We start from the raw sequence: 72,089 nt of genomic DNA on the forward strand, positions 1-72,089 counted from the left end.
TTTTTTTGCTTTTTGAGACACTTGAATAGGAGTTAAATTGAACAATGACTTATTTATTTAGTACTACTTAATACCAAAATAATAATTAAAAAAGAAACAAACTTAGAATGAAGTAGCACGCAGATAGAAGAACATATTAAATTTGGCAGCTGATGAATCTGCGTCAATTCACTCAGCAGGTTAAATGTTGTACTGCAAGTAGTTGGCAAATGCCGATCAAAGGTATTTGTGTTGTTTCTCCACAAGAAATGGCAGCGGCAGAATCAAATCGTGACATTATTTCTAACTTATTGTTTTTACAAAGACATGGACAGTGGTTAGGGATCTTCCTTAACTCAAAAGCAACACTGTGTGAGCTTAAAGCTACATACTTTGCTGACTAAATTAATTAATTAGCAACACATGGGTTCCCACCGCACCCTTAACAGTTTCTTAGTATTTGAGATTACAAATAAATTATTAAATCGATTCGTATCTCTTCTCCAAAAAGGGGCAGAAAGTTTTTTGCGTCTGCTATTTCTGTGTAATACTTTATTTATGTTTAAATTTCTTAAATAATGATGAATAATTAGGGAGTAGGACCATTATCATTTCAAAGCCGGTGGATAATACAAGCTTTGTAGATTCATCAAATTGAAGAATTTCAGGAGGACCCAATGACTTTCCAGCTTGGAGCATCTTCATTCCTTTAATCCGTTCCATTATTTTTATATGCATTTATTTTTTTCCCCGTACCTTTGATTTATATATAGCATTTAAATTTAAAAGGTATATATATAGTATGGGATACTGTCCAGTGACAATCACTTTGCTTCAAACTATGGAAGTAGATATATGCATACAACATTCTCATTAGGATGAAACATTTTCCTTTCATATGAAAATGTGATATCAAAATCAGATCGGAAAAACTTACCACGTTGATTTTGTTTGAATTTTTTTTCTTTTCTTTTTAATTATTGAGAAATTTTATAATACTAATTGATCGAATTCGAAGTAGTGTAGTTAGAGTTAAGCTCCACTTTGGTCCGAGTTGCACTGATTTCGTCCCTAACATTTTAATTGCTACAATTTGGTCTTTCAAATTAAAAAAAAGTGTACTAATATAGTCCCTCTTCAATGCTGTTAGTGACGTAGCTCAAGTCTTACCACGTTGGACATATTAAAATGACGTTGTATACATTTTGCCGCTAAAAAAACACTAAATGATATTATTTAAGGGTTTAAAACAATATCTAAAAGGGACAGATAAGGTTTTAGTATTGTTCAAACCCTCAAATGACGTCATATAGTACCTTCTTTAGAGTCAAAACGCATACGACGTCGTTTTAATATGTCTAGCGTGGCAAGACTTGAGCTACGTCATTAACAGTGTTGAGTTTTGGTGACGGAAGATACACGAAGGACTATATTGGTGCATTTTTTTTTAATATAGAGGACCAAATTGTAGCAATTAGAAAATCAGGAACCAAATCAATGTAACTCGCCAATTTCAGAGACCATAACGGGGCTTAACTCGGTTTAATCGAAGAAATGGCGAGTGAGCAATACTAAAAAAGATTACATGTCCCATTTAAGTTAATTAAAATATAAATACATTTTGCAAACTGGATAATGATATTGGTTTGCAAGACTTGCTTTATTCGAGGCTCAAAAATGTGTGATTCTAAAAATTGGACTGGACAGTCAGCACCATGGATCGAGAGCTTTTACCGTTCAATTTGTCACATAAAACTGTTGTGCCAAAAATGGGACGCGAACCATTGAACTGGTAAAAAATCGGTTGATCAGATTGGATCGAGAATCAGTCGGTTTTTATGAAATGACGTCGTTTTGTGTGCTTGCCTTATGCACCCCACCTTTCTCTAATCTCATCATTCCTTCAGACTTTCTGAAAGCAGAACAAGTCTCTAGCAGTCCAACTCAACTAAAGAAAAACTCTAGCCTCCACCACCGCCGCATGGAGTGAGCCACTGTCACCGTTCGTTGCAGTCAGAGGCTTCTCTCTTTGTCCTATTGGCATTGTCCAAGTCCAACCCCTGTTCGCTCCCACCAGTCGCAAGCATGCAGCTTCTTCCTTGAGCTCGGCATTTGTCATCTTCGTCTGGTCGCCCATCGCACTCAACTGCTCTCCATGATACTCTACCTAGAAGGTTAGTGCTCACTTTTTCTTTGTTTTTTTATGCTTTGTTCAGATTTCAAAAATCATTGAATGGTTGTTGAATATTTTCTATTCTTAATTTTATTGAATGATTATTTGATTATTGATTAGCTCTGCTTGCTCTGCTGTTGATAAGCCTCATTTTGAGGGTTTATCTTGTATTAATTTCAAGGGTTTTATCAATGAGTCCACACGCTTTTCATATGAAAATACAAGACTTTGTGTTCCTTTCCTAATTTTTGCCTCATGGATGAAAACATGCTTATTTTGCACTAAATTAGATACATTTCTAATCTTCTCTTGGTGCTATTCGATGCCGTGACCTGTGTGTTAAGTGGTTTCAGAATATAGGGCAAGGATGAACCGGAAGAGAGAAGGAGAATGGGCGCAAAGGAAAGGAGCATGAGAAATTGAGCTTTGGGAACTTCAGCAAGGGCGCGTGCGCGTACTTGGCACGCCCGCGTGGATTGCGCAGCTAGAAGTCAAAGCCAGAAGCCAAGCCACGAGCCGGCATGTGTAGTGGCTAGGCCATAATCCCCATGGGCGCGCACGCGTACGTTGCGCCTCCGCTCGCATTGCAAGATGCCCCAGTGGCGCGCACGCGTGCGCGCCGATGCTCGAATATGATTTTTTTTTAAAAAGAGTCACGTGACCTGGGCGTGGAGACAGTTGGAGATCTCATCTTGGGGAAGTGCCTTGGCGGGAAGAGCTTAAGAAGACCAGGGGTTGAAGGGTTAAGGGACTTTTGGCTCATTTTAGATTGTTCTAGATTTTTTGCTATTGGTAGTTACACTCTTGGAGAGAGAGAGAGAGAAGGAGATTCCAAGCTCTCATTAGGGTTCATCTTCTTCACTAATGAATTCTCAATCACTCTTTGGTGAGATCCATTGCAATTCTCAATTTACTTTGTTCATGTTATAGATCTTCTTCTCCAATCTCAATTAGTGCTTGTAATTTCTCAATTCTCATAGATCCTAGATTCAACTTTGTAGTTTTGGATTTTATCAATTTCTTGAGAAGTTCATTTCCATTGTTGTTCTTTGTTAATTGTTGTTAGTTTCTTGTGTTGAAGCACTTTCAATTCTACTTTCTTCTCATTTTTACTATGCCTTTCATCCTTGCTCATCAATTGTTTGATAAAATGCCAACACTAGTTATGGAGTAAAAGTTTCTTACTTGGCATAGGGTTTGGGCCATTAGAAAGAGTTGAATAGTTTATGTCAATTGTTGATTTGGAATTAGAAATTGCTAATTGACTTGGAGTGCACTAAAGCTAGATTTTCCTAAGGTAAAACTAGGACTTGTGACTCAAGTTAGTTACTCTCATTTGACTTTCCTCTATACCTAGGGGTTAACTAAATGAAGCAAGGCCTAATTGTTGTCATCATTGAAGGAACTATAAGGATAGAATTTCTAATGCCAACCCTAGGCCAAGCCTTCTAAAGATTGATTGTTTGTCATCTATTTTGCTAAACCCTCAAAGAATCATAATAAGGCTTCCTAATCAATAAGATGCATTCTCTAGCAATTTCAAGGGAGGACGACTCGGGAGACTAGTACTCTCGGTTATAGATTATAGGATTGTTTGATGCAAAGTTTGAATGTCGATTAGACTATACTCACGATTATATCCACTATTGAATTCTATATCGGCATGATAAATTTCGGTTATCAGCTGTATTGCTATTTTTTGTTTTGTGTTTTGTAATGGGTACTAGAATCAAAATCAAAATAAACATAGGGGCTTCCTTTATGCAACTTGTTTGTGAAAGTGGTTGAAAAACTTGTTTTCGATTTTGAAGCTGTGTCCCCTCCTATGTTGATAATTGGATTTTTGAGGGATCTATCCATTGATTTTGAAATCTAGGTAATTGTATGCAAATATATTTAGTTATCTAGATTACTGGATGAGTATTACAAGAAATGATTGTTCAATGATTTGTTTTTCTTAGTGTTTAGTGAGAGTGGAGATTAGTAGATAAAAAAAGAGCGTAGAATTCCTCAATTTCATCGAACGGTAAGGCACCGGAAGTTGATAGCATACCCAACAGAGTTTTAGAGGATTTTGTCAAGTGTTTGTGTAGCACATTTTTTAGAATTGGCACACTTAGAAATCAAATCAGCAAGGAAAAGGAACAGTTGAGTGATCCTTATGGTACCTGTTCAGATTCCAAAACAAGAAAAGATGCTAGTGCATACAATAATCTATGTGGGATTAAAGGCTCCAATGTGGATCTCAACCAAACAACAAAGGCCACTATAAGAAAATGCTTAGTACCGTCGAAAAAATGAAAAAATTCGACGGTAAGTTAATTATCATCAAATTTATTGTTGAAAACAATCAGATTGTATAAACTTCGTCGGTAAATATTTACTGTCGGAATTTTTCGTCCGACAATAATTACTGTTGGAATCTTCGACAAATTACTAGATTACTGTCGGATTCTTTGACAGATTACCAGCTTGGAAAACTAATTGGTTATCGATAGATTTTTTTGACGGTATTGTTGGCACTAAAAATTATTGTTTCGCGCACTATTACCATCGGATTATTCCTACAGTAATTTAGACGGTAATGTGAATTTCTTTTATTTTTATTTTGAAATAAATGGTCAATTTTAATTTTAAATTTAATTTTTTCACATAATTAGTGGTCAATTCGTGAATGATGAAAACCTTTTATTTAAAATAAATAATACAATGTTCAAATAAATTAAAAGTCAAGTACATCAAATAAATATAACGAAACAATAAAAAGAAAAACTAATATCTATAGATCTAGGTAGTAGTAGTAGTAGTCGTCGTCGTCGTCGGTCCCGTGGCCCTGAGTCGGCGGCACAGAAGGCGGTGATATCCGTCTGCCACCAGCAGAACCCCTGCCACCTGTAGTAGGACTGCTGCTACCAACAAGGACGACGTTAGTGGCATGTATCTGGGCCTAGTACACCTTGACGGAGGAAAATCATCGGTAAAGAATTTTCACTAAAATAATCACATTGCAAGTATAGATCTAAACTGACAATTAAATCTCAATCAACGTTTAAATTGTTTGTCACAAGTACAAACCTCAATAAAAATAAATCGAAGTATTCAAACCTCGAGTCGTCTCTCAAGGAATTACAGGGAAGTGTAGTTTATTATTGGCTATGAGATATATTTTGGGGTTTTTGTAATAAGAAACAAGAAAGTAAAATGGCAAGAAAATAAACTAATAACTAAGAAAGCTCTTAGCAAGGAAAGAGAATTAGAAGTCCTATCCTCATTATCGTTGTCACTTGTGATGGTAAATGTAAATTGCCTTCACTTAGTTAACCTCTAACCAATGAAGGAAAGTCAAGTGCATACAATCAACTTGAGTTCACAAGTCCTAGTCAACTCATAGTGAGAGACTAGATTTAGTGAAGTTCAAGCTAATCGGCAATCTTCAATTACCAATCAACAAGAGACTTTGACAATTCAAGAGTCTCCAAATCATCAACCCAAGCCAAGAACACAAAAATCTAAATTAAAATCCAACAAAACATTTTATCAAACATTTAGAAAGCACAAAATAAAAACATGGAAAACTAACAAGAAATAGTAAAACCCAAGACTAACAATTGCAAGAAAATAATAACACAAATTAAAGGAAGCATTAATAACATGAAAATATAAATTGCATAAATAAAGATCAAGAGTAGCAAGAATGCATAACATAAAGCCAACAAAGTGAAGAAAATAACAAGTAGAATTAAAAGACAAAGGTGCTAGAACAATAAAAGGTAGAAGAGAAACTAAATTCTGCTCCATTCCCTGGCCTCTAATTTGTATTTTCGGGCCTAAAAATGGGTCAAAAGCAGCCCAGAAATCGCCCCCAACGAATTCTGTTCATTGCAGCACGTAACGCTCGTCAAGCGTATGCGTCAGCCACGCGTATGCGTTGCTGGATATTGAACTGGCCACATGTACGCATCATCCTCGCATACGCGTCATATGGACTATGGCTTGGTCACGCGTACGCGTCAGCCATGCGTGCGCGTGGACACCAGCTTCTCAAAACTTCAATTTCTTGTGGTCCTTCCACTTTTACATGCTTCCTTTCCATCCTCTAAGTCATTCTTGTCCTATAAATCCTGAAATCACTTAACACACATATCACGGCATCGAATGATAATAACAGAGGATTAAAAATTAGTAATTTAGAGTCAAAGAAGCATGTTTTCAATTATAGCACAAAATTAGGAAGAAAACTTAAAAACATACAATTTACATGAATAAGTGTGAGAATAATTGACAAAATTCACTCAATTCAATCCAAAATATACCATGAAATAGTGGTTTATCACAACTCCATCTGAGCCTCCATACGCTGCATTTGCTCTAGCAACTCCCTCCACTCCCTGACAAAGATCATCCAGCATCTGCTGGAGCCGCCAACCCATTCTATGATTGAATATCTTCCGGATGGTCAGGTCATGCTTAGCATCTCATATAAAGTGCAGATGAAACAAAAAAAACTTTTAAATTAGTTAAGATAGATGATATAAACTAACTAAAAAGGTTTGAAACAGAAAAAAAACCAATTACCTCCCATTTCTCAAACCAGCATTTTCTAGTCTCAGTGAGGATCTTCTTGTAGCCGGGCTAGGGCTGGTCGTACATCAGCTTGACATTGGTCATCTCCTAAGTACACGCGTTGTTGTTCGGCGCAAACTTAACAACAACCCACAAACAAGAATCAACCTGAATCCACTAAACTGGAATCATAATAATTGAAACTTAAAACAATAACCAGGCAACCAAATCAACCTAAATCCACTAAACAAGAATCAATTTTCAGAAACTTTTAGCAATAAATTTAATCAAAATCATTGAAACTTAAAACAATAACCAGGCAACCAAATCAACCTAAATCCACTAAACAGGAATCAATTTTTAGGAACTTTCAACAACAATCATAATAATTGAAATGGAAAACACTAACTAGGCAACCAAATCAACCTAAATCCACCAGAAGAGAATCAATTTTCAGGAACTTTCAGCAATAAAGTTAATCATAATGATTGAAACTTAAAAACACTAACCAGCATTCAAACCTAAATCCACTAAACTAGAATCAATTTTCATGCACTTTCAGTGATAACCATAAACTGGAAATAAACGAGACTGAATGTGATACTTACCCCGTGTCACTATTAGGCCAAACGGTCAACCGTACGATAGGAGGTGGTGGAGGGGCATCAGCTGCTGCCTCACTTTCTTGGCTAGACTCGGGGCCACGGCATCCGTCATTGGAGGCGGCGTCGCAGGGGATACGGGCTACTCAGCGGTCGAAGGCGTCGTCGTCGCAGTAAATGGAGGCACGTAATCGGGGGTACCGGAAGAAACCCTCCCTCTACCCCAACCATGGTTACGACAACGACCAGCAGCTTGATCCTCAGCACCTCTACCTCTCGTCATTTCGCAAATATCAAATTATCAAACAATCTCAGCAATAATTTCTCAGCAAAATAATCATTAACGCAACAATTAACACAATTAGACAATTTCAAACACTTCAACGATTCAAAACCGAATGTATTGAATCTAACCTAACTTAATCAACCTAAATCTACTAAGATTAGAAACCTAAACTGAACTAACTTTGAAATTGATTCAAAATTAAAATTGAAATTCTAATTAAAACTAAACTAAAATTAAACAATTATTAAACAATCTCAGGAACAATTTCTCAGTAAAACAGTCATCAACGCAGCAATTAATACAATTAGATAATTTCAAACACTTTAACAATTCAAAATCGAATGTATTGAGTCTAATCTAACTTAATCAACCTAAATCCACTAAGATTAGAAAACTAAACTGAACTAACTTTGAAAATGATTCAAAATTAAAATTAAAAATCTAATCAAAGCTGAACTAAATTAAACTAAAATTAAACAATTATCAAACAATCTCAGCAATAGTTTCTTAACAAAACAGTTGTCAACACATCAATTAACATAATTAGACAATTCCAAACACTTCAATAATTCAAAACCGAATGTATTGAATCTAACCTAACTTAATCAACCTAAATCCACTAAGATTAATTAGAAAACTAAACTAAACTAACTTTGAAACTGATTCAAAACTAAAATTGAAATTCTAATCAAACCTAAACTAAATTAAACTAAAATTAAATAATTATCAAACAATCTCAACAATAATTTCTCAACAAAACAATCATCAACGCAACAATTAGATAATTCCAAATACTTCAACAAATTAAAACCTAATGTATTGAATCTAGTCTAACTTAATCAACTTAAATCCACTAAGATTAGAAAACTAAACTGAACTAACTTTGAAACTGATTCAAAATTAAAATTGTAATTCTACTCAAACCTAAACTAAATTAAAGAAATTGGAAACGAGTTGTTCAAGAACCTGTAATGAAGAACAGAGCAAGAAATTTGAAAAGAGGTGGATGTTGCAGTGGTGGTCGCTAAAGTTACAGTGCGGAAGATGGTGGTGATGGCAGATGATGATGACGATGAAGGAGAGAGATAGGGGGAGGGGAAGAAGGAGAAGAAGTAGGGGTCGGCGTAAATGGTTGACGACGATAGAGAGGGGATGACGATTGCGGTGGTCTCGGCGGTGGCGGCAAATGGTGGTGATGGAGAGAGAGAGAGAGAGAGAGAGAGAGAGAGAGAGAGAGAGAGAGAGAGAGAGAGAGATGATGGTGATGGTAGTGAGGGTTCGGATGAGGGAGAGGAAGGTTCATGATTTAAATTTATGCCCCTTTTACCGTCGGATTTACCATAAAAAAATTTCGACGATAAACCATTGCAGGTCACCAAAACGCAACGTTTCACTAATTGGAGTTACTGTCGAATTTTTCCGACGATAAACTTAACTGTAAAGGACGCGCTAATTTAATTTATTTTCCCTTCAAATATTATCATTAGATTTATTATCAGAAAATAGAATTTACTGATAATTACTTAACCTTATGAATTTAATGTTATTACTTGATGTAAATCCACCGCTAAATCCAATATTATTCAAAAAAAATTTTGTAGTGAGCAGTGTTTCTGATCCACAGATTAAAGTAAGTTATATAAAAGGTTATTACTTACTAGCTCTTTTTGGTTGTTATGTTCCTCTAATATAATAAACTTGTTCATGTTTTTACTTGGAAAGCTTGTTTCTGTGAAATTAAAGGATCTTACTCATCAAGAGAAGCTTGTATTTTGGATAAACACATAATTATTTCTGCATACTGAATGTAAGATATATCATTTGTTATCATTAATATCTTAGCCTATGTAACATGATGAGGATAATCAACATAATATTTTTTGGCTTGAATGTTGTGTAGACATATTTAGAGCATGGCATACCTAAAAGCCTAAAATAATTTATTTTTCGAATAGTATTCTATAGCATATTAAAGCATTGGTTTGATGACTTTGATCAAATTAACTAAGATTATGCAATGGTTAATTATATATTATGTTAGGCAAGAATAATAGTTGGGGACCAATTTGTTCAGCGCAATAACAATGGAGCACTTCATAATAGGCAACTAAATTTTTGCAGATTTTGATGATTGATGACAAATTTTTATATTATTATTTTGTGTTTGATTTTTTTTGTTAATTGACTTTTATATTTGTACTTTAATAAAATTATAACACTTTAGTTTATATAATATTTTAAATTTTAATAATATTTTAAAGTTTATATTAAATTATAATTATATTTTAATATATTTATTTATATTTTATTTACTATTTTATTATAAAATAATTTTTTTAGTTGAATCAACCGTTAAACTGATTAGACTAATAAATTAATAAATCAATAATTAAAATAATTTAATGATCAATCTAATTTTTAGAACATTATAAAAATGTATTACCATTGGGTCTGATTTATTTCAAGTGTATCAAGAGTACTGGTATACTAGTTGTTTTAACCATTGATCTGAATTATAAAAAATATATATAATATATATTAATTGAAATCAATGGTTAAAATAATTGGTGCACCAGTATTCTCGGATGCACTTAAAATATTTCCATATATATATATATATATATATATATATATATATATATAAAACAAGTCTTAACTTCGATTTATTTGGAGAAATATAAAAGTCAGAATTTATTATTTTTATTATTAATTAATTATTAAAGTTTAAAAATATAGAATAAAATATATTATTAAACTACTAAATTTAAAAAATTAAACTAAAATAATTAAAATAAATTCTGATAATTTTACAGTATTCTTCGATGCTTAATCTTTGTAAACTTGCTTCGCGTTGGTAGATATCTTGATGTCCTCCCAAGTGTTCGTTCATTATATTCCACCACCGACACTGCCTTTTCTTTTTGCAAATTTTCAAATAAAAAAGAACATATAAAATTCAAGCCTTTTTTGTGTAAAGGATAAACAGTGGTTATTTTAAGCTTGGGAACGGGAATAAGGAAGAACAAGTGGGAACGAAATGAATTCGAAGAATAATAATATCTTACAGGTTGTCAAATGATGAATAGTCATGTTCAATAGTCATTGACCATTTTACTGTAATGTATTATTTAAGGATCTGGTGGTGCATACAAAATAATATACTTATAAAGTAAAAAAAAAATAAGAATCTAATTATTATTATTATTATTATTATTAAATTTATTATTTTTATACATGTGTAAGTTTTATTATTTTGATTTAAAGTTGATTAAAATTTAATTTTTTATTTTATAAATCTCTTTATTTCAAAGAAGTTTGATATTTATTTATGATACATTATTTTTTTTTTCTTTTGAAATGCATATATATACACAGCCACGTATTGAAACCATATCTCAGCTATAGCCAGGAATCGACCCATGTATGGTTGTCTCAGGAGCAATGTCGTTGCCACTTTTGCACATAGCTTGGCCATATATAACAATTATCAGCAGCACAGCTAGCATGTATAATAATGATGATGGAAAAATAAAACGACTAAACGAGAAAAGAAAGCATAACATTCAGGAAATAATATGAATAATTGTCTATACATTTCTTTATTTTATTATTATTTTTAAGAAGTATAATTCAGGCATCCAGCTTAAAAATAAGGAGCACTTGAGAATTATTATGATATGCACAGTTATTGGATACAACAACAGTAATATAACAGAGTAGACAATTATTAATTGGATCAATTATCTATCCGTCACTGCTGGAAAATGAATATCATACTATCATCACTAGTCACCTTCACCTTTCATGTCTGAATCTTTGTTACCCTCTCTGCACTCTTCCTCCTTCTTCAAATCTCATAATATGTACCTATATATGTATTTATGTATATGTGTATATATGTATAGATCGAATAATCCAAAATTTTATAAACACGTGAATGATAATCGAAGCATGTTAGATAGCTAGCTTCAAGAATCAAGAGAAAATGGAGTGAGCAACAAATCATAAGGTGCCCAAAGAGCATCCAAAGGGCAAGGCCTATTAGCGTCCAACCTCACCCATGGCTTACCTTTGCCACTCCAATGCAACAAACTCACAGGACCAGGATGCAGATCTCTGCACAAACCACGAAAATTGTCACCACCCAAACCATGCTGGTTCCACCTATGATCCACGGTAGCAATATTTCCAGCGAAAACAAGAAGAAACGGTGGCAGAGAACCAAGCTCGTAGATCCTCGTCCTCTTCTGCACCTCCATCCACTCCTCGATCTTCCTCGTGTAATCCCCATGGCGCCACCGATCCAGATCGATCACCATGACCCCTGTGTTGAAGTAGCAAGGCTCTCTGTTCGCGAATGTAAGCGACAGAGAAGGATTCGACCAGAATGTTTGTGTGAAGTACGCTGTGAAATTCGCGTTGCAGTATTGCGGCGCTGCAAGAACCGCCGTTTGGCCTAGTGGGGTGGCTGCGAGTTTCGCAATGTCGTCGACGAGTATGAGGTCGGAGTCCAAGTAGACGACGCGGCGGACGCAGAGTGGAAGGAGATTGGCAAGGTAGCTGCGGGCGTAGTTAAGAGGGCAGTCAAGTGCGGAGCGGATTGAGGTGGAGATGAGGCCGGAGACGGTGGCATTGTCAAAATGATAGAGGTGGAACTTGAGGTAAGGGAAGGAGTTGGAGATGGCGGCGCGTAGGAGTGACGCGTTGGAGGAACAGACGAAGTGGAAGAAGATGTTTTGTGGGCAGGAAGAGTGTTGGAGGACTGAAAGGATTGCAGCCATGGATCCTCGGATGTATGTTGTGTCTAGAGTCATTGCCACGTGTACTGCTTCTTCCGAGCATATGTACGTGTCCGTGTCCGTGTCCGTGTTAGTGTCATCGCTGTCGGTGTCCATGACGGAGGGGCAGTCCGGGGAGTTGTAGAATTGAGGTGCTTCCTTAAACTGATGGGGAATAATGGTGGCGTTTTTGGCTTTGTTGGTGGTGGAAGAGCATAAACATGAACATGGAAGCAATAAGAGACCTGCGAAGAAGAGTAGTAATGTTTTTGGTTTTGTTAATCTAGATTGCATAGTTTTGTTAATCTTTTGAGAATGGAAAATGGCGTGTGAGTGTGAGACTCTGAGCTGGGTTTGAATTTTGGGATCTATGAGGTGGCTTATAATTGGAGAATGTGGAGAATGAGGTTTCAAACACGCTTTTGGTCTCCTTCTAGTAATGAAAATATTAATTAAAAAATGTGGAGAAAAAAGAAAGAGTAGCTGGATGGGGTGCAGGGTTTGGGAGGCAAAGTCAAGAATATATGAAGGGTGGTACATGTGGGTAGGGTTCACATTGCTGGTTATGGACTTGTCGTGGATGGTTTGCTAGCATTTTCAGGTTTCGGATTGGGACCCTCATCTAAGCTTCTCTGTTTTCTTCGTCATGCCATCATTAACTCATCATCATTGCTATGTCTTTGTAGACTGCTATTCTATCTTGAATTTAAAATATTGAGGGTATTCCTTTTACTTTACAGGCTAGTAGGGTACATATCCTTGTACTGTGATCCATGGAACGGCAGAGAATGTATCTCATTAATGTGGTAATAAAGTCAGTAAAAATAGCGTCGGTTGATGATAAAAATCTTCTAACAATTTATTAAAAGAAAAAATAAAGTATAAGTAGACAATCAAAATATTAAACAATATCAATAATAAATATATTGGATGTTTATTTTATTAAGTGTGTGAATAGTTATTCTAATATTAAAATTTAGGTGATTTATTTGAAAATATAGTGTACTTAAATTTGATTGGTGATTGTTCATGTTGTTCAAAAAAATCAATGATTATATAGCATTACAAAAAATAACCATTATACTTTTCTATGTAAATATTCTTGATTCTAGTCAATAATTTATTATATGCACAATTTACAAATAGCCAAATTGATTACGGAATAAAAATGTGTTTGGGAATTAAGAGAAGCTTCTCCCTTCCGTTCAGAGTAAACAATACTTGAATGAGACACAAAACTGGAAAAGAGTATCGCTGATGTCCTCTCTTTATATTCGCTGGGTTTCTTTTTCTTCGCCATAGCAAGCGTTGTTTTTAAGGAGACTTCCCTCATAGGAACACGCATTCAATGTTGTTGAGGGTTCATGGTCATACCATTTATTTTCCTTTCAGTTTTTCTTCCTCTCTTGCATAGGTAAATGGTGAACAATCACATCTTCATCTGAAAACTATGTCCCATCAACCGAATCTTCCTCCAAGCACTGTGAATAAGTATAGCACATAAGCATTAACTAAATTAAAATGAAATCACCATAGAATTGGTTAAATCAAAGGATTTTGTTAGGGGTATTGACTGAAGAATTTTTAAGCTTTTTATAGCATAGTATACCGCATGGAGACCAGATTTTGTAGCTGTCGCCTGTAATCTACTACAATAAATACACAATAATAAACATTCACACAAAAATATTTGGTAAAACAATATAAACAAATTTTTTTGACAACTAAATTTAATTAAGTTGGTCTAAATCCAACTAAAACTAACTTTATAAGAGAGAGTATACATACATGTTGGCACCACTGCTCACTAACGCAACAAGATGTTTTAAAGCCGCCACATTAATATAAAAAATTGTTCCTTTCTCAAAACCACAGCAAAGAAACTTCAAATGACGCTCAAAATCTCTAAAAATTCTGTGAAAATCTTTGCAAAAACTCAAGAAAATTTCGGAGCTATGTTCGAAATCTTCAACAAGAAACGCCGAATGAGAAGACGAAAGATTATTGAAGGTACTCAAAAACTAATCTTCCATATTTTTCACTTTTATCTTTCGCATTTTTTATTGCGAAACAATAAATAGTCATATTTCTATGTATTTAATATATTCAGTTTCTGTTCTTGCAATAACATAGATATCATTATTCTCTTTATACTGTTTATTTTGTGATAATTGTGTTAGGTGGTGTAAGAATATTGTTGTAGTGCTTCTGGTATCATTTAACCTATATTAATATTTTTTCTGATCCAAAATTTGATTTGCATGCTTTGAACTGAGTTTGTGTCTAATAATCAGTAAGCACTTTCGGTGCATTTTGATTGAATTGTGGTGGAATTGGTATTTTTGTCTTAAATTTGGTGTAATTAGGCCATAAAATGTTGTAGTAATTCTGTTGTCATTTTTGCATGTTTGAGTGATTTTCATGTATTTTTATGCATGTTTTTGTGATTTGCATGCTTTGAACTGAGTTTGTGTCTAGTAATCAAGAAGTACTTTCGGTGCATTTTGTCTAAATTGAGGTGTAATTGGTGTTGTTGTTCTATATTTAGTGTAATTAGGCCATAGAAGGTTGCTGTAGTGCTCTTGGTGTCATTTTTGGCATGTTAAGTGATTTTCATATGTTTTTATGCATGTTTGAGTGATTTGAATGGCTTAAACTGAGTTTGTGTTTAGTAATTAGTAAATACTTTTGTGCATGTTTGAGTAATTTGCATACTTTGAATTGAGCTTGTGTCTAGTACTCAAGAAGTACTTTCGGTGCATTTTGACTAAATTGATGTATAATTGGTGTTGTTGTCCTGAATTTGGTGTAATTAGGCAATAAAAGGTTCTTGTAGTACTTCTAGTATCATTTTATGCATGTTTGAGTGTAGTAATCAAGAAGTACTTTCGGTATAATTATGAGTTAAATATAGTATTATTATTTATTAACCTAATTTTTTATTTATCACAACAAAAGTGACAATAAAAAAAATTGTTGAGAAGAGCATCTTACAAAAGAAGACACCAATATGTAATGTAAGTATATATATATTAAAACAACTCTATTTTTATTGTATAAATATAGTTATATAACATAATTTTCATTTATTTACAGAAAACTCAGGATTTGTAGCGCTTCGCAAGATCGATATTAGATATATTCAGCAAAATGAGTGATGAAAAGAAAGCTTTTATGGACGAATTGGAATTTGGTGCAATAAGACATATCCCGAACTTGAATGTCATCAAACATAAACTGCTGAAAGAATTGACTAATTCATTTGATTTGTATAATAGCTCCCTGGACATAAATGAATATTTGCAAGAAACTATTAAAGTATAAGTTCTAGTTAAATTCATTTTCAGAGCATAATTCTTTTCGGTGCTTTATTAAATAATTTTATGTCTCATCCTGCAGTCTTCCACAATCTCATCAAGAAGCTCATGAGGAAGCTCTTGCAGAGAAAACTCAGCATAAAATCCCTCTTAATGCATAAGTTTTAATTAATTTTTTTAACAATTTTGATGCATTCTTAAACAATTTTATATGTCATCCTACAGTGACTTAAGATCTCAAAGCTAGATTACTGATGGTTGCAAATACTGCATTGGATGACTACTTTAGTGCACCATGCTTTGACCTTGGCATAAGTCAATCAACCAATGAATCTACAATTACCTAAGAGGATGAACCACCTGGCAACAAAGAAAAATCTCCAAAAATTGAAACTCAAGAGAGCCCTATATTGGTTGATGAGTTGAAAAAGCTGGTAGAGGTTATGAACGCTGGGATTGCAACAACATTGTAATATGCCAAGGAGACAAGTCCATAACCAATATAAGATGTGTAGTCAAGTTTGAGCATTCTTGAAAAGTTTAAAAATCTAGTAAAGCAAAAGAAAATAATAGAGAAGCTTAATGACAAATGCTATCATTAGGCCACAAATATCAAGACTTTCAAATATGAGAATAGCAATGAATGGAACATCATATTTAGGTTGGACAATAAAAATCTATTGGAGGGAGCTAGATATTACTTCGCATCTTTAAGACCAAAAGAATTTATAGAAAATTTGGTAAATTCTTCTGCTATAACACTAATGCTTTTTCTTATGAATTATTGTGCCATATATATAATAAATTTGGGTCCTTTGTTTTCGTAGGTGGTCTCCGTAGTGTGTCTAATTTTCAACAAGAAAAAATCTAAAAGATTTAAAGGATAGATATACTGTGTGCCATCGGATATTGTGGTAAGCTCTACTGCTATTAAACTTTAACCTCAATATCAATGCATTTTGTAGAATAATATGTTGATGAAGCATGGGCACAACTATATTAATCCAGCAACCAAGAAAGTCTACCATATCAGTGAATATAAGAAGTAACTATCTTTTCTTGACAAAAAAACCTAGCATCCATCTATTTGTAAGTTTTCATTTCAAAAGTTTCTTAAATAATTTTTTCGTTCGGTGTCATTTAGACTAAAATATTGTTCTATTTGTCTAAACTTCAACTATTTGTCCTAATTTGTCATAGAGGACATTGATGACTGTAGATTGCGGATGTGAAAAAAAAAGTCTTTCATGTGCTTGACCCCATTCATAAAGAATCTCTCTCTGATTAAAGGACACTAATGAATAAATTTATTGTAAGTTGTTTACATAATATATATTTCTATTTTCTTTATTAATTCCTCTTATTTGTGTGCTTGTGTTGAACTGAGTTTGCGCATCGTAATCATTAATTAATTTTGGTGCAATTCTGTGTGAAATTAGGTGCACTTGTGCTTTATTGTGTGTCGTTATCAATTATTAATTTTGATGCAATTAGGTATAAAATGTAGAGCTTCTTATTTTTGGCTTTCTATGGCTTTCAGAACTTGATCATATCCCAAATGATGGTGCATACTGGAGTTAAACTTTTGATACAAATTTTTTGTTACAAATGCTCCATTTTCTTGTAGTGTAATAAGGTATCAATCTTCCTATTATTCTTTGCTCTTGTAGAGTTATTTAATAATTTTACTCTGCTTTTTAGTTTCTGTCCTATTAAATATATTTTACTATGTTTATTAGTTAGATTTGTAGAATATACGTCTTGAAATAGCTGGAGATGATAGAACCGAAAAAGATAAAAAAAAGGGAAATATTCATGGAAGAATTAAAAACAAGTAAGTATCATTAAACATTGATCATTCTTTACTTCTAAATTAGCAGATATTAACAAATTTCTTTCAATTGTAGGAACAAATTGATGACTTCAGACACGAATATGCTTCATTTGTTCTCTTTGATGAAATAAATCAGTTGAAAGATAAAGCCATTACGGAATCTGAAATTATTAGAGTCTCCAAGCCATCCTCTGCATTTAGTACCTCTGAAATTATTATTAGCATTAAATCTTTTTTGTAGGTTTTCATCAGGAGATATAGAGAGTCAATAGATTAAGCATTGTAAACTATATGTTTAGAATTTTTCAAGTACTGAATTTTTTTGTGAATTGTTTAGTTACAAACACGTGTAAATATTTATTCAAAAGCTTTTGATGAATTTTTTGTCATATCAAACTTATATGAACATGTCTGTATTGTGTTGGAATCATGTTAAATTTAAATAAATTTAGGTTCACAGTTACTAGATTTAATATATTAAAAAAAAACAAAAGTTACACCAAAATTTGTTCACATTGACGCCTTAAACTATTACCATAAAACAATGGAAGAAAGTAATTTTAAAACCAACAGTGACATGATAAATGTACAACACCACACAATCTAGAAAAGTAAACCTCTTTTTTATTACAAAATAAAATATTACATGAATTGCACCGAAAGTCATATGAAATGCACCAAAAATTATTCAATTAAACACCAAGAATCTTATTTCCTTAAATCACTAAACTGATAATTTATAATTTGTCCATGATAAAGGTTTGAATTTGACTGGATCACAGATCCATCAACTAAAAGGTTCAACTGCAAACGGTAAATCATGTATAGCACAACTATTCACATGCACAAGAGACAATTTTTCACCTAATTAAAGCACATCAATTTTACCTCACTTAGAGCTTTCTTTTTCTTTTTCTTTGATGCATTTGAAATTTATTTTTTAGTATTTGATCTCAATCTATTTTTAGCATGTCCTCTTGTTCTCACACGTGACGGTTTTGAAGGCCGTTAATATCATCCAAAGAAGCATCTTCATGCGATAAGCGTGGTGCAGAATCGCAGTCAACTCCTCAGATTCTGATATAAATTCACAAATATTGTGTGACCGAAAAATTCAATCATCAAATGTCTTACTTCTTGACTCTAATAAAGGCTCATCGTGACTGCTTTTGATATGTGTGCGCTTCCTCTTTACATTCTTACTCCATCGTTCCAATATATATCTTGGTGCTACTTTATGTACTCGTTCAAAGCTTAACGCACTCAAAGAATGATGACACAATATCCCTCTTGACTCAAATAATAAGCACTGGCATTTTACTTCGCATGATATCGCGTCATATGTAACCACAAACTTATTGAATGTTGAGTTTGAAACATGTTTTACAATTTCATATGTCGTACAATCTAGAGCGAACTCTATTGATCTTGTGATGCAATTTATCTTTCCTCTAAATTGTGCTTAAACTTCCCTGCATTTCTCATGAGTATACACATGCTGAAATTGAGCTTCTATTGATAATTTTGTTGTACAAGGTATAACAGTATGAAATCTGCAACATTAGATTCTCTCTCTTTTTGCTCTCTACTTCCTAGGCAATTATCATGTTGTTTTATATATTAGATCAATGAGCTATTGCCTGTAATAAACTTATTAAAAAAAAGCATGCATGCTCTTGCTCTTTTGTGTGCTTCTCATCCGAATCCAAAAGTAGTGATCAAGATAAACTGGAATTCATAAATGACGATTTTCAAAAAGCTCTAAAAATAATAAAATATGTAAATTAAAAACTGAATGCACCAAAACGTATACAGGTTCGCACCTTTATTACTGAAGCAAAACACATAAATATCCAAACACTAAAAATAACAACATCAATTAATCATAATATGCTAAATACACCACCTATAGATTATTGTGGGCATACAAGTCTCAATAGCCATTTGCATCGATGCACATTGACCAGTAAGAATGCTTTTGGAGCGTTTTCTCCCATGCAACGAAGCCAACATTCAAATAACCATTTGAATGATTGAATATCCTTATTTTTTTTTATCAAAGAACATCCAATAAGTGTAGAATGATCATGGTGATTCACATCAATAAAAGAACCAAAAACCAAATTATATATGAAGTTAAAAACACATAAACAAAATCAAGATTGCACCGAAAAAAGAATCTGACATGCACCGAAACTTGTTTCAAAAAGCACATAAACCATAAACAACAAATTACATGTTTGTATTGTACATGGTATCAAATGAAACAACATCTACAAAATACTCACAAGCAGTCCTGCTTCTTGCATCAACCCAAAAAGTATTTTTGATTGAGTGATCAATTTCAAGTTCAAACTCATAAAAGAAGTTTTGATTATTCTCTTTTATTTTTAATAAGTATTTTCCAAATTCTTTGGCATTATCTAGTTTAGAAACATTATGGACTTTCCTCATAATGTAATTTCTCACATCTTTTTCAATAAAACTTAATTCACGATGACCCCCTATTGTTGCAACAAATGATTGATATATTTTGATTGGTCTAATTCCAGCTTCATCATTATTCTCAATTGTACAACGTACAAACATGCTTAACTGCCTATGTTATTTAAGCATCTTTGCTTGATTTGGACAACATGAATGTGAATGATACAAAACAATCTTTGAAATAACCCAAACATCAACATCTTCCAATTATGTATATAAATTGTTGCAGGACAATTTAATCCAGCAGAGGGGTTTATCTTTTGAGTTGGAGATATGTTTAATTTTCATTTCTCCTCTCTATTGCATGTAATCAATTGGTTCTTAATTTCATTTTTCATCCTATTTGTGTTCCTATTTTGGTAGAAAAATCTGCAAGTTTATAATAATATTTATAGAATTTTGCAGCTTCTTCAAGTGTGTTAACATTCATTCCAACCTTGGGCACACATTGCTTTTTAACATCACACACAAATTGAAAAAATACTAAAAACTTATAAGCACGCACCGAGAACAATTCTAGATTACACAAAATTGTGTTTCAAAATGCACCAAAAATGACATTAAACGTAGCATAAAAGGATTCATAAATAAATAATTCAAAACTCCTTCCATTCAAATTCAAACCTTCAACCATGAGCACTGATTTTCACAAGAAAAACGAAATTATTCAACTCGTAGGAAAAACGACTACACGAGCATTAACTAGGAATGAAGCAAACTTCGTCAACTTATTCAATTTAAAATAATAATCTGATTCACCCTGGTTCAACTAATTTAAACTTGTATCATTCATTATTTTCGAAAATGAAAAACCTGTTCAAATTTGATTTCCCTGTTTGATTTATAGAAAAATTTGGTCCAAATCTTTAAATCAGATGAAAAAATAGAAAATAGAGAAAACAGAGAGAACGCAGAGAAATTTGAAAAAAAAAAAGAAATTTGCAGAAAAAGAAACCGTTTACTTCAAAAAGAAGTTATATATAGTGGCACGTTTAGGCAAAAGATAGTTAGAGATAGTGGCGCATGGATGTAAATTAGGTTATACCAACTTGGTTGGGTAATAAACTTGGTTGTAGAGTATTATTGAAAAAATATTAACTAAAAACTGCCAAAATTTATTATTTTTTACTTTATTTAATGCATCCTGTGATAAATAAATACTAAATAAAGTAAATTTAAACTGTGTGAACAAATTGTTTTGTCTCACTACCATTTCTTACTATTACCATATGATTTGAAGTGGTAGTAAATGAGTAAAATCTTACATACGTGTACGTGTGGTACTAGTGTGGAGTGATTAATAGGAGTGTTCATGGATCGGATCGTATCCGCAGATCCGCGGTAAATATCCGCATCTAATCCGAAAATTGTAGATACGATCTGATCCGCAAATTGATCGGATTGAATAGGATCTGATCTGCACCCTTTAAGGATCAGATCACGGATATATGCTCTGCATCCGCGTATTCGATCCGCGGATCTACAGATCCACACAATAATAATTAATATATATATATATATATATATTAGTATTATATTTACTAGTATGTATATTTTAGTTAGTAGTTATTATTCATATATTGTATTATTTTATTTTTGTTATTTAGGAAAAGATTGATTAAAAATATTTTAGGAATAAATAGGTTTAAAAGTGTGAAAAAAATATTTTTATTGAATTTTTTACATAAAAATATGATTAAAAAGAGAAGGTTCAATTATGCGGATATACCCGATATCCGATCCGATCCGCAAATGTGCAGATCGGATCGGATCCGACACTAAAAGATGTGGATATTATATCCGATCCAATCCAATGGGGATTGTTCTGATTGGATCAAATTTTCGGCCATATCCGATCTGATCCGCGTATAACCCTAGCAATTAATGCCACTTTTATTTTAACAGAAAAATTTTGAGTTAAATTAGAGTGTAAAATATATATTTTTGTCGCTAATGTTTTTAAATTTTTTTTAAAAATATCCCTAACGTTTAATTCGATTCAATTTTGTCTTTAACGTTTGAAATAACTTTCAATTTTACCTTTATTGTAGTCAACCGTTAGTCAACATATTTATTCCAATTTTACCGTTAATTATTTTTTTATTTTTAATTTCAACCCTAATTCTAACCACAGACCCATGTCTCTTAACTTTGAATCCTACCACCTCTGACCACTACCAATAGCCCAACACCTTTCACCTCCATTGTAACCACTCCCATAACATCCATGCCAATCTCTTGTAAGCTTTCATAACCTTTCTTCACTCATTTCCTACAAATTTATCAAAAAAATAAGACTTTAAAAGAACCAAATTTAAAATTCCTATGAATAATTTGCAAGTTTCTACACGACCCAAATTGCTGAAAGTTCAAATTTCAGACACAAATTGCGCCAATTGAAGCTTAAATTTCCAATCAGTAAAAACAGGTAACATAAAGCGTTGAGGGTGTGTGGTTGGGGGAATTATAAATAATTTCTAATTTTAAGATGGAAATATCATATTTCCATGTTTGGTTCAAAGTTTGAAAAGCTATCTCCAACCAAGTTTGATTCCAGGGAACCAAAATACCATCATTTTAATTTCCATCTTCCCCCTAGGTATTTGATTCCCATGGGAATGGAATCTAAGTAATAAAGTGATACTTGAACCACACACACACTGAGAAAAATAGGAAGATATGGCAAGCCATAGATGTCATCATGGACAAAAACGAGGAAGAAGTGAAGGACGCAAAGTGGGAACACACGTAGAGCTAGAGAGATAGCTCGGCGGGAGTGACAAAAAAAATATGGGAGTCCACGCCTCTATGCCTCTGGTCGTGATAATACATTGAGCGCTACTGTTGCCGGAGAACAATGTTGTGCCGCTACAAGTGTTGTTTGAGACTATCATTGTTATTGTTCCGCCTTGCCATGCGACGCCCTGTGCCACCCACAGAGTTGTTGCCGATGGCGTCTGCTCCTACTAAAGCAGATTGCTGTTTTGCATCCACACCGTCTACCGCCGTTTTTTGTTCCTGCTCAGCTATACCTCTGCTTGCTAGGATCGCTGCCGGAGGTGACAATGCGAGACAGATTCGGGAGGTGACATAAGGTGGAGACCCGGTCATAGGGGCGGAGAAGAAGAGGGAGGAGGAGGAGCGGCGATGACGCTCGAAAACGAGAGCAGAGAGTAAAAGGGAAGAGGAGGGTTGGCGGAGATATGATGGAGAAGATATGCATAGGAGAGTAAAAAAAGAATTTATGAGTTTGATAGTTTGAGGAGAGAATTGAGTGGATGATAGTAAAAAGGGTTTAAGGGTAAAATTGGAATAAAAATGTTGACTAATACTTGCCTGTTTATAACTTAATAGTTAGGATAAAATTGAAATTTATTTCAAACGTTAAAAATAAAAGTAAATCGAATTAAACGTTAGGAGTAGTTTTGAAAATTTTCAAAAAGGTTAGAGATAAAAAACATACTTTACCTTAAATTAGATTAAAACTTGGATTCTAAAGGACCTCCGAGGAGACAATGAGCTTTAGCGCATGATTAAATTAGTATATTGATATATACTTTGACCAAAGCACGATTGTTAAAAATCAAGGTTATGAGAACTGGATCGGTCAATGAACTGATAAGATAATTGGTTCACTTGTTGAATGATCCGACCGGAGTTCAACTGGAGTTCAATCAGTTTAATTAAATATTAAATAAAATTATTAAAAAATTCACATATAATTTTAAATATTTAAATTCAATAATTTCTAACCTAATAATATTCAAAATTTCACAAATTTACCTAATAAATTATCTATAATTTATCAATAAAAATTTGTAAACAACTTCAAATATCAAAGTTTATAACTAAAGCAGATTAAATTGCACGTAAATGACAAACATAATGTTCAACATACAACCAAAAAAATTTAACCATAAGAAAATCAGCAACAACAACATCATTCATTTTCCATAATAAGTAACATTTCAGAAAATCAGCAACTCAGGATAAGAAAACATCAATAAAATCATTATCAATAACTCAACAACTCAAAATTAAAACCAGCCACTCATAATTAAACTTAACTCAGCAACTCAAAATCAAACAAGCAAAAATAAATTGAAGATAAAGAGCTTACTGGCACGAGGAAGGAAGGGTAGTGATGGTGATGGAGACAGCAAGAGAGAGCTCAAAGCAGGGCCGTGGAGCTTGGCAACGCCACAAGCTCGACCTTCGTGCGATGGCGAGGAGAAGGGGAATGATGAGAACCGCCACAAATGATGAGAACCCAGTATTATTAACAAAAGTATTAACAAATTCTGAAAATTAGCATCTCAGTATTATTACCAAAAGTACAAATTACAAAACAAGCAAAAATAATTTCAAGCAACAATGCTTACCAGCACAGAAGGAGGAAAGGGAAGTGACGCTGCCAGAGGAATGGAAACTGCCGGCGAAGACACACACACACACACACACACAGAGAGAGAGAGAGAGAGAGAGAGAGAGAGGGGAACAAATCGAGGAGAGCCGAACCGTTGAACAGAGCTTCCACACGCAATGCAACACCCACGGTCTGTCCCCGGAGGAGAAGAGTTCGGCGATGATTGAAGAAGGTTGGTGGCTGCTGCCGCTACGTTTGAAGGAGGTTTGGCACTGGGGTTCTCCAATTTGAATTGTCAAAGAGAAAGAGAGGGGTTGAGTGCCTTCGTACAGGTATTACTATTGGGCAATTTTTTTTTTTTGTTGCTAAACGATGCCATTTTGAGTTATAATCACTGAACCAAACATGTTTAAAATTTCGACCAATTTCGACGGTTCACCAGTTAACTACCGGTTCGATCGATTATCAATTTTTTATCATACAATTTTTGGAATCAAGCAAATCGATCAAGTAATCAGTTTTTAGTTAACCCGATTGAACCGATCAATTCAGTTCGATTTTCAGGTTAAAAGCTATTATTTCGAAATTCACTTGTTTGCGTCTTTCTTTACTATATTCTTGGTACCCAACTACCCATTTCACATAAAAGTAGAAATGGACTATGACTGAAACATAGTTAAATCTAAGTTAAGGGCTGAAAGGAAATTTTCTTAAAGAATCATACAAGTAATCTTATAACTTGTACTTGTCTCGTTTATTCTTTGTATATAGCAAGATCTTAAACACTTATCACGATATTGCGAAGGAAAATGTTAATGGTTTAGTAATCGTGAGAAATAATGAATAAAAATCAAAGCGACTAATACCTTTATATTTTGATCATTTGCATGTAAGTCAGCAAGGTCAACTATTTAACATTGTTCTCACTTCTCATTTGCTTTGCAGAATACTCAAATTCACTTCTCCTTTGGCAATTTGCCACATGCTTAAAGAATATGGGCTTGGAGTGAGTTGGATACAATGCATGAAGAAAATTTTAACGCTACCCATAAGGCCATAAAAACAAAAGAACTAATTGCATATAATTGGGCCTTTCCACAGTCAGGGCCCACATGCTACAATTTATGTTAATACATTACACCTGTTTAACTCGTGTATTAATGACAAAAAAAAACGTGTGTTGCACCTTTTATCTTTTGTTTTTTATTTTAAGTTACCATTTTTATTTATGAAAATTTTGGAGAATACTAATAAATCTACTTACCAATAAATAAAACTGTTAAAAAATAGATTTTTGCTAACAAAACTATCTGAACCTTAAAAAATTATTTAAAATTTTTAAGATACCCTAACTTCTCTTTTTACTTCACACCTCACTTCTCCAATCCCAAATCCCACTACTACTCAAATTCTTCCTCAGTGCCACTCTCATCTCCAACTACCATCATCACTGTCGTCATCACCACCACTGCTATCACCGCCTCCTTTTCTAACACCACTGCCGTCACCCCCCCCCCCCCGGGACAACAGCCTCTGCGCCAGCGTTTCAACTTTGAAGTGCTACTCACGGAGGCCGGAGCTGAGGCTGGAACTGAGAGGTTCAAAGATTCAGCAATACGTCATCATCATAGTCTTTTTTAATTTTCAATTTTTAATTTTTGTTGCTTCATTCTCTAATTCTGCATCTCCAACTTATTATTGAATTGTAGATATATAATTGTTGAATTTGAATGTTTCACTTCTGTTGTTGGAATTTAAATGTGTTTGTAATTCTGTTGCTAACAATATGGTTCAGTTGAGACGTTGTTTGAATTTGAATGTGAAATTCTGAATCTGAATACTCCTCTTTAAAATAAATTTTCCAGCATTGATAAATAACTTCTCTCTTTCTCTCTCTATATGGGCTTTCTCTCTCACTCTTCCTCCCTTGTTCTATGGTAGTGGTAAAGAAAAAGATTTGAGAATGGTGATGATTGGTAGTGATAGTAGTAGTTGTAGATGAGAGTGGTGGTGAAAAAATATTTAGGTGAGAGTGGTAGTATGGAGTAAAAAGAAAAGTTAGATTATGTTATAAGGTATTTTAAAAATTTTAAATAATTTTTTAAGATACGGATGATTTTGTTAGCAAAAATCCATCTTTTATGGATAGAAATGGTAGTTTTTGTTTATTTATGAAAAAATTTGTCAGCATCCTAAATTGTCAGAAATAGAAATGATAGTTTATTATTTTATTTTTTAAAACATTTAAAATATGCACAACGCGTATGACATCTCAGTTACAAGCGAGAAAAAAACTCAAAAAGTATGTAGAAGATGCAGAAACCTTCAGACGTGCTATAGAAATATGGCAGATTACAAGGTACGAAAATGAACAATGATGTAAAACAGACCATAAGATGGGCAGAAAGGTAAGTGGAATTCAAGATGTGATGGGGTATAACCGTATAACAATCATGAATTCATAATACAGTGCAACATGTCCACTGCGTCATTCTCCAAAAGTTACTTCGTTGATTTGTTTTATCATAAACATATCTGATCCTAGTTAACTACAAAAAGGCTTGAATTTGCTTTCATCAAAGTAAGCATAAGTTATTTTTTTATTTTATATATATATAAGGAGTCAAATACAGAAGAACAATATGAAATTCTAACAGATTTTATTTTTGATATTAGAGTAGCAACGGTGTTCTTTTAAAACGTGGGTTGATGGGAGTGTTATTTTCAAATGTGGAACCATTTAATTAGATAAACAAAAATCGGACCGTCCGATTTGTGAGGATACAGAAATTGGACCGAGAGATTTGTAAGAGTATAAAAATCGGACCGATGGACGTGTGAGAGTACAGAAATTGGACCGAAAGATTTCTGTTACAAAAAAATAAAAAAATTTGAAGTATATAAATCGGACTCTCCGATTTGTGTATCTTCCACACTTTTGAAAAACACAAAAAATTACAATGTTAAGGTATATCACTACTTTTACTTCCATATACCAATAAAATAGCCAAAATCTAAATATAGATATTATTTAATGTGCGCAAATCCACAATCAAGATAGTGAAAATCAACGAGTGGAACCTTAAATCCGTAAAGCTAGTAAATAAAGAAAGTTGTTCATAACCAGATAATAGCTGATATAATATAAGGATATGAACATTAAAATGACAATGAAAATAAGCATAACTTCACTAGTTCTACTACCTTATATATTCGAGAGCAGGTATAATCACAATCAAATTAACATCTATGTGTACATGTGCGTTGGCTTACATGCTCTAAACACGAAATTTGCACGGGGATATCATGCAAGTCAAGTCTCACAAAGCGATCATAAAGAACATAGCTACAAGAATAACAGAGAGTACTATATGAACAAATTTGTTTAGTAACCCTGAAGAAGAAAAAAGGACGCACCAGAAGATTTATGAGAGCATAAATTTGGTTCTGGTGGCAATCTATCAAATCTATTGCCAGATAAAAGCAAGGACAACAAAGAAGACGACAAACAGAAGGAGCCTCTTCAGGTAATAATCTTGTTGCCCTTGACCAGCATGCAGAGGATATCTATGAGCATGGACACCGTGAAATGAATTAGAGTATCCATAAGGATAACCAGCTGCTCCACCATACATGGACCCATTATGATATCCGTGCAATTGAAAGTTGAACAGGGATGGTATAAAACCACCAAATGCCGCAGACAAGGTGAAATTCCCAAATCTTGCACTTGCCATTGGTGCAAAGCCTCCCAAGCCACCCATTAGACCAAATCCATGTTGATGAAAATGGTTTGCTTCGGGAGGAGGAGCTGCAGTTTCAGGTCTCTGACCGGTAGGACGATGAGGGATATTAAGACCCGGAATAGTTTTTGATCTCGGGTCAGTTGATGTCTTCCCTCTCCCATACAATGGAACCAGCTTCTCCTCCTCAATGGCGGCCTTGCAGACGGGGCATTCTTGCGATTGCGAGTGGAGGTGCAGCCACTTGTAGAGACATGGCCAGCAGAAGAGGTGGCCACACAAAGTGATAATTGGGTCTTGTGCTAAATCAAAGCATATGTTGCATTCAAAGTTGCCAGCATCATTGTTGTTATTGCTGTTGTTCGAGTACGAAGGGCTTGGGGGAGACTTGCTCGTTGATTCCCCAAACCCACTTGCCATCTGCAGAACCCTAAACCTTCAGATTCCTATGCAGATTTATCTACAATCTATTATTAATTACGTATGAATTTCTCCTACTGTAAACATATCATTATTTGGAATAGTGCTCAAAGATTTTATATCCGATTCATAATTCCTAATTCCATTGTTTTAAAGCAGCAAAATACATTTCAACAACAGAGAGTCAGAGACCATGTAAAAGCTCCATTGAAGGACGGAAAAGAAAGAACCCGTAAATTGCAAAATAAATTAAATTGAGAATATAATCGATACATGAATATCCATGAAAAATACAAGGGAATTAGTGTGAACACGTTCAAATTAACAATACCGCAGATCTAGTTTCATCAAAATCACAGAACGAGGGAATTAGGGCTAACAAAAGAGCACAAGGAAACGAAATTGACGAAGAAAGAAAAGGAAATCAGAGGAATAGTTGAAAACAAACCTGCAGACACCAAAAGAAGTAAGAGAGGGGAGATATCAGAAACGCGATCGATCCCGCATGTCAAAAGTCAAAAATACAAAATGGAAAGCAGGAGCTTCAGTTAATTTTTGTTTGTTTGTTTGATATGCGATTTCTTCATAAAACAAACTGGAAAAATAAATGAGTTTAATTTAATGCAAATTTATACGACGTCTTTATTGTATTTATTTATCTTATCCAAAATGTGTTCTGTAAAATACATTTTATATTTATAGCTCAAATAACATAATTTTTTCTTATAAAAATTTTCAATTAAAATATTATGGGGTCAAATTTTTTTATTTTTGATAAAAAAAATTATTTTTTATATTTATCGGTTGAGTTAATATATATTTTTAGGCAAAAATTAAGATAATTATTAATAAAAAATTTTAAATATTTTATTTTAATAAATATATAATATTTATATTGAAACTAAATTTTGAACATTTTTCTATAACAACTTTTGTATTAAATAATTTTAGCATATATCCTTAAAATACATGTTAGATAAATATTATATTTTTATAAATTTTTTAAAAGATCCAGTATATTATTTATTTATCTATTGTAGTAGACTACTATATATTATAGGAAGAATTTCACATGTGCCAGCCGCTTTATTGGCATAGCAATGTGCCAGGTACGGTTCGGTAACCCATAAGAATTTTGTCGTGTTATTAGGTGTGTAATGTCGTTAATGTCCATAAAATGACCGTAAAAAGACGATAAAAGGCAGTTCATGTAGTGCGGGCTGTGCGGCTTTATAGACAATTGTTGTAGTAAATCAGCTGGGAACTGATGACCTATTAGAATACAGGCCTGAAAACATAATGGATAAGTAATGAAAATTGGATAAAATTTTACAATTTGATGTGGTTGAAATTATTGGGCACAAATATAGTAAAAAGACTTTACTAAAATAAAAAGACTTTAAAAAATTTATTAATTAAAAAAAATAAATGATATTGTTGTAATATTATAAAATTGAATAATTTTTATTGGAATAATCATTAGATTAAATTTATTATTATTAATTATATTTATTTGATTTCAAATAAAATAAAATATGTGACAAAAATATATTATATATTTATGTATATTACATACAAAATATTTTTATAAAGATAAATAATCAACTACTATATATATTTATATATAAATATATATATATTATTTTATTTAATTTTTTAATAAAATTATTATCACCTGAATAATCATATTTAGTATAGAAAAAGAATTAAATTTGTTATGACCAGATAATTAAACTTTTTCATAAATACTAAATATTTTTATATAGCTAATGGCTGATGTAATATAATTAAAAATGATTTGACATACTTTTTTTATATATCAAAATTAATATTAATATACAAGTTTATAACTTACATGAATTTAAGCCAAATATAAATTAAACACATGGTAGATGAAAAGACAAAAACATCTAAAAGTAGTAGCTGCTTAGATAGGTAGTTAAAGTGGGAAAGAACCGAATCTACTGGGCTCATTTTAATCACCATATAAATACCACATAATTTTTTTAACCACTAAAAAATAATTTTCTTTTATCTAATATTACATTATAATGCATGTTAATTAAAATAGAAATTTTTTAATTTAAAAAAAATTATTTGTCAATTTAATTTAATTCAAAATACAAAAATTTACTAATTTATATATTTAGTATCATTTTCGTAGTCAATAAATACAAAAATAATTTTTAAAAGGTAACGCAAACATAATCAACAAAAACGAGATAAAATTATTTTTCTATTTTTTCATTTCCTGTCAGAAAAAATAAAACAAATAATTTTTTTTCAAGTTTTTGTTATTCTTGGCAGCGAACATGTGTGTGAGAGAGAATGATTTTTTATATGATTTTGCTAATATTAGAATATATAATTTTGAGTAATTATATGTGACTTTTATTTTTGTTTTTATGTTATATATACATGAAATTGATATTTGAAATGATGAAACTGTTGAACATGTAAAGGTCTTGGTTTTGTGATAATTGATCCCGTCATAGATTTAGGGGTGAGCACGGATATTGGGTACTCGATTATTCGTTCGAATCCGAACTAAATCAATTAAATTGGTTTTAGAACTAAGAGTAATTAGTTCGGTAACGGCTCTGAGGGTGCGGAATCCGAACCAACCCGCAGATCCGACCATATATTAATTAAATAAAAAAATAAAAATTATATATATATGTGTGTGTCTTTTAATGATTTTGAGTTTCTCTTTATTGTATTTTTATATTTAGCTTTTAATGTGTTTGGTGTTTAACATGTTTGGATTTTAATGTCTTTAGTGTTTAATATATTTTAATTTTAATATGTTTAGTTTTTAATATATTTGGTGTTTAACATGATTGGATTATTTCTATTAATTTTACATGTTTATTGTACTTACAGAATTTTTAAGATAAAAGTTTCATTTTTTTTATGAATTTTTGTTTTATCGGGTACCTAATTATCCGACCCGAACCAATCCGTTCTTAATCGATTTGGTTTGGTTCGGGTACATACACAAAAATATGTAAATCCGAACCAAATCGAACCAATTACAATTCAATTGGTTCGGTTCTAATTTCACCCTAAATCCGAACCAACTCGACCCGTGTTCACCCATACTTGGATTATCATGCTAGAGACATTCTAGTAAATGGTTAAGAGACACACAAAATGATATTTGGAGGAAAGAGACTCAAGTAGAAGAAAAAGTGAGGAAAAACTACGGTCAAACTACAAAGCTTAGGTAGAAGTAGAAATGATGGTGTACCATTAGCCAAGGAGGACCTTCGCAAGCCAAAACCTCTTATCATGGAGGAGGAGCAGCAACAAAGGAAGAAGAACCACGGTAACTCAGTGAACCAGATCTGGAAACAGATAAAGAGACTGAAACGGCAAAACCAACCGTCAAAGGGAAGCAGAACATAGGCGAAATAAGAGGCGGTTCAGTGTGAAAAAAAATGAGGCGCCAAGCGACAAAAAAGCAAAAACGACTTGGAGGAGCCGCGGAAAACCAGGAACGACCAGCGCTGAGCCGTTCGGCCTCCAACGTGGCAGTAACACATGGATGATGGTGGTCGGCAGTGGCAAAACTAGAATTTTAATATGTAAATCTATATGTTCGTCAGATGAAAAACTATCCTAACATTGTTTCGGATCAAATTATAAACTTCTACAAATTCAAATAAATTGATTTCACAACAATGTTATACAATTAACATTACATTTATTTGGACTTGAACGCTAACTTATGAACAACACAAAACATATTATTTTGTTTGGTAGACATGTTTTTGCAAGTCTTCATTGACGTAAACAAGAGTTCCAAATTCAATTCATTTTAGTATCGACTTAGCATTCGATTTTACAAATAATTCTTTAGAATAAGTTAAACTTAGAGTGTATGATTTTTACCAAATTCAAAGATTTAAAACAAAAATAGGTTAATAATCAATTAATTCAATTAAGACAAATTACAAGAGTGTTTAAAATGAGTCAAAATAACTTGTACACATTAAATATATCACTTTTTATAAATTTGAGTTTTAATAAATAAAATAAAAAATCTTTTAAAAAATATTAATGACCTTAATAATAGAACATATTAAAATATAAATAAATAACATATAAAATAATAATAAAAAATAATTGCTTTATTTATATATATTGAAAATGCTCATATTTATCTTGATTAAACCAAATTTACTTTTTTTTACCTCATGATTATAAATTCATTATGAAATTGTTCCGGGACTTACCTAGAACCGGACGGTGGTTGGGCTTATTTGTGAGGCCCACGCGTTGGAGGAGTGTGGTCTCCGACTTGGTTTACGTCTGGGAGCTGCCTCCGAGTTGTGTATGTGAAAGAATGGGGGGTGGTACCTGCAAAGACACTCCGATGTCTAAGTCAGCAAGGGTATAAGCAGGTCTAGAGAATATTGGGACTTGGAGATACCTGAGGGGTGTCAGGGTATTTATAGTAGTGAACCAATAACCACCGTTGAAGTAGTGCCACTTTTTTAGGGTGTTAACCGTCCCTTTATCTTGGGGAGGTTAAGATATGGCTTCTGGAAGTGGGTAGAGAGATTTTAGGGGCAGTTACTCATTTGAATGAGTGATTATCTGCCAGCTAATCTTCGTTCCCGACTTCTTTAGAGTTAGTCGTGATAGGAACCGACTTCGTAGGGAGGAGGTCGATACAAGGCGAAGCTCAACCTTTTTGGGTTGAGCCTTTTGTTGGGACCTGACCCTTATCGTTGGGCCTGGGTATGAACAGAAATATATATGTACCTACCGTTATATACATGTAATATTTTAAATGGTATGTAATTATACATATAATATTTTAAATAAAAATCTATTTTACTAATATTTTTAACAAACATAGTTATTTAACATATTTTTAATAGCTATATAAAATAATCTATCTATCATATATCGTAAATTAAAATATAATTTATTTATTTTATATTTTATTTGTTGCAATAAAAAATAATATCTTAATATAAATTTTATTTATTTTTTTGGTCGGGATATAAATTTTATTTGTTGAAATAGTCACATATATTACTGTTATCACATCTAGATCTAATGGTTCCATCTCACATTCTCGTTGTTATAGTGTTACTCATTCTCCCAATCTTTGCATCGGCTCCCACAAGGCCAAAACACTCCCAAGGCTTGGTTCCAAACAATGGCTTCACAAAAACACAAAAAACACATTCAACTGTTCACTATGTAATTTTTACCAACTCTAATTTGGTTCACGTTTCAACCTGTTAGAAGAACAGCCAACACCCTCTGTCTCTTTACTCTACTATATAACTCTACCAATCCATCTCCACCTTTATAATTTTTTAATATATATCTCAACGGTTCTGCATTATGGCATAGCAATATATCAGTAAAGTGTCCTGGCACATGTGAAAACTTTCCTATATTATATATAATGAGATCTTGGAAAAATTTGCTGTAGAAGTTTTTACTTTTAAAATGTCTTTTATTATATAATATTTTTACTATTTTCAAGATTTAAATTTAAATTTTTAAATAAAATAAAAATATTAATTATCTCAATTATTTAGATATTTATTATTATTCTATATATTTAATAAATAAAAAATGAATTAATAAATATATTAGAGTCTATTAATATAATAGTTTTTTTTATCATATGATTAGTTAAAGATGATAGTAGATACGAAGCTTTTCGAATATGTGATTCGCAAATAACTTTTTATCAAACGAAAGAATAATTTAATTATAAACAAAAAATAATATTTAAAAAATTATAAAAATATATAATGTTTAATCTTAATTAAATTGTTAATCTTCGAGTACCAAAAAATGTAAACAACTTGATCATTATCGTCCATACGAAATGGAATTTTTTTTGTGTACAAAGATATATAAAAAAAAGGACAACAAGAGAACAAAAAAAAAAAAGAAACAATAGGATGTACAAAAAATATATTCTAAGTCATTCTGTAGCAGATGAAATATGAATGTGTATAACTGTAGCCAGTCTCCTGCTGTATAGTTCTCACGGGCTCTCTCTTTGGCCAACTAATCTACCACTGCATTCGTACATCATTGGATAAATACAAAACATAGCTCCTAACTTGGGTTATGTTTGAGCTCAAAAATTCTTTGCAATAAGTTTAATTTCTCTCCCCATGGTCTTTTGGATAACAATAGTAATTAACAAGGAAAAAGGTATACATTGAATCAATCTCACAAATCACACAATTCACTCCAATCTCAAAAGCCATCAACAGTTCATACAAAATCGTCTAAATTGCAGCACACATGACACTTACTCCATGGACTTTACCGGAGCTGCCATGAATCCAATTTCCTGTTTCACCGCGGAGGACACATCTAAAGCCAACTAGCTTCTCCTCTTGGAAGATATTTCCATCACAATTCAGCTTTAGGTACCTAAGTACCGGATATATCTATGACCTGGGAAGGACATGCAAGATGTCATGGGTGTTTGATAACTCAGTCTCTCTTAAGGTTTCTACCATTGCTTGAGTTTTGTAGCCTACCAAATAAATAGTGGACCTTTTTATTAATGATGAGATCTTCATTGTGATAAATTTAAATGCACCACAATTCAGCTATAAATATTTTTAAGTTTTTGTCTCAAATTCCTCAATGCATCCAAATTTTAAAGTCTTGACCGTTGAAGAAAAGAGTATCGGTGAACCCTAAAAATGGACAAATCTGTCTTACTTTCCTGCAGTCCTTTAGATAGGGCAATGTGATCTTTATATGGGCTTTGCACCAAAGACAGATGACTGATGCCGCCAACTAACAATGACATCGCAACTCTGCGGTTGGAAGAGCATGATTGAGGCCCAACTATGATAATAAGATTTTTTCAAGGATTTTAGGCTTTCAAATCCATCTCTAGTCTTCTTGAATATTCCAATCAATAGCGCATTCTAAGAGTCAAAGATATCCATTTTTGGTAGAATAGACCCTATTGATCCATCTCCACCCAAGCTCACTGTCAATATTAAAAGGCACTGATGGCTCAAAATCTCATGTTACATCTCCTCTGACATGAAAAAATAAAATTGATTGGTTGCCAAGCATTATCTGCATTGGCATCACTTATCTTATAATTATATTCAGTTATTTTAATAACTTTCATCTTCTTCCCCAACTATACCAGTTCTTATCCAAAGATAAAACCAAAAGGGATTAGACAAGGGCACAATCGACCATGTAAAGCTATCCTTGAAACTAGTTGCAACTTTGATAATAGCCTTTAAAATAGGAGAAGAATGATATTCAGCTTGAATATAAAAAAATATTTCTATTTAAGAGATACTTTTTTTTTCAAAACTTGAACCCAAAGCTTGTCTTAATGATGAATAATCTGCCAAACTAATTTATCCCACAATGCTAAATTAGCAAGGTGAGAAACTCGGAAGGCTAGACCACTGAATCTCTTAGGGGTAATGAGGGTCTTCCAAGAGGTTAGATGGAGGCCCTGAGAATTACAGGTACCTCTCCACACAAATTGGTGCACCATCTTATCAATCTCATTACAAGTGGAAGAAGAAAGATAACTAACTTGCATCTTGTAAATAAAAATTGATGAAATTACCAATTTCGCAAGGCAAATCTGGCCAGTTCTGTTAAAGAATATGTCCTTTTATAAAGCAAGTCTCCTCTAAATTTTATCTAGTACATTGTTAAACTCTGCTTTTGATGTTCTAGAATTACCCAGTATCACCCCCAATTGCATACCCAAGGAGTTGGCAAACCTAATAGAAGAGTAGGGATGTCAAAAATCTTCGGCGGAGTGAGTATTCGCTAGGATTTATCCATCAAGGGGCAAATATGGGGGGAGATTTTGTACCCGTGAAGACGGAAGATGGGGATCTGTTTAATATATGGGACGAGGACAGAAATAGAGGCCTCCCTCCATGGGGACCCGTATAATATATATATATATATATCATACTTCAGAATTTGAGAAACCCCAAGTAGCCCTAGTCATCATGCACTCACGCTTGTTCTCTTCTCTCCTGAGACCTCACTTGAAACTCCCTCTCCTCTCACCACTACCAGTCATCACCACTGTTTGCCATCTCCTATCCCCTCACCACCAACGCCAAGCTCCTACCACTACCAGTCACCACCACCATGGAGAACGTTGTCTTCGTGCCTGGCCAGCCGAGGAGAACATCACGATCGCCGCTTGACCCAGCCAAGGCAGCAGCGTCGCGTCAGAGCCTGTTTGCGTCTCCACCTTTTCGTGACGTCGCTGATCTTCACCATCAGCTCCTCTTCCTTCTGGTAAATCAGCCTCTATGAGCTCCCTATTTAAATTCGTTCAGTTATAGTTTTAGGGTTCATCTATCATATTATCTTTGTGATTTTAATTTACTTTGAAGAATTTGTTAATTATTATAGCATTGTTTATAATCTATGTGACTTATATTAATTATAATTTATATTTTTTACTCTGATTATTCCCTTGATTTTGATTCTGTTCATTATCATTCATATTTCTGTGGTTTATGTGATTGTTTGTATTTGATTTCTGAGATTTGATTTGTGTTATTGTGATTTTTTTGTTAATTGTTATGATTTAGATTTATTGTTTTAGAGTTGACAGAACGTCTTCCGTTAATGCATTGAGTAATACTCTTAAGAAAAGTACACCATCGGAAGAACCTATAGCCATTAATCTTGAAAATACTCAAAAACCTATATCCCATTGAGTATTTTGTACATTTCAGCTATTGTAGCATCTCCAAGTCTTTGAACCAACAGATCGATGCATATCTGCATTAGGATATAGTCAGTTGAGTGTTGTGTTGATAAAATTTGTTCATTCAATTGTTAGCCAATTAAATTTTGTGTAAATTGTAATGGTATTGCAGGAAAACCATTGGTTGAACCAAAGGTGAAAAATATGAAACTTGACTATTTGAATATGATTCTATAAGCATAAATAAGACAATTAGGAGAGGGAAGATGACAGAAAAGTGAAGAGTATACTTTGGCTTTGTACTTCTCTTCCTGTGAAACAACAGTAAATAGAAGTTTTCTTCCGGGCCTTGTCGCAACATATGTAACAACCTAATATATTTGGTAAGTTGGTTTTTTTTTTAATATGTTTGGTAGAGATGTTTGTTGTTTATTATTGTTTTAAGTATTTGAAGACAATGAAAATTATGTTTGTAATGACAATTGAGAATTATCTTTATTTTTTCTGTTTTTTATTTTTTATTTTTATTATTTTTTATAAAAATTCGCAGATATCTGCGGAGACCCTGGTTCCCGATGGATACGGAGTCTCCATTACCCGTCGCAGGGACGGGACAGGGAAGGCGACAGGTTTTAGAGGCGGGGGAGGGGGGGCATGTCCTCGCCCCCATGGAAACTCGTTGAGCATATCCTTTCTTTGCATTGAGACATTGATAGAGCAGATTACTCTAGATTTCTTGATGTTCACCTTCATACCAGAAGCTATACATAAATAATTCAAACTTTGGAGAACATGAATAACTCAAGTCCTAGTTGCTTTACAGAAAAGAACAAAATCATTAGAAAATATCAAATGAGATATAGTCGGACCACTTCTAAAAATCGTGACAGGGTCCCAAAATTCTTGCTCCATTGCTGAGATATATAGCAGCCAAATCTTTCCATACAAATTACAGATAGGTAAAGAGATAAAGAGTCACTTTGACGGAGTCCTTTCTTAGGCTAGAAGCTACTCAATTTATTACCATTCCACATAATAGAACGAGAAGATGCACTAAAAAAATATTGGGTACTGTCAGATTTATCGTAAGAATAACAAAAATAATCCGATGGTATAAACCTTACAGGTAACTTGTGACAGAATATGACGGTTCAGAGACAAAAATCTGATGCAATTTATCGTCAGAAAAAATTTGACGGTAAGGTTGGCGCCATAAGTTGAGATTTCGCACCACTATACCGTCAAAAAATCCAACGGTAAATCCAATAGAAATCTATTTTTTTATTTTTTTTAAATCAACCTGGATAATTGCTACCGTCGAAAAATTTTGTGTGTAAATCCAATAGTAGCGTCAATTTTTTTCAATCTATAATGGACCCGATAATTAATAATTGATAGTCAATTCTCAACAAATAAATTTTATAATTTTTTTTTATAAATTTTTATAAATTCACAACAAAATTTAGTACACAAAATAATTCATAATGTATCACATAATCTAATACAATAAATAAATAAACACCAAATTTACTATAAATTTTCAAATTCTGTGTTCCTAAGAATTTGGTTAACAAAATCCTTAACTTATTTACATACATGCAATTTATATTTTTTTAAAAGAGTAATACCCCCAAATAGGTCCCCAAAGATTTGGCTATCCGAGAGATTTGTTCCCCAGAAAAATTAACTAAGTCCCCAGTCCCTAAAATTATTAGATATATACCATATACGTTCCTGCTTCAGGTTTAGCTGGTTAACCAAACACTCTCTCTCCTATGTGGAGGTGATCAGTGTGACGTGTCAGATTAAAAGCTATACGTCGCTTTCAAGACACATTGGTCCCTGCACAGGTGGCCAAAATGATGTCGTTTAAGGGCTTCTTCAAACGACGTCATTTTGAGTGGGACAGATTAGTCCCCAAGCTTTCTCATGTCAATATTATAAAACGGCAGCGTTGTGAATGGGGACCTAGTATAAAAATGCACATCCTTTTCCCTTGGCTCTGTAAAAATGACCTAAAACCCCAAACCCTTGCCCAGATTTTACAAGGTAACCCTTCATCTTCCTCAACTCCATTAACGTTGACTGAAGTCTGTAACAGTGGTTTGACAAAGCTGACGGCGACTGGGTGGTGGCGCTAATGTGTTGTGCATATCTCCATTGTTGGAGGTAAGTTTACTAATTTTTTTCTGAATTAATTTGGAGGTGAAGATTGAAGTATGACGAACATGCATGTCATGTATAGGGTAGATCAAAGATACTGTGTTGCTAGTGTAGGTTAAGTCAGAGTTGTAAAGTGATTTAGGTTGTGCCGTTTCATAATAACGTTACCAATGTCGGTGTTAAAAAATTGGATTCTATTTTAATGTTCTTGTAATGTGTTCGTTGCTTGTTTAAGTTGTGATAAAGTTTTATTTTGTTATATTTAGATGAGTGAAGACGTGGTACCTGTATTTCATCACGGTGAAAGCTTTGTTAGAGACAACAAGGGGATACTTGTACATCAATGGAGAAGCCAAGAAGTTTCTCCCAATGGACATTGACTTGATATGTTTCTTTGACCTGAAGAAACTTTTTTTGGACTTGGGTTACCATGACTACAAGATAATGTTTTGGTATGATCCTACTTCTGCTGACCTAGAATCCGGTCTTCACCTAATTCATGGAGACAAAGAGATCAGAGCTCTACAAAAAGAACAAAATGCTAAATGAAGATACTGACAAATTCTACATCTATTTTGACCATCCAATCATGGAAGATATGGAGTTCATTGATGATGATGATGTTAGTGTTGAGGAGGTGGATGTGCAAGAGGTTAGTGCTAAGAATGATGGTGTTGACAATGATGCAGATGTTGAGAGTTTAGATAGTGATGATGAGTATGAGTCAATAGAAGATGCATTATACAAGCCCCCACCTTCCGGATATGGTTTTTCGGATTCAAGTGAAGAGGAAGAGTCAGTCGGAGCTGGTAAGAAAGGAAAGAATAACAGGAAGAAGAAATTCCCAATGAAGACCTTGCATAAGAAATCAAAAGTTAGTAAGCATGTTAATGGGCCAGTTGGTAAGGACAATAGCAAGTCAAAAAGAACAAGAATTAGAAGAGAAGAGGTAGCTGGACCATCTGTTCATAAAAAGTGGTTCATGTTTCTCAATTAGCACCCGTAACTCAGGTATTGATGATTAACACTTACCTTCTTATACTAAATGTGATATATTGTGTAGCTTGAGATCTGTGATAACATGTTTAGGTTTCAGGTTTTTTACAACAATTAGTTGCTCTATTATAGGGACCTACTTGACATATAATATTATTCAGGGACCTATTTGATTTATAACATACATCATAAAGAATTTAATTGTCCTAATAAATTTGCTCATGTATGAGGTTACTCAACCTGAAGCACCAACCAATGCTACTATGCCAGATGTTGGAATGAATGTAAATGCTGCAACTGTAAGTATGCTTGATAATGTGTTTCACTATTAATTACTAAACACTAGATACTAATATCTTATGTTAGAATACTCATAATTGTTTACAATTCTATCAGGGAAGACAAACTCGGCCTCAACAACCTTTTAGACGTCTAAAGCAGACAATAATTAGGCCCAAGAGTCAGGAAAGTGTGAGTGCTAAGACAATGGCAGCTGCAAGTAATGGCACAACCTCCAGAATGTTCAAATTCATTCCAACTCCCGGACTGAACCTCTCTAAGAAGAAATGATACTTTCTTGAAATTTATTGTGAAAGGGACAAGACCTTGTTTGTTATTTTGAAAAAAATAGACCTACACTTTTAATACTTTTTGTGTTACCACTTTACATCAGTGTGTGTAGAAGGAAATAGACCTTCTTTGGTTTGTTAACATTTTGATACAATTTATGTACATATTTTATGTTTATGATACTTTATGTTAATATTTTGATGCATGATACTTGAATATCCTGGTTTGGATTATATATTTTGTAATATCCACTTGGCCAAGTTACTTTGCATACTCTGATTTAAATATAGACTAGATTCAATTTAGCATCATTGACAACCTCTAATGTTCATTTAACTAAAATGAGTCATTCAAATACAATATTTTTTCAACAAACGTACGATGCTAATTGCTTAAATAACCACCACATAGATACAAAATAAAATCACAACTACAAGTGCACCTATTATTACACTACTAAACAACCTGAAAATACTATCTTTCTTGAGTTTTGAACTATCTTCATTCTTCTTTTTTAAAATCTCCTCCAATTGTTGAATTCTCTCCTCCAAGCTATAATTTAAACCTGTACCAAATTCTTCACCCACGCATGTCTCCACAGAGTTCAATCTACTGCTTTCAACTGCATCATCCACCAGATACCCAAAAATCTCATCAAACCGTACAAAAAAAATCACAATAACCTTGCTTTTTCTGCAATCAGAATAACAAAACAAAAATCATAACATTAGTTTTAGTCCCCAATTATCAAAATTATAGCACCACAAAAATCCACCACTCTAAAGTACCTTGAAGTGAGGACAGCCAAAAAACAGCCTATTCGGGTTCTCTGCTGTGCGAGACCTGGATATTACGGCATATGTCTTGCACTTGCACATAGTATGTTCTCCTCTTCTAAGTCGCCCCTTTTGGAAGCCAGTTGAACCGTTGTCAACACTGAAGACATCATCGATAGTTCTTCGACCGCGTCTCCGACTTGCAACTGATGTGCTGCCCCCACTCGCCATCACCTTCTTCGAAGCCAAAGACTCTCTCTCACATACTAAGATACATGAGTTGGAGATAAAGAGATAAAGGTTAAAGATGAAGACCTAATTTTATGTTGATCCCCTTTGAAACAGCGACATATTGCGTCTCTCACAACGCTGCCATTTTATAACTTTGGCATGAGAAAGTTTGGAAACTAATCTGTCCCACTCAAAATGACGTCATTTGAAGAAGCCTTTAAACGACATCGTTTTGGCCACGTGTGTAGAGACTAATGTGTCCTGTAAGCAACGCGTAGCCTTTAACTTAACACGTCACGCTGATCACCTCCATGTAGGAGAGAGATTGTTTGGTTAATTGGCTAAACCTAGATCAGAGACGTATATGGCATATATCTAACAATTTCGAGGACTGGGGACTTAGTTAATTTTTCTGGGGCACAAATTTGTCAGACGGCCAAATCCTTGGGGACCTATTTGGGATATTACTCTTTTTTTAATAACTCAAGTCATCACTTCATAATTTAATAATTGAATTTAACATTGTGTATGTTAAGATAAGCATGTATAAAATAAATATTAGTCAGTTATATTTTATTTAATCATAAAAATAGAATACGTTTTCCATGTATTATGTATTTAATATTAATTAAAATGTGTAATATGTATTTTGTGTATTGCTTTTCTAAATATTAAAAATATGTTTTCTGCGTATTATCTTTTCAAATATTTAACAAATGCAATACCTCCAAGCATATTGCTATAGATAAATTAAAAAAAATTGCTACTATAATTCACTCTTTGTAAATTGTTCCGCATCAAAATTTTAAAAAATATTATAAAATTCAATAATTAAGTGTTACACCAAAGTTTGATCAATATAAAAAAAATAAAATGATAAATAAGATTTTAAAAATTAACACTACTTCACACGAATTAGTCTCTTAAAAAATATCAATAAAATTATCTATAATTATAATTGTAGATGCATTACTTTTAAATTAATCTTTATAATTAACATAACAAATATAAATCTAAACTAATTTATCCATATTTACTATCATAAAAAATTTTATTGGTATTTTTTTGTTTAATCACTTTGTTGGTCCCTATAGTTTCGCGAAATTTTCAATTAGGTCCGTATACTTTTTTTCCTTTTAATTGGGTCCCTGCACAATTTTTTTTTTCAATTAGGTCTCTACCGTGACCAAACAGTTTGATTTAACGGAATATTCTGTTCCTAAATTAATGATTCTCTAACTTTTTCCTAAACCCCTAATTCTCTTTCACTCTTATTTTCTTAAAGACTAAAATAGCCCTCCCAGACTTAAAACGAAAACTATTTAGTCTCCCAAACTTGGAGAAAATCTCTTCACATTCCTCTCCTCCTTCGTTCGTTTGTTGCATACTCCATCATTAGCCGAGATCAACTCAACTGGAACATTGCTGGCGACTGTCACTTCTCCGGTGTCACCGCCATCGTTGTAGCCATTGCTGCTGCTTCTAGGTAAGACAATGCTTAACCTTCTCAATCATTGAAAGGTTTTTCTTTTTTTCTCTTGGGGAAATTTGCCACATTATTTATTAGAGCTTTCTTTTGTTCTAAAAATGGTTGAGTAGGAATTTATGGTATTATATTTTCTTATTTTTGGTATTCAGTTATGGGTGATTCAGATTTCACCATTGAGGTCCACCATGGTGGGAAATTTGTTGATAGTGGACACAGATTAGAGTATTTAGGAGGAATGGTTGTGGAGAATTTACATTTTAACGTTGATGAATACTCATTGCAAGAGATTGTGAGTGAGTTAAAGCAACTAGGGTATAAGGGATACGCCAGGTTATAATACAAGGAACCTGGGATAGATTTGAAGTCAGGTCTTAGAGAGATGAAGTCCGATGGGGATGCGATGAGAATGGCTAGGTCATTGGTGTCAAGTTCGTGCAAAAATTGTGAGGTATACATTGTCGATGGAGTTAGAGAAGGTAACAGGATTGAAATCACTTTTAGTGATGTTGATTATGTGCCAGAGAAAGGTGAAGACAGTGGCTCTGGATTGATAGAGGTTGAAGTGGATGCTGAGTCAGAGCCTTCTACCGATGAAGAGGTATTTGATGATAGTGCTGATGATAGTGACCATGAGAATCACTTTGGGTTTGAGGTAGAGGATAATGATCTACAATCAAATGCGTTTGGGGAATTCACTGGCCCACTAAAAGATGAAGGACCTGCAGCAGCTGGAACAACTCAAGGTGATGAAGGTTTAATGGAGGGTGATGAGCAAGTTGGGGGCATATTTGATGGATATAAGACTGAAGATATAGACAGTTATGAGGGGAACTTTGATGATATGATAAAAAATAGGAGATTTTCCAAATACAATGAGACAGAGATGAACAGAGATGAACAGAGAGTATGAATTTCGGGTGCTGGAATTTAAATCACTAAATCAATTTAAAGATGCTATTAAGGAGCATTCCCTATTAAATGGTCGGGACATCAGGTTTCGAAAAAATGATAAGGTGAGGTGCAGAGTTGTTTGCAAAGGAAGAAAAGAAAAGTGCAAGTGGGTTTATTTTGAAAGTAAGGTTGGTGGTTCTGACTGTTTCAGGATCAAGACTTTGAATGAAAAGCATACTTGTGGAAGGAGTTATAGCAGAAGACTTGCATCAAGCAGTTGGATTTCAAAGAAGATTGCCAACAACATTAGCAGAGGCGAGGAAATGAAGCTTGCGACAGTTATTCAGACCATCCAAGACAAATATATAGCCAATATCACTGTTGGTAAGGCTTACTGGGCAAGGAGGAAGGCAAGAGAAGATGTACATGGGCGGGCAATCCAATAGTATGCTAAGCTAAGGGATTACTGTGCAGAGATACTTAGGACAAATTCAGGATCTAATATGAGCATATTGGTTGATAGGCCTTCTCTTTTGCACCAACCCCGATTTATGAGAATGTATATGTGCCTTGATGCAGTCAAGAAAGGCTTCTTGGCAGGTTGTAGACCAATTATTGGCGTGGATGGTTGTCACTTGAAGGGTGGCCATGGACAGCAATTGCTAGTTGCTGTTGGCAGAGATCCGAATGACAATTACTTTTCGATTGTTGTGGCTGCAGTAGAGGCAGAGATTAAGGACAGTTGGGGGTGATTCCTAGAGATGTTGTTAAATGGCATTGGAGAATCAAGAAAGTGGGTTTTCATGAGTGACCAACAAAAGGAGAAAATATGTGGCCAAAGATACAATAAGATACCATCATCCCTCCAATTTTTAGAGTTAAACCATGAAGGCCAAGGATGGTTAGTGTTCCGGGGGTTACCTGAAATTGTAGGTCGACCTCGGACGAGATCTCCTGTTGTGGCCGGAGCGGTCGTATCTGACTTGTTGGACCTAGTGGTGCTGCTGATCCTTCGTCTTCGGAGAGTAGTGGTACCTGCAAGAGACTCCGATGCTTAAGTTAGCACAGGCTTTAGGCAGGTTTATTGTGTAGAATCAGAATCTGAGTTATACCTGGGTGCTCCAGTGTATTTATAATAGTGTAGAGTGACCTTTCTGGAGATAAGATAGTTATCTTATCTTATCTTTGAGTGAAGTCATCTTATCTTTAAGAGGAACTGCCTTATCCTTCTTTAGACTTTGCCGCCTTTAGATTTGGGCTGTGTTCCTTCGTTTGGGCCTGTTTGGGTCTTTTAGTCGATTTGGCCGAACTCTTTTTAAAAGAGGTCGGGGAGCCTGACCTGAGGAGGTCGGTCGTTTTGCCTTCGATCAACCCAGGTCGCATAGCTCGACACAGGGTATGAACAGTTAGGATAAGGGAGCCTGATGAAAACAAAACACAAACAAAATATAAAAGAACTGGAACTTCTCTTACCTACAGTAATTATAGCCAATATGGATACAACAGGAGAAATTGTCCAAATCCTATAATGACAGGTATTAGTTGCTCCTTTATTTTGTTGATGTGTTGAAGAACTATTACTAATTCCTATTTGATGTTGTAGCTCCTGAAGGGACACAATAATCTGATGTTGCTGCTGGAAATGGAGGAGGTGATGCTGCTGCTAATGAACCTGTTGCTGCTGTTGAAACAAATGAATCTGAAGCTGCTGCTACTACTAGATCCAGGGTGGTTAGAGGAAGAGGCAGAAAAGAACAGCAGTAGGGATGGAAAGAGGAAGGGATAGAGGGAGCGCTGCACCTATGACTATACCACCAACTCAGGAAGCAAACACCGCTGCACTAGCATCTCAACCTTTACCTAAGACCAAAGTCTTTGGTGTGAGAAGAAGTGGAAGACTCAAGATAGGAGTTAAGAAGGCAACAAGTCAGCCACCTGAACTTGTTGACCTCACACTTGATTGAGACTGAAGACTCTTTAGGGTATTCTTTTGATATGTATTGTGTTATGTAGGATTTTTAGTATTCACCCGTGACTCTGCTTTTTTTATGGTTTGGACCACTTTTATTATGTAGTGTGAACCACTTTTGTTATGTGAGTGAAAAACTGTTATGAGATGGTGGAACATTTATTTTGTGGCTATTTAAGTGTCTTGCAATATATAATACAAAAAATAATGATGTCTATTATAATTCAATGCATCTTTTGTTTTAATTACTTTTTTCTCTGTATCATATTTCTATGCATATTAAATAGCAAATGAATAACTTTCATTTAGAGAAATTAAACAACATTTGATATATCTTCATTGCACTCAAAACAAACAGTACACTTTTGACTTATATAGACTATTATATTCTCATAACAACCATACTTTCTACATCTTTACATATAACATTGCAATAATCAAAACACCAAATATCAAAATCAGCATAGTTTGCATCTTGTTTTACTTTTTCATAGTATCTTCCAGTTTGGCAAATTGCTCTTCGACTGAACTTAGCTCACCACACAATCTTTCTACACAAGCATCTATTTCTCCAACTTCTGCAATTAATCTCTCTAGATCTATACTTAATCTCTCTGTATCTTCCTTTCTTGTGCCTCCAATTCTCTAACCCTTCCAAATTCTTGCTGTGAATCCATTACTCAATCTTTTTCAAATAATTTTTTTTCTTTTCTATTAACCCACTCAAAAAACTTTTATTTTCTGTTAGGACAAGAAATGAATCTTTTGTTTGGATTTCTTGATGTACTTGAATTCCGAAGAATCAGAGTGTCTCCACAAAAGCAACGACCTTCCTTTCCTTTTACTTCAACCATCCACTCTTCTCATCTTCTTCATTATCAATCCATTCGAAGAACTTGCATTTTGGCATTCTCCCACAACTAACATACCTTCTTCCATAGTTTGCTACTGTTGAAGAAGACATCACAGCAATTGCCTCACCACAAAAATAAAGATGTCTCTTCTTGACGAAGATTTTGAAACTAGAGGCTCCTAAAGATAAGTGACTTTGATTCATAAGTATTCATAGAGTAAAAAAAGCAAACAGAGGAAAAAAAGTTTGAGAAAGAGGCGAAGAGAGTGAAAACTCAAAATCCTACTTATTCTCAATGATTTGTAAGGGGTAGATGAGAGTTATAATAGTCAATTTATCCATTTTTAATTTTTTTTATAATGTTTACTATCAAGAGGGACCTAATTTAAAAAAAAATTTGTGTAGAAACTCAATTAAAAAAAAGTATAAAAATCTAATTGAAAATTTTGTAAAACTATAAAAGTTAATAAAATAATTAAACTTTGGTCTATGAGAATGTATTTGTCAATTACGCGATATAAACCAGGGGATAAATCACACATGATGTCATTACTCATAACTCATAAGTCATAACTCAATACCGGGCATTCCTACGTAACTAATACAATTCCATACAAGATTACAAGTAGCATTATTATTGCAATAGATGAGCTAACAAGTATTAATGTGTTTATTGATTTATTTTTATTTATTAAATGTGTAAAATAATAATAATTGTGAGCTTAATCAAAATATTAAATTATACTATTTTTAAAATTAATAATTTTATGCTCAATACTTAAAAATAGTAATATATATATATATGAACAAAATTGTTTTAATAAAAAAAGAGAAACTACAATTTCCGTTGAATAATTTAAGCCTGCAGAAATTGACGGCAACAGGAGGACCTGGGTCTTGATTCTTGAAATTTATATGTACAACAAATTACACGCCACGTTGAGCTGAGTTAGAATTTATAATAAGTAGATATTTTTTTTAAAGTTAGGAGTGAGATTTGAATTTGTGATCTCTAAATCAGTAAAAAAAAATTATATTATTTAATTTATAATTTATTATCTTTTTTTTGGATACATATTACATGAATTTAATTTTGATAAACTATTATCATAAAATATTTTTATACATATATCTAATTATATATGATTATGTTAAAAAAAATTATTTTTTAGAGTAATTATGTGAATAATTATCTAAAAAGTAGATATAACTGAATTACTATATAAAGGATTTTACTAATAAATAATACCATACATTTAAGTTTTTTTGTTTATTAAATTTAATCAAATTGATCTAACATAATAAAAATTAGTTATGTCTACCATTATTTTAAATTTTATTATTTAATTTGATTGAACTTAATTTATCAAAAGACTTGAATGTATAACATTATTCTTTATCAATCCATCGAAATTAAACTTTAATTATATATACTCAGAAGCAGATTTGTCTGAATTGCTTATAAGAAAAATAAAAGACTTTCATAAATCAACTCTGCTTCTTGAAAATAAAAATAAAAATCAACAAAACAGAAAAAGAATAAGATATACATAAACCTAATCCCCCAACAAAGCGTACGTAAACATCACGTTAATTTGTTATTTACTTATTTTATTGTTAGTCCTCCTCGTGTTGGTTCCTAATTATCCTTCTATGGTACTTTGTTTCCTCTTTTATTTTTTGTTTTTAATTTATTACACCATGCCGTGCAAGAATGAAAACAGAGATAATTTATTATGCATTTGCGAAATTGCCCACCATATTATTAGAGAGAGAGATTAATTGAGGGCAAAGGCCAAAGTGAGAAACTTCTCAGCAATGTTTCTAGGTAAAACGTAGGTCAACGTTGGACTTGGGGTTGAATTTTAAAGTTCAAGTCTTCAAGAATGGCCTTAAATTTCATCTATCTCATTCTCCTCATCAATTGGACGATGGAAACAAATATCCCCATAACGCAAACGGCTTGAATTTTGAACGGGATTTGTGGTTTCTGATAGGCTTATGCATCTTGATCATCATAACATCCTAAGCTTCTAGACGATGATGAGAAATTAAAGGCCATCTAGTCAGTAGTCAAGGGTACCGTATATTAATTAATAAGAGCATAATCTCAAGTCATGGCACACAAACAGAACTTGATTTGTATATTCAAATTCAAAACCCTTCAGTTTCTTAATATATATATTAATTAGCACCTCAAAGTTTTCCCATTCCAAGTTGCCAAACTAGAAAACAAGGACCACGAAAGTTTCAAGAAACTGACATAAAACTAATTAAGTTTCTTAAACTATATCAACTTATGTGATGGGATTTCCCATTATGGAGACCCTCAAATTCTGGTTACAAGACCATCCCACCATTGTATCCTTCAGGTGGAGCCCCGCACTCTCATGGGGCTCCACCTGGTTCTTTCTTATCTCCGCCATCTCTTTCTATGTCACCGCCGCTGTCACTCTCCACCTTATTCTCAGATTCTTGGGCCGGCGACGTCCGGTCCCACTAGGCCCCTTCCCGGCCATCCACAACCTTGCCATGTCCGTCACTTCCCTTACCATATTCACCGGCATGCTCCTCTCCGCAAAAGCAGAACTGAGGGACACGCGGTGGTTGTGGAGACGCACAAGAACCACTCCGTTCGAGTGGTTCTTGTGCTTCCCCCTTGGGATCCGCCCCTCCGGCCGCGTCTTCTTCTGGTCCTATGCCTTCTACCTCTCTCGGTTCCTCCACATGCTGCGAACATTCTTCATCGTTCTCCGGCACCGGAAGCTCTCGTTCTTCAGGCTGTTCAATCACTCGATTCTTCTGGTGATGTCATTCCTGTGGCTAGAATTCACACAGTCCTTTCAGGTTCTGGCGATCCTGTTTTCCACGGCGGTTAACACGGCGGTGTACGGGTACCGGTTGTGGGTTGAAATAGGGTTGCCGGTGAGGAACTTCTGGTTCACGGTGGATTGCCAGATGGTGCTTCTGTGCTGCAATTTGGTGTGCCATTTTGGAGTTCTTCTGTTGCATTATCTGAGAGGAGGGTGCAATGGGATTGGAGCTTGGCTTTTCAATTCTCTTTTGAATGTTGCAATTCTTATGCTGTTCTTGAGATCTTATGTCAATGAGTTTTGGCGGAGGAACCTTAATAATCCAACTTCTTATTCTTCTTCCAAGGACTACTCGCCTAAGCATGCAAAACTTAATGGTAGTTATGCAAAGTTAAATTGACTTGTATTAATTAAGTGATTATTGCAGAGGCTATGGACTATGGTAGATAGATGTTTGATTCAAAGTTTTTGAATTTTATTTTATTTTTTTATTATTCTACCATTTCTTCATTGGACTTTGTATATATATGTTATGTATAGAGCAATTGTGAAGCTTCATTGATGATAAAGTAAATTCCGAAATGAGTGACTCATCTTTTTGTATTGTCAAAGAAATCATGACGGTGCTGCAACTTAGAAATGATTCAAGATATGTATAGATCATAGAATATATACAGATTCTATTTTTTAAGAACCGTCCTTGATTGTTAATCGTTTATAATGTTGTATTCAAAATGACACTAAACTTAAGACAAATAATAAACTCAAGACAAACACTATTGAACTAAATATTGAAAAGAGGCATGGGACACGTGATGACAATTCTATTGAAAAGTGATAGACATTCTTTTTTTATTATGAGAAATTTTTCGTATACAAGCATTTTTTTATACAAGTCTTTACAAGTTATTATATTAACGCGCTTGAACGTTACTGCACGTTCTTCTTCCTCTTCCTCTTCTTCTTTTTTTCTTTCGTTTCTTACTTTCTCTTTCTCCTTCTTCAACCGTTACTGCACAATTTCACTGCATCGTCTTCTTCTTCTTGCTGCACATTCTTCTTCCTCTTCCTCTTCTTCTTCTTCTTCTTTTCTTTTGTTTTTTGCCTTCTCTTTCTCCTTCTTCATTTACGTGCTTTTCTCTTTGTTTTCTTTTTTCGTTATTCTTGATTTCCATTATTTTTTGATATCAAGCTCTGAAATCATTTTTGAAGAAGAAGAAGCAGCAGAATATGAGGAGGAGAAAGAGAAAGAGTTCTGAATTATGCATAAAGTGTCCTTTGGGTGTATTTTCTATAATCGTTTGGGTGTATTTTCTGTAATCGTTTGGGTGTATTTCTGAAGTTTCATTATTTTCAAAACAATTTCAAAGCTTGATTTCAGAAACCATGAAAATCGAAAAAAAAGAAGTAAGAATACCAGTAATAAACGAGTAAAACAACTAATGAAAAGGCAAAGAGAATAACGAAGAAATATCGTTTGGGTGTATTTTCTATAATCTTTTGGGTGTATTTTCTATAATCGTTTGGGTGTATTTCTGAAGTTCTATTATTTTCAAAACGATTTCAAAGTTTGATTTCAGAAACCATGAAAATCGAAAAAAAAGAAGCAAGAATACCAGTAATAAATGCAAGTAAAACAACTAATGAAAAGGCAAAGAGAATAACGAAGAAATATCGTTTGGGTGTATTTTCTATAATCGTTTGGGTGTATTTCTGAAGTTTCATTATCTTCAAAACGATTTCAAAGCTTGATTTCAGAAACCATGAAAATCGAAAAAAAACGAAGCAAGAATACCAGTAATAAACGCAAATAAAACAACTAATGAAAAGGCAAAGAGAATAACGAAGAAATACATGGAGGAGGAGGAAGAAGAAGAAGGAGAAGAAGAAAGAGGAAGAGGAAGAGGAAGAGGAAGATGAGTTGTTCATAATCCACGGTGAGTGAAGAAGAAGAAGAAGAAGAAGAAGAGGAAGAGGAAGAGGAAAAGGAAGATGAAGATGAGTTGTTCATAATTCACGGTGAGGAAGAGGAAGAGGAAGAGGAAGAGGAGTCGTTCATAATTCACGGTGAGTGTAGCGCTTTGGAAATTAAATAACGCATTAAAAGACTCTAATATGTAGCAACTTGTAAAACTTGTAAGTCAAAAAGACTTGTATGTGTAGCAAGCCTCTTTTATTATTTGGGTTTTGTCAGGTTTCGATCAAGCTTTTTAATATTAGATAATAATGGATTTTTCAAAAGATTGTTCATATGTTAAAAACTTGTAATTTTATTTTCTCTTTTTATTTTCCCCATGTGCATTACTTTCACTTTCCATACTATTGATAATGTAACACGAGTTACTGAATTTTCTTTTCTTATATTCATACTAGGTATTCACGTGTACTAGTTAAATAATAAAAATACTATTCGTATACTAAAATTAACTACTAAAATTAATCACTAATATATTTATGTATAAATATACGTAGTTTAATTTATTTTTAATGTGTATTTATATTTTAACATAAATTTTATAATAATTAATTTTAGTGTACATAGTCGATAGTTAAAATAGTATTTATATACATAAAGATAATAATTGATATATAATTATATGAGATAGTTTAGTTAAACATATTAAATTAAATAAAAATTAAATATAATAATTTTTTTAAAAGAATACCACTTTAACACATGTTAAGACTCATAAGACATATCTCATTAATAAAAATTTATACTTTTATTTAGAAAAAAAAAACAAATAGAAAAAAAAAAGAAAGTTCATTTAATGTGTTATTTATTTATTTATTTTTACTCGTTGAATGTGTGATTTGTTTATTCGTTGAGTAAGACTCCCCTAAATTTTAAGAGTTAAATTAAATATAGGAATCTCTTTCAAAATAAGTTGCTCTTGTTTACTTTATACCTACTATATAGATAAATAAATCTAATGCATAAATATGAAAATTTATGTGGGTGGAATTATAAACTCGGTAATATGTTACTTTCGGGTTTTGGCCATTGACATTAAATGTTTTTATATTTACTTGACCTTTAATTTTCAAATACAATATGCTCGTAGAAACAATGTAATAAGATGCTATAAACTATAGTCTAAAAGGCTGCTCGTCATGATGACCCACAAAGAAATGGCTGCTATCTATTCCTAAAATGGTCTAACATCCCCGATTTAATTTTAATATGAAAAATCATTAATCCAATTTGCATGCCAAGATTTCAATGTGCCATGTTTATCGATCGTTCCATTCTTAAGGTGAGTAAGTTAGAATTTTGTGAGGTAGACTTTTTATTGAGGGTTGGTTTTATTTTTTTAATTTTTTAAAGTTAGGAGTGAGATTCGAATTCGAGATTTCGAAGTGAGGATTGAGAGACTATGTCATTTGAGTTATAATTCGTTGACTATTGAGAGTTGGTTTTGATTATTATAAAAATTGGGTTAAATATTTAAAATTAATATTTTTGTAAGTTTATAAAATAACTAAGTGATCAACTTGATATTTCGGATGTGACTATAAATTATTGGTAATTTAATTATTAACAAACATAATAAGATAAGATCAAGGTTCTCAGAATTGGACTGGTTATCAAATCGTTCTAGTCATTAATTCACTAATTTATTAGTCTAATAATAATTGGTCTAACTGTAGTTTAATCAAAAAAACTGTTTTAGAATAAGATAATAGATAAATTATATGTTGGACAGTGATAGTTCATAGTTAATTGAATATGTCTTGTGATGCTGCATTATTTAGAGCCTTTGTTCTAAATTATAGGTGCAACTTTTGACAAGATAGTCGTTTTTGAATATATTGATTAGTTTCAATTGCTTCAACATATGGGCACCTGGGACATAGTTTTCGTTACTTTTAGTGCTTAATTGAGTTTATAAGTGTATTGCAGTTGCTACTTTACATGTTCTTTTCTCATAATAACAAAAGAATATTAAAATTAAGTGCAAACAATTCTCAATTTTCAGAGTCTTAACGTTGTATATACAGACATTTCTTTCGCTTTCAATTACAACAAGTACAGTAGAATGAAAAGCTGTATTTAGTTTATCTATAAAACTACATCAAAATGATATCAGAAGCATTTGTTTATTTCGCTACAACAATATAGACTATTTTTTAGGATTATATGTGTCAAAAAAAATTAAAATTCGTCAAAAAAATGAATTTTGACACTATTTTAACTATGAAAATATGTTAATAAAAATTTTGTCAAAAATAGTATTTTTAACATATAAGTAATTGTAAAAAAAAGTTTAAATCTTATTTTGATAAATATTGACTGTAAAAAATAATTTGTTAAAAAAATTTGAGAATATATTTTTTGTGATATTTATTAACCGTCAAAAATACTATTTATTTTGACACTTATTGACCATAAAAAATTCTCAACAAAAATTTTTAACAAAGAATAAGATGAGATCTTGAAACTGAAGAATAAACTGAGATATTGAAGATGAAGAATGAGTAATATGATCCCAAACTGAGAGCAGTGTAATGCCAAAATTGACAAAGCTCAACGAAGAAAAGGAATAGTGGAGTAAGTTGAAAACAAATGAGTGTCAAAATTGAGGAGTAATTTTCTACAATTAAATTATTCATAAAAAAACATAGAGAATTTGACATTTATGATATTTGTCAAAAATATATATTAATTTTTACACTTAACTATGGCTGTTAAAAAAATCGTGTTAAAATAGCTCTCTTTTTTGTAGTGTTTTGGATTCACCAATAATTTCTACAAGAATATTACCCTCTTTAAATCTGTGAAATCATGCTCTATCGCGCACAATGATCTCCCTACTATAAATTTTGGATATAATTTTTAGTATAGCATGGAAATCTACACATATTTTAAGGTTCTTTATAACATGGCAAAAGCAGAAGTAATCTATTTCCAGTATTCAAAGGACAACAAAAATAGAGCAGTCATAATCTAGGCATAATTATGTCACAAAACAAAAACATAAGGCAGCACATTATTAGCAGCATATCACTATCCAAAAAAGTTATAAACCACACAACAACAACAAAACAAAGTAGCCAGAGCTAATCAATAATCATTAATCAGATAATCATTTAATAAAAACATAAAACATTCAATATTCATTCAATAATTTCTGAAAAGAACATAAAAAAGATGAACAAGTGAGCATTGACTGCGACGGACAAAGACCCAAATAAATTATTAACAAATAATCAACAAAAATCCTAAATCCCAAGTATGCAGCAGTACAAAATCTTAGCACAAACAACGTAGTACAATTTTTTCTACTTATCAAGATTTTCAGCACAATTTTAACAAAATCTCAGTGCATTATAACTAGCAGTAGGAATATATTTAGCATGAGATAAACATTGTAGGTGTACAGCAACTAGGGATGATCCCCCCAAAACACATTCAAAAACAGAGACACAAATTTTTAATTTTGTAGTCATCTAAACTATGGCGTGACTAAGTAATTTCAGATCATGGGTTGCCAAGTTTCTAAACTAGCATACATTTAGAATAATCTCTTTATATGGTTCCAAATTCAGTATCACAAATCTGCCAAAAATATTTACATTGAATCAAGATGAGTAAAGTTGTTACCTAAATCCCAAACATGAAATTTAATATTGACGGTTTCAACATTAAACCCGATTGCTGTATCAAATTATCAAATCAAAAAAATAAATTCGTTAGTAACCCTAGATATGATGGAGAGAGGACTGGCGCGACAGACGACTGCGACTAGGTGATGAGTACGACAAAGGACAGCGGGCAAAGCACGAGTGAGCAGGAAGATGGGTTGGAGCACACCGACTCAATGAGCACGACGAAGAAGTTGGAGATTGGGGAATGAGGAGAGGGGCTGGAGCATGAATAACAGACGAAGATCTTGAGCACGATGGACAGCAATAGTAAGAAAAACGGTGGTGACGATGGAGGAGGCTAGGGTTTCTTTTGAGGGGAGACGACGGCAAGCAGTGACCCGACGACGAGCTGTCCAAACCACGAACAGAGAAGCTAGTGAACGACGTGCCGAACTACCTGGGTTCCGGACAGGGGGAAGAGGAAGAAGTGGAGGCACCAAGAACCTGGGGACGGCGATGGCAAGGAACCTAGGTCTAGGATTTTTCCATTTTGATTTGGTGCTTTCACTTTGCTTCAAAGAGATTTGCACTGTAACAACCCCGTTTTTCGAGTACACGAGATCTTTTCTGAAGGCACAGATTTCTTCGGAAGATCAGTAAAAGAAACACCTCTGCTGTATCATCAAGTATCTCAATCCTCATTGTCATTATGTCATCCTTAAGCTAGAACCTCTTCTGAGGTAAGCTCGATAACGCAATCATGAAGAACATAGTTTTTGAACCGTATTGGTTAGGAGATTTGATTCTAGTTTTCATAAATGGTCTCTGTTTGACGAACCGGACTCGATTCATGAGAGAAGAGAGATAATAGTATAATATTATTATTATATTAATATTAGAAGATGCTTGAATGATATTATAAGGTTACCTGGTCTGTTTTAGTTAAACACAGCAAATCAGTTTAACCGGGTTCACAGTTTATTGGTGTAGCTTAGCACCAACACTCTCTGATGACTTTAGCAATGCTAAGGCCTCATCATACATGTTCTATTCTCATAATAAATATATTACTAGTGTCATTTATGATAGTAGCTCAGAAAATAATTTTTAGAGATGTTTTTACAAGTGTTCCGATACATCTAATTTTAGTAATTATATACTTGCGATATTTTAAGATTATTTTAACCCACCTCCAAGCCAACGAATCACAACTCACCCTACACCCCCAAAACCCCCAAGGCTGCCTCATTTGATCATTGTAGCCAAAAATATCAAGAGAAAAAGGCGAGAAAGTTCTTTGCTCATAAATCTTCAAAGCTTGATTTCTGCTGAACTAAAACTCAAATCAAAATTTCAATCCGACCAAAATGATCCTCTCTTCTTTCTCTACATAATCATATGAATTATCAAGGCTGGAATCAAGGTGAGTTGGTCGCACCATCTCTCTTTTTCTTCGGTTTCAAGGAAACATGCTTAAACATGTGTTTTCTTGATATTCTTCCTTAGGAATCATGCTTAACTTAACTTGAGGGCCAAGAAACGTTAATTTATAGCAAGTTTAAGGTGAGATATCTCTTCCTAACATGCTGAGAGAGATTTGGTCAGTTGAGGGTTTGTGGATTTAAAGTTGTTCATGATGTAATTTAGGAGGAAAAAGTGCTTAAGGACCACCTGAAAGTATAACTAAATTTGGAGCAGCAAAACTAGGTAGGGTTTGATGAAACTAAACTTGATTGATTGTGTTTGATTTGTATGATTATGATATGGTTTGGCTGTGCTTGAAATTGATGATTTATATGAGTGATTCTTGTTGAAAGTTTGGTGAAAATTTGATGAAATTTGATGATATTTAACTTTGAATTTATGTTCTTCATGGCTGCTGGAAAAATGAAACCCTAACCCTAAAATTGGGGTTCAATTTGTGTTAAAATCATGTGGAAAAGATGGGGTTTTAGTGGCTGGGAATTTATTATGAATTATGGTAAAAATCGGTTGCTAAAAATACTGAAAAACGGATAAAAACAGAGAAAGAATCTGAAGAATTTATGAAGAACACGAATAACACTTTGAGTGTGATGAAGAACATTGAAGAACACCTTTTATATCTTAAAAAGGGCAAGGTTGTAATTATTTTGGTGTTTAAGGGGTGATTTGGTAAATTCTGAAAGTTAGGGTGGTTAAAGTAGAAATATTAAAAGTTATGAGTGGTAAAAAGTGAATTTAAAAGGTTAAAAGTTAAAGAGGGGTAATTTTCGAAAATTAATGATAAAATAATAAATAATAATAAAATATTAAATAATAATATTTAATTAAAAATAATATTTTAATAAAAATAATAAAATAATACGAAAAAGGCAATTTTTCGTAAAAGCTTTAGAAAGACAACTTTAAGCTCAGAATCTCATAATTACCTTCATAAAATACCTAGGGAGTGGTAATAACATATTAGTGAGGCAAAGACAAAGGAAAGATAAAAAGTTAAAGAAGAGATAAAAATCGAAGAAAAAGTCTGTAAAATTTTAATGACAGAAAATAACAGAGATTAGTGAACGAACTAGGAGCAACATAGTTAGTTCTTAAGTTGCGCCTAGAGTTAGGTATAATATGAAAAGTTAAACTGTTTCAGTATAGACTTAATGTACCTATACTTGGGATAGGCTAACTATTCATACCGAAATTTACATAAGCTTTAAATACATACGTTAAGCAGAGAAGTCAAAGCAGAGCAGAGAGACACAGAAAACAGAGTAATCAGAGCAGAGTAAAGAGACAAAGAAAAAAGTGTAATATAACAAAGAGAATAGAAGAAAAGAGTATAAAAATAAAGAGTTAAGCCTTGTGGCATGATATTCTATTTTATATTGATCTCGGGTATAGCCCACGAACTGAGGATCTCTATTTTGTTATATGTTAATCTCGGGGAAACCCATGAACTGAGGATCTCTGTTTTGTTTGTGTGTTGATCTCGGGGACGCCCACGAACTGAGGATCACTGTTTTCCCTTGTGCTTATATTATGGGGTCGAGCTATGCGCCGACTGCTGGTAGTCACGAAGGAGTGGTATTCTTACCACCGACACGGATGCACTAAGGACACAAAGGGAAACCATATCTAAGACTGGTTCTTAGGTAATGTCGGGCTGCAGGGTGTATGGTATGCAAAATCGTGATCTCACACACTTTCTTCACAACTCCGCGTAGTTGACCAGCAAGTGCACTGGGTCGTCCAAGTAATACCTTACGTGAGTAAGAGTCGATCCCACGGAGATTGTCGGTTTAAAGCAAGCTATGGTCATCTTGTAAATCTCAGTCAGGCAGATTCAAATGGTTATGGGGCATTGATAATTAAAGGACAGATAAAACATAAAATAGGATAGAGATACTTATGTAATTCATTGGTAGGAATTTCAGATAAGCATATGGAGATGCTTTGTTTCTTTTGAATCCCTACTTTCATCCAGTCATGCGTACTCCTTTCCATGGCAAGCTGTATGTTGGGAGATCACCGTTGTCAATGGTTACCATTCGTCCTCTCAGTGAAAATGGTCCGGCTACGGGTTATGTAGGGCTAATCATCTGTCGGTTCTCACTTGTGTTGGAATAAGATCCAATGATCCTTTTACGCACTGTCACTGTGCCCAGCACTCGCGAGTTTGAAACTCGTCACAGTCATCCCATCCCAGATCCTACTCGGAATACCACAGACAAGGTTTAGACTTTTCGGATCTCAAGAATGCTGCCAATTGATTCTAGCTTATACCACGAAGACTCTGATCTCACGGAATGGAAGGCTCTATTGTCAGGAGAGGCAACCATGCATCATGGACCAGGAGGCCAAGAGATATACATTCAAGCTTGATTTCAAGTAGAATGGAAGTGGTTGTCAGGCACGCGTTCATAAGTGAGAATGGTGATGAGTGTCACTTGATCATCACATTCATCATGTTAAAGTGCGAATGAATATCTTAGAACAAGAATAAGCTTGAATTGAATAGAAAACAGTAGTAATTGCATTAATTCATGAGGAACAGCAGAGCTCCACACCTTAATCTATGAGGTGTAGAAACTCCACCGTTGAAAATACATAAGTGATGAAGGTCCATGCATGGCCGAATGGCCAGCCCCCTAAATGTGATCAAGAGATCAAAAGTGATACAAAGATAGTCTCAAAAATAATCTAAAGATCTTCCGATGAAAATACAATAGTAAAAGGTCCTATTTATAATGACTAGTAACCTATGGTTTACAGAGATAAGTAAATGATGCAAAAATCCACTTTCGGGGCCCATTTGGTGTGTGTTTGGACTGAGCATTGAAGCTTTCACGTGCATAGGCTTTTTTTGGAGTTAAACACCAGCTCTGGTGCCAGTTTGGGCATTTAACTCCAGCTTTTATGCCAGTTCTGGCGTTTAACGCCAGAAAATGGTAGAAAGTTGGCGTTAAAATGCCAGTTTGCGTTATCAAAACTCGAGCAAAGTATGGACTATTATATATTTCTGGAAAGCCCAAGATGTCTACTTTCCAACGCAATTGAGAGAGTGCCAATTAGGCTTCTATAGCTCTAGAAAATCCATTTCGAGTGCAGGGAGGTCAGAATCCAACAGCATCTGCAGTCCTTTTTCAGCCTCTGAATCAGATTTTTGCTCAGGTCCCTCAATTTCAGCCAGAAAATACCTGAAATTATAGAAAAACACACAAACTCATAGTAAAGTCAAAAAATGTGATTTTTTCATAAAAACTAATAATTATATACTAAAAACTAACTAAATCATACTAAAAACTACCTAAAAACAATGCCAAAAAGCGTATAAATTATCCGCTCATCACAACACCAAACTTAAATTGTTTCTTGTCCCCAAGAAACTGAAAACAAAATAGAATAAAAAGAAGAGAATATACAATGAATTCCAAAATATCAATGAAGCTTAGCTCCAATTAGATGAGCGGGACTAGTAGCTTTTTGCTTCTAAACAGTTTTGGCATCTCACTTTATCCTTTGAAGTTCAGAATGATTGGCATCTCTAGGAATTTAGAATTAAGATAGTGTTATTGATTCTCCTAGTTCAGTATGTTGATTCTTGAAGCTACTTTATGAGTCTTGGCCGTGACCCTAAGCATCTTGTTTTCCAGTATTACCACCGAATACATAAATGCCACAGACACATAACTGGGTGAACCTTTTCAGATTGTGATTCAGCTTTGCTAAAGTCCCCAGTTAGAGGTGTCCAGAGTTCTTAAGCACACTCTTTCTACTTTGGATCACGACTTTAACCACTCAGTCTCAAGCTTTTCACTTGGACCTTCATGACACAAGCACATGGTTAGGGACAGCTTGATTTAGCCGCTTAGGCCAGGATTTTATTCCTTTGGCCCCTCCTATCCATTAATGCTCAAAGTTTTGGATCCTTTTTACCCTTGCCTTTTGGTTTAAAGGGCTATTGGCTTTTTTTACTTGCTTTTTCTTTTTCGCCATTTTTTTGCAAGCTTTGTTATTCACTACTTTTTCTTGCTTCAAGAATCAATTTTATGATTTTTTAGATTATCAATAACATTTCTCTTTGTTCATCATTCTTTCAAGAGCCAACAATTTTAACATTCAATAAACTTTACTATAAAAAATATGCATTGTTCAAGCATTCATTCAGAAAACAAAAAGTATTGCCACCACAGCAAAATAATTAGACTAATTTTAAGATAAAAGTCAAAATCCATGTACTTCTTGTTCTTTTGTAATTAAGAACATTTTTCATTTAAGAAAGGTGAAGGATTTATGGGACATTCATAGTTTCAAGGCATAGACACTAGACACTAATGATCATGTAATAAAGACACAAACATAGACAAACATAAAGCATAAAAATAAAAAAACAGAAAGATAAGAACAAAGAAATCAAAGAACGGGTCCACCTTAGTGATGGCGGCTAGTTCTTCCTCTTGAAGATCCAATGAAACGCTTGAGCTCCTCTATGTCTCTTCCTTGCCTGTGTTGCTCTTCCCTTATGGCTATTTGATCCTCTCTAATTTCATGGAGAATAATGGAGTGCTCTTGGTGCTCCATTCTTAGTTGCTCCATATTGGAACTCAAATCTCCCAAAGAGGTGTTGAGTTGCTCTCAATAGTTGTGTGGAGGAAAATGCATCCTTTGAGGCATCTCAGAGATTTCTTGATGAGAGACTTCCTCATGCTCTTGTTGAGGTCCATGAGTGGGATCTCTTATTTGCTCCATCCTCTTTTTAGTTATGGGCTTGTCTTCTTCAATGAGGATGTCTTCTCCTATAACAACTCCAGCTAAATTGCATAGGTGACAGATGATATGAGGAAAGGCTAACCTTGCCAAGGTGAAGGTTTTGTCAGCCACTTTGTAGAGTTCTAGAGATATGACCTCATGAGCTTCTACTTCCTCTCCAATCATGATGCTATGGATTATGATAGCCCGATCTACAGTCACTTCAGATCGGTTGCTAGTAGGAATGATGGAGCATTGGATGAATTCCAACCATCCTCTAGCCACGGGTTTAAGGTCATGCCTTCTCAATTGAACCGGCTTGCCTTTGGAGTCTCTTTTCCACTGAGCTCCTTCTACACATATGTCCATGAGGACTTGGTCCAACCTTTGATCAAAGTTGACCCTTCTAGTGTAGGGGCGTGCATCTCCTTGCATCATTGGCAAGTTGAATGCCAACCTTACATTTTCCGGACTGAAATATAAGTATTTATGCCGAACCATTGTAAGCCAATTTTTTGGGTTCGGGTTCACACTTTGATCATAGTTTTTGGTGATCCATGCATTAGCATAGAACTTGATGAGCGGATATTTTATACACTTTTTGGGGATAACTTCATGTAGTTTTTAGTATGTTTTAGTTAGTTTTTAGTATATTTTTATTAGTTTTTAGGAAAAATTTATATTTCTGGACTTTACTATGAGTTTGTGTGTTTTTCTGTGATTTCAGGTATTTTCTAACCGAAATTGAGGGAGCTGAGCAAAAATCTGATCCAGGCTGAAAAAGGACTGCTGATGCTGTTGGATTCTGACCTCCCTGCACTCGGAATGGATTTGTTAGAGCTATTGGAGTCAAATTGGTGCGCTCTAAATTGGGTTGGAAAGTAGACATCTAGGGCTTTCCAGAAATATATAATAGTCTATATTTTGCTCGAAGATAAATGACACAAACTGGCGTTTAACGCCAGTTCCATGTTCCATTCTGGCGTTAAAAGCCAGAAACAGGTTGCAAATTGGAGTTAAACGCCCAAAACAGGTTACAACCTGACGTTTAACTCCAGAAAAAGCCCAGACACGTGAAAAGCTCAAGTCTCAGCCCCAACACACACCAAATGGGCCCCAGAAGTGGATTTCTGCACTATCTATCTTAGTTTACTCATTTTCTGTAAACCTAGGTTACTAGTTTAGTATTTAAACAACTTTTAGAGATTTATTCTATACCTCATGACATTTTAGATCTGAACTTTGTAGTTTTTAACGGCATGAGTCTCTAAACTCCATTGTTGGGGGTGAGGAGCTCTGCTGTGTCTTGATGAATTAATGCAATTACTTCTATTTTCCATTTAAACACGCTTGTTTCTATCTAAGATATTTATTCGTACTTAAACATGATGAATATGATGATCCGTGACACTCATCACCATTCTCAACCTATGAACATGTGTCTGACAACCACCTTCATTCTACATTAGATTGAATAAGTATCTCTTGGATTTCTTAATCAGAGTCTTCGTGGTATAAGCTAGAATTATTGGCGGCCATTCTTGAGAATCCGGAAAGTCTAAAACTTTTATGTGGTATTCCAAGTAGGATTCAGGGATTGAATGACTGTGACGAGCTTCAAACTCACAAGGGTTGGGCGTAGTGACAGACAAAAGGATCAATGGATTCTATTCCAGCATGAGTGAGAACCGACAGATGATTAGCCGTGCGGTGACAGCGCACCTGGACCATTTTCACTGAGAGGACGGATGGTAGCCATTGACAATGGTGATCTACCAACACACAGCTTGCCATAGGAGGAACCTTGCGTGCGTGAAGAAGATGACAGTAGGAAGGCAGAGATTCAGAAGATAAAGTATCTCCAAAACTCCAATACATTCTCCATTACTGCGTAACAAATACTCATTTCATGCTCTTTTACTTTTTACAATTAAAACTAAAGAACCCTATTGGTATCCTGACTAAGAATAATAAGATAACCATAGCTTGCTTCAAGCCGGCAATCTCCATGGGATCGACCCTTACTCACATAAGGTATTACTTGGACGACCCAGTGCACTTGCTGGTTAGTTGTGCGGAATTACATAGTGTGAGTGTAATTTTTGTGCACCAAGTTTTTTGGCGCCGTTGCCGGGGATTGTTTGAGTTTGAACAACTGACGGTGAATCTTGTTGCTTAGATTAGGAAATTTTTGTCTTTTGGGTCAGAGTCTTTTATTTTCTTTTCAAAAATATTATTTTTCTTCATTAGTTTTTAATTTTTCTTTAAGTCTTTTGTTTGAATTTAGTTTCTTATCTTAAGTTTGGTGTCCTTTGTGTTTTTGTCATCTAAAAAATAGTTTTTATCTGTTCAATCCTTGCATTTGTTAAATGTGTCTATTTTCTTGGGAATAGTTGCCCTTTTGAGTCTTTCTTTCTAAAATCTTTTTAAAAAACAATTTTTCTTTGATTAAATCTTGTGCCAAATTTTAAGTTTGGTGTTCTCTTGTTAATTTTTTCTTAGTTTTCGAAAATTTTATTTTGGTTTTCTAAAAATTTTAAGTTTGGTGTTCTTTCTTTTGTTCTTTGTTGTTCTTGTGAGTCTTCAAGGTGTTCTTGAGTCTTCCTTGTGTTTTTTATAATCTTAAAATTTTTAAGTTTGGTGTTCCTTGGTGTTTTCCCTCCAAAATTTTCAAAAACAAGGAGCATTAGATCTAAAAAATTTTAAGTTGTGTGTCTTTTGTGTGTTTTTCTCTTTCATCATAAAATTCAAAAATCAAAAAAATATCTTCTCTAACTATTTTTGAGCAAATATTTTGAAATTTTTTCAAAAAAAAAAATTCAGATTTCAATTTCAACATTTTATCTTATCATATTTTAGTTGTCAAGTTTTTATAAATCATATCTTTTTCAAAAATATCCTAACCACTTTCTCTCTCCTCACTCTTTCGAAAATCCTCATAAAATATTTCCAATTCTTTTTTTAATTTTTATTGTAGTTTTTATTTTATTTTATTTTATTATTTCAAAAATTTTTTTATAATAAAATAAATCAACATCATCTCCCTTTCTCCATCATGGACCTAAGTGGAAATGAACAATTCAGAAGGACTCTGGGGTCATATGCTAACCCCATTACTGCTTCATATGGGAGTAGTATCTGTATACTCTCTGATGTTAGGATTTTTGCTAGTAAAGAATTTTATAAAAATAGTCGCGTTGTATATATAGTTTCTAAACCAACAAAAATCCTTTCGTGCAAATGTTTTGGTTGTCACAAGTAACAAACCTCTAAATAAATTGATAACCGAAGTATTTAAACCTCGGGTCGTCTTCTCAAGGAATTGCAGGGAGGTATGTTCTTATTATTAGCTATGAAAAAGGTAAAATTGGGGTTTTGAGAATGAGGAATAAATATGGCAAATAATTTAAATGACAATTAAAATAAATAAATACTGTAAAGCAACCCTTTGGCAAGGTAGGAGAAATTGGAAGTCCAGACTTAGTTATTCTTATCAATAATAATGAAAGTTGAATTTTAATTCCACTTAGTCAACCTTTGCTAAAGCAAAGGAAAGTCAATGGACTAATTAGTTGACCTTCGAATCCTATTTATTTCCTAAGAAAAGGTTGGGATTATTGAAGTTCAGTTTAATTAGCAAAGATAACAGTTATCAATTATGTTGAGCTAAGATAACTCATGAGTTACTGATTTCTCAACCAAGACCAAAAGGAAAAGAAATTAAATCTGCTGGAATAAAAATTGTCTTCAGATTGGGAATAATCAATGGTATAAATAAAGAAAGCAATATTAAACTGAAATACCTCAAATAGCATTAAATAAGAAAATCATAACATGAATGTAGCATAAGCCAAATAGGCAACATAACTAATACAAGCAAGCATTAATGGTATCTGAAAATAAGAGATAATTATAAAGTAAAAGAACATTGAACCTGGGATCGAGAGTTACTCCTAAAACTAAGAGAAGTCCTAAATCCTAAATTCTAAAGAGAGAGAGGAGAGTACCTCTCTCCAAACTAGATCTAAATCATGGAAAGTGACTAAAAAATGCCGAGCTCCTTGAATGGATGCATTCCTCCAATTTATAACCTCCAATCTATGCTGTCTGTACTTGGATCTGGGCTAAAAGGGCTTCAGAATTCGCTGGGGCGTATTTTGTAAATTCTGGTACGAGGCCTCTGTCACGCGTCCGCGTGGGTCACGCGGTCGCGTCATCTAGAGTTCTTCTTATCACGCGGTCACGTCGGTCATGCGTCCGCACCGTATGCGATTCGCTCAAGTCGTGCGGTCGTGTCAGTCATGCGGCCGCGTCACTGCTTCTTCGCTCTCGGCACGCGATCGCGTCGTCCATGCGATCGCGTGGATGCCAGTTTCTTCAAAACTCCGTTTTGCACTTTCCTTCCATTTTTGTACGTTTTCTTTTCCATCCTTTAAGTCATTCTGCCTTAGAAGATCTGAAGCTACTCAACACACTAATCACGGCATCGAATGGAAATAAAGGTAATTAAAATAATTAATTTTAAAGCATAGGAAACATGTTTTTCACATACATCACATAATAAGGAAGGGAAAGTAAAACCATGCAATTAATATGAATAAGTGGGTGAAGGATTGAATAAATCACTCAAATTAAGCACAAAATATATCATAAAATATGGGTTTATCAACCTCCCCACACTTTAGTAATAGCATGTCCTCATGCTATGTCCAAGGTAAAAAGTAAGGTTTGAAGTGGTTGAATGCCATGCAATGCAATTCTAATCTAAATGCAATTAACTAAATGCATGATGCAATTCTAATTTTATTCACTCATATATAAAGCTTATATGTAGTTAAATCAATTCACATTCTCAAGGAATCATATATATATAGCCAACCTTAGATAATGATAAAGCACTTTTATAATTGAGATGGGAGAGAAAAATATTTTATAAACTTACAAGATAACTAGTAAATTAAGCATAGATATATGTTTAATGAGTTATTGAACCCTCACTGGATTTTGTGTTTACTCTCTAATCACTCAGTGTTTATTGGGTTAATCACTCTTATTCTTCTTTTTATCCTTACTTTCTATAACTTTGTTGTTCATCTAATCAATCAACAATTATAAAATATAGACATACCAAAAATCATGAGGTCTTTAATTAAGGTTGTAATGGGGCCAAGGTAAAGGTGAGGGTATATGTATAAGGCTAAGTGAGCTGATAAGTGAATCCTTAATTAGTCTAAGATCTCACCTAACATACATAATTTCTAAAGTAAAGCTTCTTTACCTATTTTCCCATAATTCCCACTTTTTATGTTACATGCTCATATTTTGTTCTTATACCATGTGCATTTGCTTTAATTTGCATTTTTGGGAAATTCTTTTGTACCCCCTTTATTGAAAATAAAAAAAAAACTTTTTTTTAATGCACATGGTAATTAATTATTTTAATTTCACATCAGCATGCTTTCCAATATATTTATTCTTTTCAACTTTTCTACCTTTGTTTCTATCATCCATGATCCCAAAAAGTTTCCCCACACTTAAACAATTACACTATTTCTATCTTAAGCTAACCAAGGATTCAACTTGGGATTTTTTTAATTTGTTTTTCTGCTTAAGGCTAGTAATGTGGTTATAAAACAAAAGGGATTAAAAGGCTCAAGGGGGTTAACAAGGGTGATGTAAAAGGTAGGCTTTATTTGGGATAAGTGAGTTAAAATCAAACAAGCCCTCAATCACTCTCTTGGTATGTACCTATATTCTATAATCGGACATATAGATTAAAACAAAGCAAAGAACACCAGAATAAAAAAGAAGGATGGAACACCAGGAATAAGATATTATGGTTTAAATGTAACCATACAATTAAGCTCAAAACTCACAGGCTGTATGTTCTCAGACTCATAAATCATATATCATTCATATATGTCATGCAGGTTTAGTTAAAATTTTCCATTATTCTCAATGTAAAAAAAATTGTTTTAGGTGGCCTTTAAGGTTTTAGTGTTTCCCCTTGATGAAATGATGTTAACTAACTAACATGTAATGCTATATATACAAGGTGTGGATTGTTTATATCTTGTTAAAGTCTCTAGCTTACTTCCTTTTTATTTTTCAATTAAGTCAACTATCATATACTAAAAAGGGTAAACTAATTAATCCACTTAAATAAAACCAGTAAACTAATGTGCAAATCAAGCCAAAATATCCAAAATAGTATACATATAGCTCAAAGTGCAAAATGCAAAGAGTACAATAAAAAACAAAAAGAGAAAAATATGCAAAAATACAGAAAATAAACAAAATAAGAGAGAGTTTGTAGTGGTTCACCAAAATAAGATATGCCAGAGATGGCAACCTCCTCACACTTAAATAATAGCATCGTCCTCGATGCTTGCTCAAGCTGGGTGTGAAGGGGTGTCATCACGGGTAGGGTGGATGGCTGAAGTCTCAGTGGTGGTGGGCTGAGGATCTGGCTACTGTAGAGGAGGTGCTGACTGGATCGGGATCTCAGGATCTGTAGCCTCAATCTGATGTGGAACCTCTGCCTGGGGAGCAGCCTGCTCTGTGCCTGCCTGCGGATGGGTCTCCTCCTGGGAATGAGTCTCCTCCTCTGATGGCTCTGATGGTGTGTCAGGCTCGGAGGGGATGTCACTGCCCTGTCGGATCATCAGCTTCAGATGCTCATAGCGTCGCTTGCTGCGACGCTCCGATCTCTCATACCGGCGCCGGTTACGGCGCTCCATCTGATCTAGCTGTCGGAACAAGCGATGCACGAGGCGGTACACTGGCTCTGAGGCAGGTGGAGGTGCAGTGGTGGCAGCAGGGGCAGCTGTGGAGGAAGAGGGTCCGGCGGACGGTGGGGCTGTCTCATCAGTAGCGGTGAAGGGTGGTGGTCTGTAGCCCAAAGCTAGGAAGTTCCTACTATGAGGAATGATCTTCCTACAGTCCGCAGCCGGTGGTCTCTCATCGGCATCCTCCCATGGCACGTCAGCTCGACGGCCCAGCTGTGTCACCAAATAGGGAAAAGGGAGAGTGCCTCGGACGTGGACCCTGGCCATATAATACCGGATAAATCGTGGCAAGTACAGGTCCTTACCCTCCATCACACACCATAGGAGGGTGATCATAGCAGCCGGAATCTCTGTCTCATGAGTACTCGGCATCACATAGTTGTTCAAGATATGGTGCCATAGCCGAGCCTCATCATTTAAGTAAATCCGCTTGATTCCCTTAGGCATGGTGGTATCCTGACCCATTTCCCACGGAACAGTCGGGTCAAGGGCTATCCTTGCCTTGACAGCATCCCAATCAAACCTCAAGAAACGCATGTCCTCCTCAGCTTTTTTGTAACCATCAGGCAGATCGGACTTGGGTGGGAGCTGTAGAAAGTCCTCTATGGCCTCTTCAGTGACCAGAATCTGCTTTCCCCTTAGGTGTACTGCATCCAGGGAAGTCAAGAAGTAGTTGCAGTAGAATTTCCTTACCCAAGATGCGTTCACCTCAGCCAAATTTCTCTCCAGAAAGAACCAGCCTCTTTGTTTGATTTGCTCAGTGGTGTATTGCTGGAGTTCTCCTGGGATCTTCAGAGTCCTCTCCAGGTATAGGTTCCTGGAGGTTGCAAACACCGGATACTTCAGCTCACAGTAATGGTTTGCAAATTTTACTGGATCATTGGCAGGGAGCAGCTGGTCGACTTTCTCCTGTTGGGTAAAGTTCTTCTCCCTTCAGGAGGAGTCATGCATCAGATCGATGATGGACATGGAGGATTCTCCTCTTTTACGCTTGCCAGTAGTAGCCTTCCCTTTTCCTTTCCTCTAGGAGGCAGACATCCGGAAAAATGAAAAACCAGGATAGATAAAAATAGGAAAGCAAATAGGCATATAATCAAAGAAAACACAAAGTGACAAGGGAGAAATAAAATAAGGAAAATGAGTTTATTAAATGTGCATTAAGGATTGTATAGGAGTGAAAAGTTCAAAAGGAAAAATTCACAATCCAAAATGTAATTGAATTCATGTTAAATAGAAAAATTATCATTATGCCGTGGTTAGAAGGTTAAAAGAAAGTGAAAAGCTAGAGAAAATGTTTTAAAAGGTTAGTTTGGTTAGTGTTGAAAAAGAGTTCAGGAAATTATAATTAGTAAGTTAGTAGGATAAAAATTGGGTTAAGGTAAGTGACATAATGAAAAATTCCAAGTAACAAGTATTCACAGGTAGGAACTATAAGTAACTCATAACCAAACGAGGAAAACAGGTTGATGCTGATTCAAGTAGATATAAAGGAATTAAAAATTGGAATCAAACATCACAGATGCAGTTTATGAACCAGGAAATCAAAAAGGATAATGAAGCTTACCTTGGCATTCATGAAATAGTTTGGGTAAAGCAGAGGAAAACAGAGTTCAAAATGCCAAACCAAAACATGAATGAGAACATTTTACAGAAATTTGGGCAGCATTTCGACTAAAATTGGATATTACCGGAAAATAAACAACAATCAAATAGTTCATATGAATTAAAATTAAAGCTTGCAATTACATATAAGGAACATAATCATGAAAATGCAGTGTAAAGAGCAGCATAAAATAAGAATTTGCAACATATGAACTAACATCAGAGCAGCAGCAGGATTGCAAAAACATAAAGCAATAAACACGAACGGTGCAAGTAAACAGACCTAAATCCACTAACCACAGCCTAAGCTACCTAACAACCTAAAAATCCACTACAGCATGCATATCTATCTATCCTAATGATGAACAGAAACAGAAAAAAAATTTAAAATAACTACGAAGGATAGAAAGGCGGCGTTCGTCGGAACCTGGTAGGCGTAAGAAGTAGAATGGGGCAAAAAAGCGGCTGGGTGATGGTTGCGGCGGCGTCCGGTGCGGTGGAGGGGGGTAGTTCGGCGGTTCGGGCAGTGGCGGGGTAGGGGGAAGGGAGGTGGTGCTGGTGGGACGCAGCGGTTGGTGGCGGTGGTGGGTGGTGGTGATAGCGGAGGGGGGCAGGGGCGGTGGAGGAAGAAGAAGAGGGAAGAAGAGGAAGAATGGGGGAGGGGGTGGTGCGGCGGCAGGGTCTGGGTGGTTGACGGTGACGGTGGTGGCCGGTGGTGGTGGTTGGGTGGTGGAGAGGAAGAGAGGGGCGGAAGGGTTTCGGGAGGGGGGCGCGACTGATAGGGTTCACGTGACAGGGGGGTTATAATTCAAATCCACGCGATCGCGTGGAGCACGCGGTCGCGTGGCTGGGGTGAAATGGGGTTGACGCGATCTCTTGGATTCCACGATCGCGTGGAACGGATAGAAGAGGGGGTGACGCGATCGCATGAGGCATGCGATCATGTCACTTGAAATTGTGCTAAATGCACGATTCCAGCGTCGTATAAGCGCAACTCTCTGTCTCCTTTTGGGGTGGTGCGCAATCCGCACGACGTGATTGCGTCGCTCACGCTGTCGCGTGGGATTAGTGTATGTGCATGTGACGCGATCGCGTCAGGGACGCGATCGCGTGGGTCTTTTGTGCGAAACGCACAATGGCTACACGATTCCAGCCCAACTTTCTGGGCGTTGGATCTTTACGCCGATTTCTAGGTCACGCGACCGCGTGATTGACGCGGACGCGTGGGAGGTGTTTTATCGCAACTGACGCGATCGCATAATCGATGCGGTCGCGTCGCACGCCACTTTTTTTTATGCAGAATAAGATGCAAATGCAGATGCCATGAATGTTATGCAAAATTCCAGGTTCAATCAAAACTCAAGAACAAACAAAATAGACAAAAGTGAAAACTGAAAAAGGGACGATCATACCATGGTGGGTTGTCTCCCACCTAGCACTTTTAGTTAAAGTCCTTAAGTTGGAGATTGGATGAGCTTCCTGCTATGGTGGTTTATGTTTGAATTCGTCCAGAAATCTCCACAAGTGTTTGAAATGCCAATAGCCTCCGGGGTCCCAAACTTGGCATGTGAAGCTTCTGAGCAGCTTCAAACAGATTTTCAGACTCCTGGGGTGATGAATATCAGAATAGACTCCAGGATCCCAAACTTTTCTTTTACACCCGTCTTTGTCTTGATCTACATTGGTCCAGTCGGGTGATGAGTAATCTGAATTCTCACTGCAGTGACCAAACAGCTTTCGAGATCCTTTAAATTGAGCTTGACACCAATTCTTGCACCTCAAGTTGAAGTGCAAAACCTTATTAAATCTTGCATACCAGCGCTGAGTGCGAGTCATATCCCTTTTCCTCTTAAAATCGCAGAGAGCTCTAAGT

The 72,089-nt window shown here is 34.3% G+C and overlaps 3 protein-coding genes and 1 long non-coding RNA gene across 5 annotated transcripts; 2 read left to right on the forward strand and 2 right to left on the reverse strand.

The window, feature by feature from the left end:
• Positions 1 to 10,940: 10,940 nt before the first annotated feature.
• Positions 10,941 to 12,888, reverse strand: LOC130958292 (probable galacturonosyltransferase-like 1). The gene has a single exon (XM_057885204.1). It carries the CDS (start codon positions 12,673 to 12,675, stop codon positions 11,572 to 11,574), a length of 1,104 nt encoding a protein of 367 aa, XP_057741187.1. The 5' UTR covers positions 12,676 to 12,888; the 3' UTR covers positions 10,941 to 11,571.
• A 14,625-nt stretch (positions 12,889 to 27,513) lies between these two features.
• On the reverse strand, positions 27,514 to 29,161 carry LOC130957980 (uncharacterized). Of its 2 annotated transcripts, none has more exons than XM_057884860.1 (2): positions 28,997 to 29,148; positions 27,514 to 28,574 (listed from the first exon to the last, which is right to left on the reverse strand). In XM_057884860.1, the coding sequence occupies exon 2, from the start codon at positions 28,546 to 28,548 to the stop codon at positions 27,853 to 27,855; it is 696 nt and encodes a 231-aa protein (XP_057740843.1). In that variant the 5' UTR covers positions 28,549 to 28,574; positions 28,997 to 29,148; the 3' UTR covers positions 27,514 to 27,852. The 2 variants fall into 2 exon arrangements, with proteins under 2 accessions (XP_057740843.1, XP_057740836.1); XM_057884853.1 differs by having other exon boundaries at positions 27,517 to 28,548; positions 28,997 to 29,161.
• Positions 29,162 to 36,542: 7,381 nt separating this feature from the next.
• On the forward strand, positions 36,543 to 38,335 carry LOC130958108 (uncharacterized). The gene is made up of 3 exons (XR_009077328.1): positions 36,543 to 36,843; positions 37,434 to 37,644; positions 37,812 to 38,335. It is a non-coding gene; the product is annotated as an uncharacterized LOC130958108 (long non-coding RNA).
• A 10,793-nt stretch (positions 38,336 to 49,128) lies between these two features.
• On the forward strand, positions 49,129 to 50,635 carry LOC130961807 (elongation of fatty acids protein 3-like). Its single transcript, XM_057887822.1, has one exon. The coding sequence runs from the start codon at positions 49,504 to 49,506 to the stop codon at positions 50,410 to 50,412; it is 909 nt and encodes a 302-aa protein (XP_057743805.1). The 5' UTR covers positions 49,129 to 49,503; the 3' UTR covers positions 50,413 to 50,635.
• Positions 50,636 to 72,089: the final 21,454 nt, after the last annotated feature.

Source organism: Arachis stenosperma, chromosome 2, assembly GCF_014773155.1.
Source record: "Arachis stenosperma cultivar V10309 chromosome 2, arast.V10309.gnm1.PFL2, whole genome shotgun sequence".
Lineage (NCBI taxonomy): Eukaryota > Viridiplantae > Streptophyta > Magnoliopsida > Fabales > Fabaceae > Arachis > Arachis stenosperma.

Excerpts from the sequence above, each read along its gene's own strand:
- LOC130958292 (XM_057885204.1), bottom strand. The coding sequence starts at position 12,675 with ATGCAATCTAGATTAACAAAACCAAAAACATTACTACTCTTCTTCGCA.
- LOC130957980 (XM_057884860.1), bottom strand. The coding sequence starts at position 28,548 with ATGGCAAGTGGGTTTGGGGAATCAACGAGCAAGTCTCCCCCAAGCCCT.
- LOC130961807 (XM_057887822.1), top strand. The coding sequence starts at position 49,504 with ATGGGATTTCCCATTATGGAGACCCTCAAATTCTGGTTACAAGACCAT.